The sequence below is a fragment of the Leguminivora glycinivorella genome, chromosome 11, assembly GCF_023078275.1.
Source record: "Leguminivora glycinivorella isolate SPB_JAAS2020 chromosome 11, LegGlyc_1.1, whole genome shotgun sequence".
NCBI lineage: Eukaryota > Metazoa > Arthropoda > Insecta > Lepidoptera > Tortricidae > Leguminivora > Leguminivora glycinivorella.
Window position 1 is genome coordinate 20,182,826 of NC_062981.1, and position 72,089 is coordinate 20,254,914.

General features: G+C 36.7%; 2 protein-coding genes across 2 annotated transcripts; one reads left to right on the top strand and one right to left on the bottom strand.

Annotated features, from left to right (window-relative positions):
• Positions 1 to 25,530: 25,530 nt before the first annotated feature.
• Positions 25,531 to 26,490, bottom strand: LOC125231391 (ommochrome-binding protein-like). The gene has a single exon (XM_048136835.1). The coding sequence runs from the start codon at positions 26,488 to 26,490 to the stop codon at positions 25,531 to 25,533; it is 960 nt and encodes a 319-aa protein (XP_047992792.1).
• Positions 26,491 to 50,615: 24,125 nt separating this feature from the next.
• LOC125231392 lies at positions 50,616 to 51,434 on the top strand. Its single transcript, XM_048136836.1, has one exon. It carries the CDS (start codon positions 50,616 to 50,618, stop codon positions 51,432 to 51,434), a length of 819 nt encoding a protein of 272 aa, XP_047992793.1.
• Positions 51,435 to 72,089: the final 20,655 nt, after the last annotated feature.

Consider the following 72,089-nt stretch of genomic DNA (forward strand, 5'->3'; position numbering starts at 1 on the left):
AATAGCCGTCCACCTAACAACCCACGCCAGCACTGCTGAGCTCCTCAATCAACCCATTTACATATATATTAAAAAGTGTGGGTGACGTTAACAAGAGGAGCTCAAATATTTCTTGGTCAGGCTTTACTCACCATTATTTTTAGAGGACAGTTTGTTGCATTGAGTCCTTGCAGTATTTCGCCGTAGATGTCGCAGTACGGTTGCGGCTGTCTCAGCCCCACGGACCGGAACCCGTACCTCAGCAGTCTCCTCTTGAGTATCAGCAGCCGAGTGTTGAACAGCGCTATGATCAAAACTATTGGCAAAAGTGAGCATAGAGTACACCACTCTATTAACCATACTGGACTAATTATTATCAATATATATACTATACCACCCAATGACCAAAACATCAAACAATGGAAACATGCAAACGCAGCGAATTGGATTACAGCAAAAATAAACAATCTTTTCATTAGTTTTTGCATACGGTTGAATGCAATGGGTGAGTCCAAAGTGACGTCGGTAAGTTTGTTTCTAGTGTAAAACTTGTAGATGTATTCGTCTCCGGTGCATAAGGAGATGACGATGCCAAAGAGAAGCAGCGAAATATTCGATATTAATAGCATTAAATGGGCCAGTGCGATGTTAGGGTTATGCGAAATAGAGATATATGTTTGAAATGAAGCAGCAACAGCGATGATGATGCAGTATGCTTTGGCTAGGAGTTTCCAACGGGGACGCAGGGCGCGTCCGTTGTACAGGCCGCACACGAGGCGCATGCGCATGACCCACTTCATGTCCATCACATAGCCGTCTCCGGGTCTCAACATGGTGATAGCAGCTGGAGCAACCACAGCCGTCGGTCAAGTCGATAGCAGTCAGCAGTGAACTGTGATCACATGCAATCTTTAGTACAAATGTTGACGGTGGCAAACAATTAGGTATAATCGAGCCTATGTAGAATGCGCTTCTTATTTATAAACGTACTAACTTAACTCCTTATTTACATGAACATATTTACATAATTATATAAAAAACTAAGACTAAACTTAAAAGCTAGCTAATGTCTAAAATAGGCCCTTGAGGCATTGTACCAAGGACACTGGCGACATTTCCTCGCTGTATCGCAATGCTGATACGTTGTGCGAGGAAGTCGCCAGCTCTTCGGTCACCAGTTACCTCAACCAGACGCTTCGCGATTTCTGTGAACAACTTGTTCGCACTGGGACCCCATGGACCTAGAGTTTCTACGCCAAAAGGTACAAAAAGGTATTCTTTGCCAAGACTTTTATATTTATTACATTTCAAACGTACTTAGTTTAAGTTTTTTTGCAAATCATTATCAGAAATGAGCAACTTATAATTACCACAGCTCTTCTTCTTCTTTAGCTTAAGCAGTAAACCATGCTTTTGTGTTTAATAAATAATATACTCTTTCTCGAGACGCGTATGTTCCTGAATAATGTATTGAATGTACTGTCAATGCAAGTGGCGGGTTCATTTTTTTTATATCTAAGCATTTCATCAAATGAGAGGTATAAATAACACCAAATCAATAATGTTATTCGGTTTGTTTGCATCGGACGGTGTCTAGGTTTTTAAATACGAAGGTGATAGAGGACATGGCTGATTATTAAGTACAATAAGTATTGATGTGCCGACGGAAAGTTTCCAAAATTCTGAAATTTTCACATAGGAAAACTTCGGAAACTTTCCATACTTTGTATGGACAATTGTATGGATGGAAGCTTTCCATTTCTTAAATTTAAATTCCCTTTATTTTTCATGAAAATTTCGTGAATTTTTCAAGAAATTTAAGATTTTTTTGGAAAGTTTCCGCAACTTGCACATCATTAACAATAAGTACACATAATTATGTGTAAAGTACAGATATATGTAAAGGTAAGTAACTAAGACTCCTATATGATGAGTATGGTATGATAAGTAAGGAACAACTATGTCTGTACTTACCTATTTATGAAACTGAGTGAATAATTAAAAAAAAATTCAAACATAAGAACTTTATTTACCGATTTTTTTTAACAATGATAACTTAATGAATTAATAAATATTTATAACCTAGAGTGTGATTCCGCCAGCAGTGGGACGGACCAAGCTGTCGGTGATCAGAGCTGCAGAGAGAGGTCAGAGAGGAACTGCCGCACTATAAATGCAGTATCCGAGCAAGATCGCCTTCTGTATCTGACCTTTCATCTAAGAGCAACTTAGCAAGAGTCTCAGGCTTTGGTCGAAACTCTTCGCTATAAGATCGTTCACTGAAACATCTTTTGGGAGAATGATCGTTGAATCAGCATCCAACATGTGGGCCAAGTCTAGGTACCTACATACTAGACTACCTGTCCTCGACTTTCATGAGATTTGTATCACAGGGGATTGTCAATATCATCATCCTCCTTGCGTTATCCCGGCATTTCGTTATCGGCATTCTCATGAGAGACAGGGTGTCCGTTTTGACAACTAATCCCAAATACGACGTAACTGAGATAACAAGACAACATTAACTGAGATAGCATTTTATATGCCGATGGTATTTCCATTATAGAGACTTTAAATTAAAAAACAATTCCGTTATTCTATATGAACTAAGACATTATTAGTACAACTGATAATACATAATAAAAAATTGGCTTGATAATAATAATTTGACAAATGATCATCTTAAAATTAATTTCAGGGTGAGCTAAAATTGCGTGCTATTTAGCGATTATCTTTTAAATTTCGTAATTAAACGACAGATATTAAAAATGTACATGCTAAAAATCTTTTGAAAGTCAATTTCGGCCCATTTCACCCCAAATTAACTAAGTATGCTATAATGATTTTATGAGATGTTAAGAAAAGGATAGGATAGGTACCATTTGGAACATATTTGTTTTTAAGAAATTGGAGGAATAATAAAAACACGGTCTAGGCACACGAACTTTATTTACTGAATTAATTTTTAACATCAAAAATCTTACGAATTAGTAATAAGAGCTCAAGAGTGCGATACCGTTAGACGTGGGACATCAAGAGTCTCCTTAGGTTCAGGGCGAGACTCTTCGCTATCAGATCGTTCGCCGAAACGACTAAAGGGAGAACGATCGTCGAATCAACATACCACATGGCGGTTGTCTCGCCTAGGTTTCTGATTAGATTTGTTTCCTAAGGGATTGGCAACATACAGTATTTTACGAGTTCCTCTACCTCTCTAATCTTCCTTTTCAGTCGGTCCGTCATGTCTGAGGAACTTAGTTAGTATCATATAGGGGTGAAACAGATTTTAAAGTATGGTTAATTATTGGTTATGTTACCTGTCCTGTAGACATAACAAAAGCTAACGAAATGTAGTGTTCATTTTTTTAGACTAAATTCTTATGACGGAAAACATATTTATTTTTTCTTGACACTTAATACGAAAAACGGGATACGAATGTACTAGAGTCGTTAACTTGTTTTTTACTATTTTTTTTGACTCATAGAGTGGGTGATGTTTCCATTGGTACGAGTATTTGTCCAGCGGATATTTGACGACCTTTTGATTCTACGAGTATCTTGTTGGTTTGACGGTTTTAGCAAAGACGATGACTTGTGCAATGCAGAAGTTGAGCACGGCAAGCAGAAAACGTGCATTGAGGGTAATCGCTCGTATCGGTTTGTAGAGGGCATCGCGACGCTCTAGTACTTCTAGGAAGGCGAGCATTTGATGACGCTCTCTGTCCGCTGCAAAAACAAATAGCCTAATTTATTGAGTTAATAATGACCCAGACATATACAGCCTGGCTACGACATTGGTGTAAGGCGACAGCGGCGAGCGATTGCCATTGGTGCGACAGAAAAATCCCATCGCCACGTCTCGCTTCAATCTATGGTCGCCGCTTGCTGCTGCCGCCTTACGGCCCAGCCACGACATTGGTCTAAGCGCGGCAGCGGCGAGCGGCAGTCATACGTGCGAATGAAAAGTCCCATCGCTGTGTCTCGCTTCAATGTATGGCCGCCGCTCGCCGCTGTCGCGCTAAGACCAATGTCGTGGCTGAGCCGTTAGACCAATGTCATAGCTGTTAGACCGTGATTATCGTTTTTAGACTGCCTTTGTAGAGACATCTACCCGCCGTCTTCATTGTTACCACATTGATAACCATGATCATGTAACTGCAAATGGCTCTGACTCAAGCAAAACGCTCAAGAAATAATTTTACTCAAGACAACTTCAAATGACAAGAGGAGTATTTTATAACACAGTTTACAGGACAGTGAACTTAGCGTGTGAATGTTACGCCCTTGCCACACAGTAGGCACAACACATGAAAATCCTAAAGTTCCAGAGCCACTTTTAAGAAATAAGCTTTGAAAGCAAACAAAATTGTGATACTGCAGTGACCTAGGTTGGTAGCCTCTCGCATACGTTTCAATGTGATCCCATATCCCACAGTCATATCTCATCCCAGGAAAGAGGGGTGATGATTTTTTTATTGTATAATTGTTAAAATCTTGTCTTACTTGGGGTCTTGATGAGCTCTGTGACAGTGAATTTGGCCATTTCTTCGCAGTGTATGGCAGCGGATTCCAGAATGAAAATGTGTCCTAAACTTAACACCATTGCCTTACAGAACACGAACGTCATGAGTAACATCAGCACCATGGATTGCATTAAACCTTGGTTCTGAAATGCATGTTTTTTTCAATAAATTAATTTTGTCACGGAAAAATTATGCTGCATAGCAAATCAAAACAAATCATGCTTTATCATAAAAAGTAATTAATCTTTATTCACTAATTTTAATATTATACTTTTTAACACTATTAAAAACATTAGCTTCTACGATTGAGAATCCTAGAATTCTTATTGTTTGTTATTATCAGTCGAGAGCAATTAAAAAAGTTATGGATAGTGTACCTACTTTTGGGTCATGGAACAACTCTTTAAATATTTCGTTCTATTACAACATGTATACAGAGTGGGGCCTGTAACAAAGGCGAAGAATTAAACTCTAGGCTATTCTCCTTATACTGATCAACATTTGTTCGGCGACTTTTAAAAATAATTTGTATTTTGATTTTTATCACCCTTGAAAGTTTTTTCTAAGAGGTAATGTATTGCGAATTCTGTTAAGTCTAAAGTGTGACAGACAACGTCAATGACAACAATAATGGCGTACATTGAAGCTAATATTTATTTTGTATGAAAAATTAAAAATTTAAAGACTTCATAATTTTTAAAAGTCACTGAACAAATGTTGATCAGTATAAGGAGAATAGCCTACAGTTCAATTCTTCGCTTTTGTTACAGGCCCCACTCTGTATGCCATTGATCAACATTATACTTACCACCCATTGTATGATATACAAAGTAGTTAAAAGATGGCATATGATTTTGCCGCACCCAAATATTAGGTCAAATATTATCTGAAGACAAAATAACTGGACTAAATACTATGGTTATGCTTTCATGAAGACCATTGCACGATATATGCCGCTACCATAAACATTGAAAAGGTACACACCACACCTACTAAGCCAGGTGGCTTAGCAGCCCGATCCTGTCCCATTCTTAGTCTATCTGTCTATCTATCTATCTATAGCAGCCTCTAAAGCGCCCGTCTTCGGACATAGGCCTCCTCTCCATTCCTCCACGCTTGTCGGTCCATTGCCATCCGCATCCAGTTATCGCCAGCTAGTTGGCAGATGTCGTCTCTCCATCTAAAGGGGGGCTTGCCGCGACCGCGGGTGTTAGTAGGTAGAATGGGACAGGATCGGGCTGCTAAGAGGGCGTATCTGGGAAGACCAACTGATGGCCGCCCGGCGGGTCGGCCCAGATACCGCTGGGTAGACAATGTTATGACGGACCTGTGTCAGCTACAAGCCCATGATTGGCAGGAAGCTGCGCAGGATCGAGATTCTTAAGTGGGGTGTTCTAGTTTTGGAGGCCAAGATTCTCTTCAGCAGCATTGGCATACCAGTATAGCTTGTCTTGTAACCTGTGTCGCGATATTCGCTAACTTGCTTTGCTTAATTTAATATCTCAACAATTATCAACGCGTTCTACGGTCTTTATTTTGTTTCTTTGGCGTTTTTAAAAAAAATATATTACAACGGGCCACTCACGTACTGTCGACGAAATTCTGATGAACCTTCACAAAACGGAGAGAAAAATGTCGAGTGAGTTTGGACTAAATACGTGAGTGATTCGATAATATATTTACTGTGTCCCTGTCTCACGGAAGTTTTACAGATATTCTCACCATTGGTTTAAGCGGAATGCTAGCACTGTCAAGCCCCTGAAATATTGCGTCAAAAATGTCGCAGTAAGGTTGCGGCCGTCTACCTCGGAACCCGTATCGCAGCAGCCTCCTCTTTAGCACCAGCAGCCGAGCGTTGAACAGCGCCATCATCAACATCTTCGTGGATAACGATGACATAGCACACAAATCAAAAATCGTCGGGGGAATTATTATCAAAATCATTATTATAATATTCAATCGGTAGACTGACAAAAGAGACAACCCGAGGAAACTCAAGGACATGGGTACATATACGATGAATATGGATTTTTTAATTTGCTTGAGCAAACGACTGAAGATCCTGTGTGAATCCAGCGTGACATCTGTTATGGGATTTAGTGTGAAGAACTTGTAAATGTACTCGTTGCCTGTTGCGAGTGATAGGATAACAGCGAGCGTGTACTCGGTATAGCCTACTGCCCAAGCTATAAAGCTGAGCATAGTGACTGACTGTATTATTCGGCTGTACAGAAAGAATATTAGCGGCAGCATGACGCAATATGCTCGGGCGAGGCCCCGCCAGCGCGGGGGCACGGCGCGGCGGCTGTACAGCCCGCATAGCAGGCGCACGCGCATTATCAGCGTCAGATCACACACGTACTTCGGCCTCGCTACTGTAGGTATCATTATGAATTTACAAATGAATACAAACAAAACGTGTGTCTCTTCAGAACGTCTGGAACACACTGGTATTTGTTTTTCGGTTTCGATATCGCAGCATTCGTTACAACCTTGAAGTATTATTGGATCGATCAATATTGTAACTGCATTTATGTCGTGTAGTTGTTATTGTTGTTATGTGATTATGTGGATATATTATGAACTTGTTTTAGTCTGTCATGTAAAGTAGAATAACATTTTGCACTCTAAACTTTGCAATGAAGACAACATTGCGAAAAAATAACAAAATCTGGGGTTTATAAGGTGATGTATGTGACGAAGTGTACGTAGGCCAAACGGGCAGCAATTCACTATCAGGTACAAGGAGCATATAATATATGGCGTCATATATGTAGTCCGACCAAAAAGAAAAGAGTACAAATTAAAGAGTGGCAACATCGTAGTGTCGTCCCGTTTTTTACACACATATTTATTGATTTGAAAAGGACCAATCCACACTACAATATTGGCAACTTTTTAATTTCTCCTCTTTTTGGTCAGACTGTAGGTAGGTACAACCAAATACTATGTAAACTCTACGTTAATACGTGCAGCTTGGTGCCAAAGTTGGCAACATTCGATACTAGCGCCCCTAGCGGCATGAGTTGATCAAAATAGTTTTGTTCATACAGTATAAAATTAAAAAAAGTCACACATTCTTATTTTTTTGTTTTATTCCGTCTAAAAATGTTAAAGTAGATCAACTAATCGCATTTTCTATTTTAATTTACTAAAATAAAAGTCTGACAAACTACTTTGAACAACTCGTACCGCTAGATGGCGCTAGTAAAATTGTTGCCGCTCCAATGTATGGGAAACGTCAGAAGCTGCACGTATTAACTCTAGAGTTTATATAGTATTTGGTACAACCAAGGTCTAAAAGTGGGAACATTCATCATCATCATATCAGCCCTTTATCGCCCACTGCTGAGCATAGGCCTCTCTTCTAGTACGCCACTTCTCTCGGTCCTGGGCTTAGTCTCATCCAGTTGTGACTCGCAATTTTCCGGATGTCGTCGACCCAATGAGCCATCGGATGCCAGGCATTTCTTACATTTTTGTAAGCGGCCATCATTCCGTTAACATTTTAGTTCCTAGGAAAGAGGATCAAGTATGGTAGAGAGTTACTGTCAAAGTAAAATATGTAATCACAGTCACTTCTCTCGACACAGGCTTAAAACTTTTGAACCTCAGTTTTGACAATTTGGCCCATACTCTTAGCGTGATATGTGTTAATATCAGCGCCATCTAGCCGAGCGTTCCCCAACGGTGTAACGCCATCTTGCCCACCGTACCTTTTTCATTATGGTTTTGAGGTACGTTTTTTTCTTAGACTTTATCCGTCTATGTCTATACGGAGTTACACATGGTTCCTAACAACATGTCCCGCCCAACTCCATTTTAGTTTGGTAATAACGAAACCAACGTCTTGCACCTTGGTGCGACGACGGATCTCGGTATTCCTCACTCGATCTTGCTTCTTGATAGGATAGGATCTCTTGATACTGAAAAAAATATCAAGACGAATTCTTAGTAATGTTGCTAAGAGAGTTGAGTTCATATATAAATAATAAACCGACCAAGTGCGAGTCGGACTCGCCCACCGAGGGTCCCGTACAAACTTTCTTTCAAACTACCTAGTTAAAATAATCTCATGTTTTCATATAACTCTAATGACTTGACTAGAATACAAAAGTATAGGTACTAATGAGCATTATTGTGTATAACGCCATCTCTCGGTGAATTCGCTAACTAATTTGCGCGACCTGTATACTATTTTGGTTTTTCAGGGATAATTCTTTATAGTGTTAACCGATTTAATCAGTTTTTACTTTATTAGAAAGAAGACGGTTTACGTAACATCTCGTATTAATTTGAAGTACGATGTACATTCGCAAGGGTGGGTAAATTGAAAGTAAAATATGAAAAGTTTTTTTGTGAATTAAAAAAAAAGTTCCCAAAATACAAACACGATTATATTTTTCCTTTAATATTTAGCATAAAAACAATGTTTCCTAAAATTTTCATAATTTTTAGTTGGTAAACTTCTGTGATGTGGGACGTTGAATCAAACAACTATCTCGGAGTATAGAGTTATATTCCCTCAAATAACCTAAGTGACAGCTTATATAGTAGACGAATACACGTGTGTGGGTGAGGTGTAGTACACATACTACACCTCCCTTCTTGATGAAAAAAATGATTAAAATAAGTTTTCAAAAGTTAATCATTTTTTTTTGTAAAATAATTATACTTTGATATTGATACATTTGTTATAAGAGTATAATTGGATCCAAAGATAACTACGATATAAAAATAGTGTTTAAAAATAGTGTTTAACAAAGTATAGTAAAATAGTCTATAATATAAAGAATCTGTTCAATATAAACCAAAAATACACCAACACAAAAAGAAAAACCAGTTTTTTTATTTATTTTTTTTCAGAGAAAAAAAAAAGATTGCATTTAGTTTCAGATCCAGTTAAAAAAAAATACAATTATATAAAACACTGTTTTTTTTGACGAAATAAAACAAAAAAATAATAATATAGCTACAGTCATAAAGTTGAAACAATAATAATATAGCTACAGTTATAAAGTTGAAACAAAGGATTTTTATATAGCTATTCGTACACATATTCGTGTAAAAATAATATATGTAATTTACACAACCGTAATTAGAAAAACAAACAATTTCAACTTACAAGTTAACACGATAAGACAAATTTATTTACTACATAACTAAATGTATACTCTCTAATTAGTAATAATCACATTTTTAAATGCCGTAGTGCATTCGTCAATACACTACGAGTCGCATGTCAAGTATGTACTATGTATTACAATACATGTTTTTGTCCTTGGTACCCTTTATTATATTTGATATTATTTAAGTTTATTTGTAACTTGCATTCATTGTTTTACATTTGTATTTTAGTATGACGCGTCTATAGTTAAGAGTACATGTATCATATTAATTTTATTCAACATTAAATATCGTCATAAAGTGGCATCTTCAATGCTTCACTTAAATCAAGGGTCAAGGGTACGCAACGCTTGCATTCGTGGTCGGCCGACCTATCAATAACAACATATTTATTTGCTCAGGGTACAAGGATATTTTTTTTTTAAGCGCGCACACATACAATATATTTCTCATACAGGCAGTTCTTTTAACACTTCCTTACATAATAACCTTCCATGTGTCCAAGGAGTCTTCACGATTGGTACTCGACCGAATCATGATCAGATCTCCAAGGATTCCCTAGCCTGCCTTGTACCCTGGCGTACCCTTGTTAACCTAGTCGCACAACATCGCCTCTCGGGTCATTGTTGTTGCGATAGGTATATTTTATTTTACGCAATTTCTTTCACATTTCATTCTTACAAAATCAAAACGTTCAAACCCCAATCACGCAATTCTACGCCACGAAAACATCAACATATAAGATTTTCCGCAACTCCTAGTTGATCAGGCCAGGTGTCCTTAGAAAAACTTAAATATTTTTGTTTTCCATTCCATTTTAAGACCAAACGAATCATTATTTCACTTTACAAACCTTTCAAAATCATTCATTTAAAACCAACGTTAACTCTTTAGCACTTACCTGTACTTCTCACAAAAAAATTCCGACCTTTACAATATCTCGCTTTTATATAAAAGTGTTGTCAATAATCTCAATATATATTCATATTTTTTTTTTATATTTTGTCAGAACCGTGTAAAAGAAAGTCTAGTCCGATACAAAAACAAATTGCTTATTCGTAAAAAACACGTAGAAATAACATTAACTTATTTATTTTAAGTAGGTATATATTTTGAAATACTTCAATATGTTTATATCTGAAATGTACCTATCGATTACTTTAACATTTAATTGTATTACTAATATACTTTAACCAATCTATGACCTGACAACTATGTAATGTGAGCTGAAATAACAGACGGCGCCTGCCGATCCATAAAAGGAGTACACGTGCCGCCGTCATGCGCCATAATGCATAAAGAATGAAAGTATGTCCCTATAATTGTTCTTGTATATCAAACCAACAAATTTAAAAAGTTTTTTTTTTTAACACACACATTACATTAATTTCGTTATAAAACGGAATTTTATATGGGTCACTTAAAAAAAAATCTGAATCCACTGCCTAATTCGTACATTTTTTGTAACTATTCTTGATTATATCACTTACCTAACAAAACTTAGTAAATATTAGACATAATTCGATGTCCTTTACATATAAGACACAAATTGTTCACTATTTTACTTTTAATACACACTTTTCCACATTGACGTTGTATTGTACTCGCTACTCGCCTGCCCAGGACCTGAGCAAAGGCCATGAGCAATCAATCCTGTGCTGGCAATGCCGGAATATACTGGCTGTGCCAGCATCTGCGTCCAGCGACATCACGACACCAACAACCCCCTGCTGCATACCATCCTTTTATCCCTTATTTCACTGTGTTTAAATCGAGCCAGTTTATATCACTTACGTTCACATTCGTATGATAAGTTCGTACTTATCATCAAAAAAGTTTTGTTGACATCACCTCTTAACGAAATCTACGAACTTTATTTCTCGTCCGGAATTGAACACTGAATTTACACTGGTAGGTAATGCGTCCGAAGTCACCGATTTTTATAACTTTTTTTTTTTTAAATGAGAAAGTTTCACCAACCAAATTCACCGAAAATATAAATTTCAATAGTCCACACTGAAGTATTATAATAATCCATAAAGTGTCCTAAAATATTTTTTTTTAAATTATATCCTTGGCCTTGGTTGCAATGGCGCGGCGCGGCGCGCCGCCAGTGCAGCACAAGGCCGCACTGGCAGGATCGCCATGTGATGTGGGACGTTGAATCAAACAACTATCTCGGAGTATAGAGTTATATTCCCTCAAATAACCTAAGTGACAGCTTATATAGTAGACGAATACACGTGTGTGGGTGAGGTGTAGTACACATACTACACTTCGGAGATAAGGGGTGGGGGGGAACGGTATTTTTTTTACATTTTCCTTCAAAATTCTTTTTTTTCCACAACAAAAAAATTATAAAAAATAGTTTATTTACGTTCAATTTGCGCTCTTTCTAACGATATCCCACTTGACCTAGTAACTTGAAATTTACAGTTTGCCCCCCATTCTTTTTGGCCATTTTCTACAATTAAAATTCATAAATTAAAAAAAAAAATTATACTTTCTATTTGTAGAAGTTTACAATGTTCATAACTATTCCAAATTTCAAGTTGATAGCATTAGTAGTTCTCGAGATATTTAGGAATGTGACAGACGGACAGACAGACGGACAGAGTCGCACCATAAGGGTTCCTGTTTGTACCTTTTTGGTACGGAACCCTAAAAAATAAAATAAAATACTCTGTGTAAACTTGAATGCGTTTTACTTACTGCATTAAGCATGAGATAAGGACTAAAATATACTAGTTTGTTGCTCCAAAGATATAAAGAAATGGCGTTATTTTGCGAGTGTCCATTACTGGAACCGAGAAACTGCGTACCTCCTATGATGGACAAGGAACAATTTACAAAATCAAAATTTACAAAAAACAATCCTATGTTAAAATAACCCAAACTAATTGTATTTATGGTATATAAAACTGACTCATTGAGTATCAGTTGGCTTTAAAAGTAAAATTTTAAACTTATTTCACTGTCCATAATGGGGGATCCATTACTGGAGAATTGCCGTACATAATTGGAGAAAAAACACCTAGTTTTAATTTGTTAACTATGAAGAAACCAATAGGAGTATTTATTCTGCAATACGCTTGATATGTAAAAGAAGGATAGGACATTCAAGATTTAACACGCTTAGCGGTAGAATTTTTACATTTATCAGTGAAATATCAAAAACAGGCGAAAATTTTTCTTAAACTGTCCATAATTGGGTCCGTTACCTTAGCGCGTTTTCGCGGATTAGCAAAGAAACTTCTAGATTTTGAAGTCATGTTGTAATAATGCTTTTTTTGCTAAATTAAACAATTCTTATTACTTGTAGCTAGCCCATTATATCCAGGAAATATTGCCAGTTATAATAATAACACCCTGTATAGACAGAGTTATGGCGATAATTAAATAGCGAACTGCCCAGGATTCTCGAAATTCTTCAAGTTTGCGGTTGCACTCCGAATTGGAAGTTCGGAACTTTTGGAAATTCGTTTGCTCATAATTATGTTAAGTCCTTAAAGAAATACTTCAATTTAAATTTTATTTTCAACCAATATTGTATTTTTCTTCTTGTTATTTTTTTTTAACATATTAATTTGGTTTTATTTCAACCCCTTTTTGCCAAGAGTGGCACTGAAACTTGAGTAGTTCAGGTGCTCTGCCTCCCCATTTATGGGATAAAGGCGTGATTGTATTTATAAGATTTGTATTGTATTTTTTTTTTTTTTTTTATTGATGTCGTATGTATGTATTTAATTTTTGCAAGATTTATCTACATCTATGTCATAAGTCCCAAGTGTCCCAACTGTAGGTACAGTCGCCGGCATAAATAAGTGATGATTTCTGTGCCTTGTCGCATTTAATCGTTTGACAATTTCATATGACATTTCAAACACCACGTTATTGTGACAAGGTACAGAAATCGTCACATATGTATGCCGGTGACTGTACAATTGTACATAATTACTATAATTAGTACACTTATTAACATTATGCATCAGTCACATAAACAATTCTTAAAATAGAGGTTTACAACTTCAATATAATGAGGAATTTCCCCGTGAGCACGTTGAATTATTACCTGCATGATTGTTATTTCATTTCATTTCATTTATCAAATTGCTTTTGTAGTATATTTTCCGAATACGGCCTGAAATCCACGTGGTTAGTGGTTGAAATTAGATGAAAATGACGAAACATTCATCTGCCTAAAAGATCGTCAAATATTTTATGACCCTCTCGTATAGGTCTATGAAAATTCCTTTGTATTATGGTAAATAATTTCAGAGATGGAACTTAAAATAAAAAAAATAAAAAATAAAAATAAAAATAGCCTTTATTCCCCAAAAAGTATGCACATTACAAATTTTTATATAAAGAAAGAAAATTTATATTAATTCAAGACTTAGAATATAAGTAAGCTTAAACCTAATTTTAATTGGGGATCATCCATTTCTGGACGAAGGCCTCCTCCATCTCGTGCCAGTCGCTTCTATTTTGAGCCAGACGGGGCCAGTGGTTTCCAGCAACCGAAACTATGTCGTCTTTCCAGCGAGTGAGAGGATGTCCTGCTTTCCGTTTGCCCTCTGCTCGTCTGGTGAACCAGTGCAAGATACGTTGACTCCATCGGTTGTCGTTTCGAGATGGAACTTACCTGTTTATAACTACATGTCTGGTATGTACAGTCAACCAATCGGAACCCTAGGCCACTCTACAACCATGTCAAAATGTCAAGCAGTAAGAGATTTCTTACAATCTGATTTATAATATCACTGTGACATAGTTCTACAGTGACGTAGGGTTCCAACTGTACGTACTTTATGTATCAACTCATACCCTAGAGCCTACGAGTACATCGTGTTTTTATTGAATTCCGTTAACTTTAAGGGAAGCTTTTTAGATAAAAAAAAATACAATAATTTGTCTAAGAAACTATCATCTTAATTCTTACGGTTATCTAGTTATTAAAAAAATAAAAATAATTACTGAATACGTGTGTGACAGCCTTTACTATGTACTTCCTAATGTTACCTATTTGTTTTGACATATTCCGTCAATCACTTGACACTAACTTGAATGTTATTCTCTCTCACACTGATTAATTAATTTATTATGTATGAAAATAATGAAAAAAATATTTTTGCGAATTTAACTCAAACTGATATACAGGGTGGTTCCTGATAATGAACCTAACGACGTGTCGAATTTAACGGAAACAAAAAAAAACCGGCCAAGAGCGTGTCGGGCCACGCTCAGTGTAGGGTTCCGTAGTTTTCCGTATTTTGCTGAAAAACTACTAAACCTATCAAGTTGAAAATAATTTTCCTAGAAAGTCTTTATAAAGTTCTACTTTTGTGATTTTTTTCATATTTTTTAAACATGTGGTTCCAAAGTTAGAGGGGGGGGGACACACTTTTTTTTTATTTTAGGAGCGATTATTTCCGAAAATATTAATATTATCAAAAAACAATTTTAGTAAATCCTTATTCATTTTTGAATACCTATCCAACAATATATCACATGTTGGGGTTGGAATAAAAAAAAAACCAGTCCCCACTTTACATGTAGAGGGGATACCCTAACAAAACATTTTTTTCCACTTTTTATTTTACCACTTTGTTGGCGTGATTGATATACATATTGGTACCAAGTTTCAGCTTTCCAGTGCTAACGGTTACTGAGATTATGCGCGGACGGACGGACGGACAGACAGACATGGCAAAACTATAAATAAGGGTTCCTAGTTGACTACAGAACCCTAAAAACGGTGTAGATGGTTGTTTGACGAATATTCCCACCATCTCTCTGGCTTTGCAATATACCCTCTGACGATGTATTCTACAATACAATTTTATTCAACAATATTTCCTGCCTACGGTGACTGCTTACCATAAGTCATAATACCGAATGCTTGTTCCTACAGATCAAAAATACTTAGTTTTACAAAAGAATACTTACTTATATTCCATTTCTATATCATAAAGCTTTGTTCAAATCGAATAAACCACAACCATTGAAAACCTCGTCACGCAGTTTCCTTCTTAACAATATTTTACAAGCGTCGACCCACCTTTGGTCCCTTGAGAAGAAAAGAGCACAAAGCGTCACCCGCAGGGTTGCATAGTGATTGTGAAGGGTCCGCCCGGTTCGAAGGACTTGTGTATACTATGTTTTATTCTGTTGGGAATTTTCAGAATTTGGGTCCCCCCAATAAGCGTAAGTTGTTAACAAAAATTAACTCGCTGTCAGTTTTGTGACGACAATTAAGCATAAAATCTGTCTAAAAATTTACTTTTTTCACATTCTGAATGTAGATTATCGCTTAAAGTTTATGTAATTAACACAAGAACAATATTTTTGTTGAAATTTCATGCTTAATTATCGTCAGAAAACTGACAGTGAGTTAATTTTTGTTAACGACTTACGCTAATTGGGGGGTCCCAAATTCTGAAAATGCCCTGTTACACGTGGTGGCAATGGTGGCATTCGTAACATATATGTGTAATGTGTCCCTGACTTTAGAAAATTTGTTTGAGTGTTATTAAAGCTAAAGAATATAACTTAATATTCCTTAGCTTAAATATAAAATAGTTTAAATCTTTAAAAAAAACAGTGCGTGGAGTCCGCGCAGAAGAAGTGAAACTTCCTAAACGTTTTTGCGTTTAGTTACGTCCATTTTTTTTACTGTTTTAAATATTTTACATTGCTTCGAGTATTTGCTCAGATTATTGAAAAACAATCATTAACTCATTTTGCACTCGATCTTAATATAAAACACACTCATTCCACCATTAAAAACCATTCTGGGCATTCTGTTCTGTCACGGACTGAATGAATGTAATGAGTGAGTCGCGTTGATCTCAACGCTGAATGTTACGCGCTGACAGAATGTTCCGCGCTGACAGAATGTTACGGGCTGAGTGAGCGGAATTTCACGTAAAGTAACAATGACTGAATGTTACGCGCTGTCAGTTGGTTCACTTCAAAAACAAAGAGGTATTTTAACAAGAATACTGGCATTTTTGCGTTGCATTGCAAAACGTTATGCGAGAAAATTGCCAGCTCTAGGTAACCAGATGTTTTGCGATGTCTATAAATAACTTGGTATAACAACGCCCAAAGGTTCAAAAGTAATTTCCTGATACCTGTGGAAAATTTTGAGAAAAGTATAACTATAGTTGTAGCGGTCGAAAGCATTTAAGTATCAAAATTTGATGCGACACATTCCCTATGCGGAGTAAACGCGCACCAAGTCTAATCGACTGGTAACTATGTTCAATCACACTGGGCAATTTCGCGAAAAAAGATTCAAAACTTTTCTTTTCCAAAATAAGTAAATTTAATGTTTTTCCTACTCAGAATCACGAGCCTTTTCGACCCTACTAGGTGTAAAAATAGCGTCCTTAATCTAATAAAATTTTGGGTCCATTTTTTTGTCTCTTGTTTTTTGTCATAGATCGAAAGCGCTCGTGATTCTGAGTAGGAAGAACATAAAATTTACCTACTTAGATAAAATATTTTTGGTAAATTGTTCTCGCGAAAATGCCCCACTAAATGAATAGTTGAATACCACACTACTACTGAACTGTCTCGCATTCCGATTTCCTGGTTGTAGTGTAAAATTTGGCTTGCATTATGTTTACAAATCGTAGTTGCAAAACATTGACATCCTTGTTACACAAAACTTTTGATTATTCCGTGTTGTTGAATAATACCCACTAATAGCAACAAACAATTCTGTAGTGAATCGTTTTTTGCAAATGAATCGTCACAGTAACGACACTTGGAAACGGCAGTATCACTAAAAATATAACAGTGTCTGCAGAACTTCAAGACAATCTCGAATGAAGATATAGTCCACATATATTATGCACATAGCAAATATAGAAGTGATTTAAATGTTTCCTAGCAACAAAAACTGCCTCAAGATTCAGCTATGGAATTACTATTATTTACAATTCTTATAATAACAGCTGAAACAGTTGTCAGAAACCCGACAGAATATTTTCAAAAGCACCAATGTTACTTAAAAGATGTGTTGGCCAACATCCGGCACAGCCCGAACCAACTGGCCGTCCACAAGGGAACCAACACTTTATTCTTCAGCTCAGATGTCGACGGCGAATACGTGCCTGTCATGCTCGATATTGATACTAAAGAACTTAAACTTATCAAAGGCGTTAAGGACGCGTATGCAATAGCCAGTAACAATGTCGACGATGAGATATACTTCGGCGGAAGCAATGGCATCCACAGATATCGACCTATCGATAAAACTCTCACGAGTTTAGCGATCACGAATTTAGATATCTGGTGGCTATATTTCAAGAAAGACTTATACTTCATCCAGTTCCCTCAGTTAAATGCTTACGTGTACAAAGACAGAACAATCAAGGTCGTGCGTCAGTTAAAAAACACGCGAGTGAATGAATTCGTTTTCGATAAAGAAGGGTATATATTTTTTGTGAACGTCTCTGGATTGTATGGCGTCAAGAAAATTTCACATGAGCATATATTATTACGTGCCAAACCTCAGTTCTTAGGTATGGCAGCGGATAATAAAGGTGATGTGTTTGTGAGCAGTGACAGTGGTATATACGTTGTGAGTAAGATTGACCAGAAAGTGAAGCAGGTTGTGCGTGTCCCGGGAGTGATGGCTATGGCGTTTGACAATGATAATCATTTAATATATTCGGACGATCAGGAGTTGGTGCGACTATTGCCGGTCACTGAGACTAAGGCAGATGGTCGTATATACTTATGTAATTGATCTGAGGCCATGAAAGTTGAGTTTAAATTTACAAATTATAATAATGAAAATGAAAGTATATGTTGTAATAGTGACCTAATAATTGTTTCCAGTCTGCTCGATTTTGTTAATATGTAGATAAATGCATATTAAAACTTTTTGTCTAACGTAGGATACTTTGACTTTTTTCATCTAGTGAATAATTTTGCAGGTGATTCAGAATTTGTACAAATGTCGACTTTATCGTTGAAAAGAAAATCCGTCACAATAAATATGCGGCAATTTTTCATTCTCCTAAAGACGTTTAGACGTTCTTCTCCACACCATTCTTCATAATTGTGTAAAAAGTATGAGTCTTTATTTTATTTTTTCTGTAAGAGTCTACCTCACCACATAATAACACGAAGTCATTGAGACGTCACTCATAATATAATAAGTACCTAATTCGATTTGATGCGATACCCATCACCTCTGTCACAGAGCACAATTTGATTATTGTATCGGATACGAAGTGTTATCTCAATATTATTACTACTTAGTTTTTGCTCAAGACTTTGCTATTTGCTAGGATTAGTAATTAGATAGCGCCTGATAAAAAAATAATGGCAATAATAATCCAACACGAGAAAAATTAATACATCCATTAACAGGCGCTGTCTCAGTCACCTCTTAGGAAGTGAAATAGTGTTTAAGGAATGTTCTTAAGGAAAGATTAATCGGTTCAGCAATTTAAGCGTGAATAGGTAACAGACACACACACACACACATATTACTACAGATAGAAATAACTAATAAAGATGACATTCGTTTGCCGCCGCATTACTTTTACGAATATTACTCGTTAGTATTTTTAACTCAGACCTTGACAGATAATCGATAACGTTACGAGATAGCGAAATTATTACGAAAAATGGATGTTGTGTTTGGTTAATATATTATGTAACAGTTTGGGAGCGCTTATCACCGCACTTTCGCCGTATAATGAATATAATTTTAATTCCTATACTAGTATAGTACATGAAATGTAATTATTGCATTCGTCTCCTGGATAATCTAGAGGTGAATTTACCTGCAAGTTATTGCTGCAAGTTTTGAAATGCAAGTATGGGTAAGAGTGAGAGGCAAATATCTGCATCTCTTATATACCTTTGTTTCAATACATGCAGCAATAATTCAGCTTAACCTCCTGTGGTTCCAATGTCCTAATACTAGGACAAAATACCTACGATGAAATTTGAATCTACGTTAAATGCAATTGAGTTGCTTTTGTTTTGATTTGTTCGGTTTTCAAACAAAAGAAATTCAGCCCTGTTTTCAAATTTGATTGGCAAATTGTTTGTATGGTGGGCCGCTAGAGGTTGACTACTTTACCACTAGGTTACCAATGTTTACCAATGTAATATCTAGTAAATCCATCGACATACAGGGTATATGAGCTTCGTGGGTGTCGTACGATATTACCCGCGACGTTATTTACGACGGGCCGTATAATTGGATGCCGACAAGTGGGTCAGTGCGTTCGAACCCGGGCGATCACTCTGCGTGACTTAAGCCTAGTCTATTACAGTTACATACACACATACGTATTAGCACGTATAAGGTATAAATAAATAATAAATAAATAAATAAATATTATAGGACATTCTTACACAGATTGACTGAGGCCCACGGTAAGCTCAAGAAGGCTTGTGTTGTGGGTACTCAGACAACGATATATATAATATATAAATACTTATATACATAGAAAACATCCATGACTTAGGAACAAATATCTGTGCTCATCACACAAACAAATGCCCTTACCGGGATTCGAACCCGGGACCGCGGCGTAGCATGCAGGGTCACTACCGACTGCGCCAGACCGGTCGTCAAAAGGTATGAAATTAGTTTGTCTGCTACTTACATTGAAAGATAATAACTTTACCGAATCGTAAAGGTTATTTGATATCAAGGGCACTTGTTTGTGTGATGAGCACAGATAAGCAGAAGAGTCATAGATATTCTCTATGTATGTGTATTTGTCTTCTTCTCGAGTAAATGGTTTCTTTTTTTTTTAATATTAAGTGGGACCAGAAGGTATATATATGCATTCTTAAACAGATTGACTGTCCCACGGCTACGCTCAAGATGGCTTGTATTATGGGTCTCACACAGCTAGATATACAGGGTGGCCCATTCAAATCTGTCAGTATGGGAAAGTCTGAAACTATAAGACATACGAAGATTTGTTCTTAGGAACCATGTCACCGATTTTGATAAAAAGAAAAACTGCATTCATACAATTAAAAAAAAAGTGTACCCAGCTGGGGAATCGAACCCGGTTGTTTTGAAAAAATAAACTTACACTATTTCTATTCAGATATCGTTTGTGTAGGTCTTAAGCAGTAAATATCTCTAAGAAACATAATGTCTAAAATGAATAAAATGCATTTTATTCATTTTAGACATTATGTATGTAGACATTGTATGTTGTGTACAAACGATATCTGAATAGAAATAGTGTAAGTTTATTTTCACAAAACAACCGGGTTCGAAATGTAAAATGGGGTAAAATGCATTTTATTCATTTTAGACATTATGTTTCTTAGAGATATTTACTGCTTAAGACCTACACAAACGATATCTGAATAGAAATAGTGTAAGTTTATTTTTTCAAAACAACCGGGTTCGGTTCCCCAGCTGGGTACACTTTTTTTTTTAATTGTATGAATGCAGTTTTTCTTTCTATCAAAATCGGTGACATGGTTCCTAAGAACAAATCTTCGTATGTTTTACAGTTTCAGACTTTCCCATACTGACCGATTTGAATGGGCCACCCTGTATAGGCTGCACAGCAGGCGCGCGCGCAATATCAGTGTCAGGTCACACAGAGTCTCAGGCGCCGTCATTGCTTCTCTGTGGTAAGAAAAAGAATCAAGTTGGCGGAGAAGCCTGAATAAGATGACGATGCAACGTGTATACTGTTAGCAATAGTTGCGATGACTGACGTTTCCGATGACCGCATCTAAGTACTTTATCAAATAAGGAACTTTTCGTTACCTTGGGAGTCTATTGCGGAGAGACAATCGCCTCGAGTCTGACATATCCTCCAGGATAGCAAAAGCTGCAGCAGCCTTTGGCGGACTCAACCAACGAGTTTGGAAATCACACGATCTCAGGCTTCACACTAAACTCGCCGTTTACAAAGCAATAGTTCTGCCTGTGTTGCTTTATGCTTCGGAGACCTGGTGTCTGTACAAGGGAGACATCAAACGTCTCGACACCTTCCACCTAAAGTGTCTCCGAGCAATTCTTCGAGTGAGATGGCAGGATCGTGTTCCAAACTCGGAGATTCTGCGTCGTACTGGTATGACGGGTATGGAATGCCTACTCGTCAAAGGTCAACTGCGTTGGTGTGGACACATTGTGCGCATGCCACCATCAAGATTGCCCAAAATTGTGTTTTACTCTGAACTAGCTTCGGGTAAACGCAAGGCTGATGGGCAATATCTGAGGTCCAAGGATGTCCTAAAGCGCCACCTGTCGGCCATCGGTACATCGTGTGAATCATGGGAGGAGCTTGCAACTCAGAGGTCGGACTGGCGAACTGCGATCAACACTGGTCTCAACGACTTCGAAAGTGCACGCCTCGAAGATCTTGACGCTAAACGCCAGATCCGTAAATCTCGGCCCAAGCCCTCCTACACATACACCTATGACGCAAATGGTGAGCTTTACTGCATGATTTGCGACCGGAAGTTTAAAACAAAACTCGGCTTCGCAAGTCACGTTCGAGCCCATGCACGTCAGAACTTATTAAATACCTGAATTGTCCAGGTGTCGCCGTCGACGGATACGTCTGGGAGGACATCATCATCACTTTATCAAATCAAATGTATGACACGAAATCATTATTGTATACTTACCAATACTATAGACACGACGTGTAGAATGGTCAAGTTTCGTATCCCTTGCTTATTAAATACAGTGCTTTAATATTTATAACTAAAACCAAGCGAAATTCAAAAAAGTTTATATGACATTTTGGTCTTATATACTGTCAACTCCTTACTTGTTAGTGGCACTGAAAAATTTAGCAGTTTCTTGTACTCTGTCTACGCCTTTTAGGAATACAGGCGTGAGTTTATGTATATACTGAGATACCCCATTATAACTTTTACTTGCTCCGAATAGTTAAATGACTAGGCATTCCAGTCACGCACGAAACTTTGCGTATACGAAATGGGTTCGATCTAAAATATATGCGGTGCCTTTATAAAAACGAACCAAGGATTTACTAATCGATGAGTTGCTTTCTAGATTCTTTAGGATGAAAGAGAGAAAAATTTAAGTATATTTTTCTTGCTAAAATGGATTATGAGAAAATTGTTATGAGAAAATTTATCGTTTATATTATTGCACCCGTAAATACATTATAAAATAACTAATTGGACATATTCGATAAGTTTTTAATCAAAGGATCAAAGGAAAAAAATAGACAAATTTACCGCTTCCGGCGGGACTCGAACCCGAATTAGCCGCAGTCTAGGCGACCGCTCTTAACCAATTGAGCTACGGAAGCCACCGCCGGACGTCGCAAATCTTTCCATTCCTTTCCTTATGCATACTCACCTTTGGGGTGGCGTACATACTAATTCGATTCCTGGATTCAATATTGGACTAATTCTATGTAAAAGGAAGAATACTAGTTTAGTTGAAAATGAAAGCTTTCCCACTACATAAATGTTGTCTGAAGAAGTAAGTGCAAATGAGCTTTATATGATGTGTCCATGTTTGTTAAATACTTCCTACCATAAACAAAACTGCAAAAAAAAGATGCTCCATCTTAGAGGTGCTGGTACCTTATCGTTTTATTTTAATTATAAAAAATACGTACCACCATCTACTCTATGCGACAAGGGACAAAGGGTTGAGCTCTGAATCATTAATTCGGAGTTTTTCTACAATATCCCCAGGGCCTACCATTCCCATTCGTCCCTTCAATAATAAAATTATCATTATAAATGGAGACCTCCGATCTACAGCTTTCTTTTTTGTATTTACCTATTGTCACACGGTTTTTTTTAGCATTTCTTTTAAACTTTTAAAACTTACTTTGATTCCGGCTCCGGAATATGTTGCTTCTATTGTGGAATGAATTCCACTCATCATTTGCTTGCCCTTATCCTAAACCCACTCATGCCTAACTAACAAATTATTTTTAAATCAACACATCTAGTTTAAAATCTAGCTTGAAATATTAATCCAATAAATAATTCCTATCACGTTTGTATTGAATTTAAATGCGCATTTTTATAAACTACACAAAAATGTGAATGAAAATGTACTAGCCGTAAAATCCTTTTACATATTACTTGGTAAAAGGATTCTGCTGTCCACTGGAATGTACATTATAGTATTTTATGCAACAGGCGTTTAAAGGAGGTCAAAAAAGACGAGTGGCGTGAGTAACAATTTGAGGCGAAGCCGAAAATTGTTATTGAGACGCCACGAGTATTTTTTGACTCAGTTAAACACCGTTGCATACAATACTTTTTCTACGACCATGCACTTAGTTTTTAATAGTTTTCTTGAATAAATTTCGTGAAATTCACACTGTTTCCTGTATTTTGACTCAAAGGTTCGCACTGTCAGCTCGGCTGCGCAAAGCCTTCCCGCGCACGCCCGCAGTGTCGTTATAAGGCGTTGCCATGGTTACAGAGCCAAACAATGCGTTTTCAGTTTTTAGGGTTCCGTAGTCAACTAGGAACCCTTATAGTTTCGCCATGTCTGTCTGTCCGTCCGTCCGTCCGTCCGTCCGTCCGTCCGTCCGTCCGCGGATAATCTCAGTAACCGTTAGCACTAGAAAGCTGAAATTTGGTACCAATATGTATATCAATCACGCCAACAAAGTGCAAAAATAAAAAATGGGAAAAAATGTTTTATTAGGGTACCCCCCCTACATGCAAAGTGGGGGCTGATATTTTTTTTCATTCCAACCCCAACATGTGATATATTGTTGGATAGGTATTTAAAAATGAATAAGAGTTTACTAAAATCATTTTTTTATAATGTTAATAGTTTCGGAAATAATCGCTCTTAAAGGAAAAAAAGGTGCGTCCCCCCCCCTCTAACTTTTGAACCATATGTTTAAAAAATATGAAAAAAATCACCAAAGTAGAACTTTGTAAAGACTTTCTAGGAAAATTATTTTGAACTTGATAGGTTCAGTAGTTTTTGAGAAAAATACGAAAAACTACGGAACCCTACACTGAGCGTGGCCCGACACGCTCTTGGCCGGTTTTTTCGATACTGCGCGCATGCGCGGAAAGCCGGCGGACGCTGGCTTTGGGGAATAGACCTTTATGTAGGGTTTTAAAGATCTGTGCACGACCCTGTAAATGACGAATGACAGTTCGGGAGTAGAAAAAAAACTTTAAAATGGTTCCTTTATTTTTATATTGGCATCACTCATATCTATTTGCACTTTATGCTTCTGTTAGTTTTCAACAACACAAATTAAGGTGACATAATTGTAGTGAACAAATTTTAAAGCTTTATTTCCTACATTCCGTTTTTAATTTTTGGTACAAAAATAAACTGACATATTAGGTATTTATTTATTTATTATTTATTTATTTAAACTTTATTGCACAAATTTACAAAAAAAGAGTACAAATAGACTTAACGCCTTGAGGCATTTTCTACCAGTCAACCATCGGGCTAAACAGAAACAGTTAATTTGGTGCACGATTTGAGAAAATATAATTTAATAGATTACTACTGATTCATATTGGTAAAAAAATATAAAAACTTATCTCACAATCAACTACAGTCTGCATAATAGGTATTTAAACAAAATCTACCCTAATAAGGTCTTCTTATACCACTTGAGGGTCAATTAAAACATTAGATATACGATCAAATAAAATAGTTAAAGATAGCTTAGTAACAGATCCGCTTGGTTTTTGTATTTGGTTTATTACCTGACAAATGTTGTAACTACCCGAAAATGTACAATTATTTGTAGGTATACATTATTTTAAATACCTGAAAGTACAAAATATAATTAAACTCCTGAATATAAAAAAAAATACTCCGGTTTTGATATGTTGTACAATGACATTAAACTTTTGCAAAAGAAAACTTTCATACATCAAAATACCTATTCTAAACATTGCATTACAAGGTGTTCAACGAGTTAGAGCATTGGTGTTCTTCTTCGACTATCGCCTTAGGTTTTGGACTAACAAGCATAGTGAAAACTTCGCAAACTGTCACATTCCTCACTTCACCAGTAAGAGACTTTCGAGACTCGTTCTTCTTGATTCTCTTCTCCATAGGCAGGAGACGAACCAGCTCCCGAGAATCAGAATAAATCAAGTGGTTATCTTTGTCAAATGTCAACGCCAGCACACCTTGGATGCTCACATATTTAGCCAACTTCTGATCTTTCCTAATGTAGTAAATTCCACTGTCGCTGCACACGTACACTGTTCCATAAATGTTTGTAGTCATTCCTAAAAACTTTGGTGTGCTTCTTAGCAAAACAACTTTAGTGTCATCTCTGCCTACTCTGTAAAGACCGGTACCGTTTATAAAGTAGATGTTCTTTTCGGCGTCGAAGACAAATTGATTCATTACACTGTTGTAAAGCTGCTCCAGCAGCTTGATCATCTTGCATTTATACACGTATGCCTTCAAGTCTGGGAACTGTATGTAATATATGTGGTTCCGTATTACCAACCACCACACGTCCAACTGTTTTATATCTAATCTCATGAGCTTACTCGTTAAGTGAGAATATTTGTAAATGCCGTTGCTTCCACCGAAATACACGTCGCCAGTTTTATCATCAGTAGCTATAGCAAAAGCGTCTTTTACTCCTTTGAGCAGCTTTAGCTTTTTAGAATCAATGCCAATTAACGCTGGATTAAATTCTCCTTGGCCGGCATCGAAGCTGAAGTACAAGGTGTTCGATTTCTTGTCCACTGCTATTTGGTTAGCGCTATGGTCGATGATCACCAGTGATTCCCTTAAGTGACACTTCTTCTCATCTGCTGAAATTATGTTGCAGTACTTTCCACCTTGTGTTGATGTTGCTTGGAGAACTAAAATAATCTTCACGTATTTTAATATCATTGTTTTTATGAAACTTGGATTTAATTATAGAATAATAATTGTAATATTCGTTCATGCGTACGAGGTGTATTGATCCAACCACCTGTTAACTGGAACTAAAGAAACAATTGGACATGTGTTTATGTTTTCAATTGTTATTTAACAATAAGAAGTTTACGTTTCTCCTGAACTTTATTTGTAAACAAACTAAATTGTTTTATATCGCTGTCATCAGAATTTGGTGTCAAAGCGTAACCAGGCCATTTCATTTCACATTTATTTAAATAATTATAATTATGGCGGTCAACGAAACGTCGGTAAAATGAAAACTTGATTTTACTAGTTGCTCAACAAAAGGTTCATTTACAGTTTAGCTGTGCGGGGTAGGAAGTTTCTGGAGAAACGCACAGTTGAGGACTAATGGCTCAGCCACGACATTGGTCTAAGCGCGACAGCGGTGAGCGGCGGCCCATACATTGGAGCGAGACACAGCGATGGCACTTTTCATTCGCACGTATGGCTGCCGCTCACCGTCGTCGTGCTTAGACCAATGTCGTGGCTGAACCGTAAATGATGGCGATGGAAATGTTGTCGCGTAGGGCGATGGCGGAAAGAAGCGGCAAGGTGTGCATGTTAAACTGTTGACGGAATGGTGGCCGCTTGATAGATGTAAGAAGGGCTTGGCATCCGTTGGCTCGTTGGGACTCATCCGGAAAATTTGGGGGTCACAAGTGGATGAGTCTAACTCAGGACCGGGAGAAGTGGCGTACTAGAACATAGGCGTATGCTCAGCAATACCGGCATGCGTTGGCTCGTTGGGGCTCATCCGGAAAAATGGGGGGTCACAACTGGTTGAGACTAGCTCAGGACCGGGACAAGTGGCGTACTAAAAGAGAGTGCTCAGCAGCTATAAAGGGCTGATATGATGATGATGATGTCTGCGTGTTATTGAGGAGTGAAGAAGCAGACAGGCATGGCCCGTGAGCTGTCAGTCACTAGAGTGCGGCTTTAAGAAATGTTTATATTGCTGTGTCAAAATCATAACTGATGTTTATTAAATCTTGTCGTCGTGTCAAATTGATTATAATTGGTGAAAATTAAATTGCCGCAATAATTAAATTTATTTGATTTGCCTTACTGTCGCTCGCTAAAGGCTTGTTTACACTTTCTGAAGGAGCAAGTGATAAGTGATTAGTAACAATTCAACATAGTGCATGACAGGTGATCAATGATTACTTAATTAGGCACTGGTCACACTGAAAGTGAGTAAGAGATGAGCTACCAACGTTAGAAACGAACAATAGATAGTCGTCTCTTACAGTCCCGTTCCCGAGTAAATAAAAGAAAACGAGCGATTATTCATGTTCATAATAACATAACTTGTTCGCCCTGTCATCGCGTCTATTTTATTTACGCGGGAGTGACTATCAACTTTTGTTCGACTTACATTGACCGACCGACCGTACAAGTTTCTATTGGGTTGGCAACGAGCACGTGACACCCTTTGAGTTGCAGGCCTCTATAGGTTACGATGACCGCTTTCCATTAGGCGGATCGTATGCCACCGACGTAGTATAAAAAAATACAGTACAAGTATTTAGTACAACGAAACTACCACTGACCATTAGCTTACACATTGATTTTACTAATCACTAACACTTGCACTTCTCACCTGCACTAATCACTAATCAATGTGTAAAAGCCTTAAGTTCTTGTAAGAACGCTTACATTTCATTGAGAGTTCCGGAGTGCCTTATTAGAAATTCCGCTTATTGTCCTACAGCAGCGTGCTGTCAGTTTCCACGATTTCATCCGCAATACCTTGGTTATAGTTATTTATGTAACTGGTGCATAATAAGAGGTATTAAAACATGAGTATTATTTTATGAAACGACTACTAATTACTAAAACTTAATTGTTATTGGCTCATTGTTTTTATGTTATAAGCCTTATTTAGCTGTAAGTTTTACTAACAAATAAAATAAAAATAAAATAATAAAATAAAGTAAACTAACTATGTACAGTAATTTGCAAAATTGTGTGGAGAAATTATGAATGAATTCATTGACAAATTCTTCATACACGTTTACAGCCCATTGTACAGTAGCATACTAGTTATTTATGTGACTGCTGCATAATGAGATGCATTAAAATAGGAGTGTTGTTTTATGAAACGAGCCGAAAGGCAGGTTTCATACTAAGACAACACGAGTGACTCGACACTGAGAGAAAAAGCAAACAATTTTCATGTTCGTTCAACAAGTTTTTTGGTTAAAATAACACCTACGTGCTCTTTGGTTCAAACAACAAGTTAGATTTTATTAAGTGTAACTAGTTCATTCTACAAGTTTCATTCTATTTGAATCAACAAGTCGATTTTATAAAACATGACTCATATCGTTTTAAACATATGTTTGGCTGTGAATCAGCCATCAAATATCTTTTAACAAGTTTGACCTTGTTGTTCGAACAAATTCGACTTGTATCATCAACATTGTGATTTATTCCGTTTACTAAAATACTTTATTTACGCAACAAGACGAACTTGTTTAATTCACAATGTAAGTTTCTCTCAGTGGACCTCTGCAACTAGACTTCGTCATTCGCACGTGTCCTGTGTGATACCCTAGGTACAAACCGTGTCTAATTATTTATAACTTCTATTCGTTAGCTTTCTAATGACTTCAGGAAGTCTAGGTAACTTAGAATTATGAAATTCATTAGTAAGTCAGTGACTAGTTTCAAATTTGCTATCACTAGCTAACTGTTGGTAACTTGGCTTAGATTTCATTGAGCGTCTAGGAGCGTCTTATTGGAAATTCTACTTATTGTCTGCAACGGCATGCTACGGGCCTCATCGTGGAGCAATTTAATCTGCAACTTTAAACCACGATTTAAATTTTTATACTGTAAGTACTTTTTTGACGATGTGATAGAAAAATTTTCCAAAAAGAAGAAAATCGACTTCAAAAATAATTCATTAAAATATTGCCGTTTTCAAGTGTGTGCTGGTGACGGAAGGACCTACGTACGGAACTAATTTGTTCCGTCTACTACTGTCCTTTGAGTGGTCGGCAAAACCCGAACCCTCCTTGGAACTTGTAGACTCCTTTTTGCTGAGTGTACAAGTTTATACATAATGGGTTGGCAACGTACATATGACACTCCTTGAGTTGCAGGCGTCCATAGGTTACGGTGACCGCTTTCCATCAGGCGGACCGTATATGCATGTTTGCCACCGACGTAGTATTAAAAAAAGCTCTTAATTGCCAAGATTAGCACTGAAACTTGGGTAGTTTCATGTGCTCTGCCTGCCCCTTTATGGGATACAGGCGTGATTGTATGTATGTATGTATGTATGTTCATTTATCTCGGAGTGTCTTATTGGAAATTCCGCTTATTGTCCTGCTGTCGCCACCGACCTCATTATGCGAAGCGATTTCATTCACAATACCCAGACTATTTTCAATATTTTTCAAGTTTTATTTTATACTTTGTTGACTGCAAGATAAAACTATGCATGATCATTTGAACTACAAGATAAAATACACCCTGTTGTTATTGAATACCGTTAACTTTAAGGGAAGAATCTTTAGTTCAAATACAATCAATTTCTCTAAGAAACTTGCCTCTTAACTCTTACGGTTATCGATTTATAAAAAAATTACTGAACACGTGTGTGGCACCCATTACCACTTCCTAATGTTATTTCTTTTGAAAGGAGCCGTCAACCACTTGACAATGACTTTAATAATGTTATGATAAAGGATCACACTAATTAATCCATTTATCACGTATGGAAACGAAAAAAAAAGTTTTTTTCGAATTTAACAAAAAGCTATATACAGGATGGTTCCTGATGATGAACCCAACCCAAAAAACACGGTGTATATATTTTACTAATGAAAATGAAAATGAAAATGAAATATTTATTTTTCAAGTAGGCATATTACAATGCGCATATGAACGTCAAATAAAGCTACGCCGGCTCTAACCCTACGCCTCAGCCTCGAGAAGATTTCAGTCCCCCCTCAGTTGGGAGGGGGGTATCCACTATGGGACCGGCAAGAAACTCGGCGGGCAACTTCTTTTCAAAACATTACATCTTATAACTAACATGCATTAAATAACAAGATACAATTTAACATGCAAAAGTATTCATCAAAGAATATGAACAGACTAGGTACTCTATGGCAATTAATTTCAATAAATTATATTATTGCTTAATAATACGTCGTTCTTCTTCAGAGAAAACATATCAAATTGTCACAGAAGAAAAAGATAATATGAATCTCAATATCATTAAATATGTAATTTACCTACACAACATAAAATATAAAATATTTGATGTGCTTTCTTATCTGAACTGTGTCCTCTATACATAATACAATTATTTTAATTGCTATTCGTTTTTTGTAGTTTCTGGTTCGGGCCATGCATGTTTGTCTGTCAAATAGTCCTCGACTCTGTAATAAGCCTTTAACATCAATGATTTTTTTAAGTAGTTCTTAAGAGCTGGGAGGGGTAATCTCAAAGCAGTGTCAGGTAACTTATTATAAAAATGAATGCATTGTCCAACAAATGACTTCTGTACTTTACGGACACGAAACTTCTTTATGGCAAGCTTATTTTTGTTTCTAGTGTTATAATTATGGATATCAGAATTCTTAGTGAAACAGTCTAAATTCTTAACAACATAAATTATACTATCATAAATGTATTGGGAAGCTACAGTTAAGATATTAATTTCTTAGAAGAGTTCTCTTACTGATTCACGTGTTCCTAAGTTGTAAATAGAACGAATGGCTCTCTTTTGTAATACAAAGATAGTCTGTATGTCAGCTGCTTTGCCCCAAACCAGAATACCGTATGACATTACACTGTGAAAATAACTATGATACACTAGGCGAGCTGTCTCAACATTAGTCAGTTGCCTGATTCTCCTAACGGCGTATGCGGCTGAGCTTAATTTGCTTGCTAGTTTCCTTATATGAGGACTCCATTGTAGATTTTTGTCCAATGTTAAGCCAAGGAACAGTGTTGTATCTACCATCTCTAAGCATTCATCATTCAAGAGTATTTTTGTATCGATTGGTTTAACATTCGGCAGAGAGAATCGAATACATTTGGTTTTCTTAGAATTAAGAAGTAAATTGTTGACAGTAAACCACTGCAGTACATCAGCTAACGTGCTATTAATTACATTGTAATCCGTAGATTTTCGGTCAACATTAAAAAGCAGTGATGTATCATCAGCAAAAAGTACTATTTCACAAAAGTTTTTTACTATACATGGCAAATCATTTATATAAACCAAAAACAGGAATGGACCTAAAATTGAGCCTTGTGGCACTCCTAATTGGACAACAGTCCCGCTAGAGCGAGTTTTGTTAACAACTACTGTTTGTGTTCTATTGCTAAGGTAAGAAGACATAAAGTTTAGGGCATTTATAGACAAACCATAATGTTCTAATTTCAAAATGAGCGTTCCATGATCCACACAATCAAAGGCTTTTGAAAGATCACAAAATATGCCAATTGCATCACAAGAATTTTCCCAAATATTATATATATGTTTAATGAGTACCGAAGCAGCATCGGTCATGGAACGGCGGCTAAAATATTAAATAGATTGAATATTGAATATTTTAGGACGTTCTTACACAGATTGACCGAGTCCCACGGTAAGCTCAAGGAGGCTTGTGTTGTGGGTACCCAGACAACGATATACATAATGCAAATACTTTTATACACAAAAAACATCCATGACTCGGGATCAAATATCTGTGCTCATCACAAAAATAAATGCCCTTACCGGGATTCGAACCCGGGACCGCGGCTTAGCAGACCACATAAATGGCCTTAACAAAGATTTCAACTAGTGAATATTTTAGGAGTCTCATATAATATAGAAAATACAGCATTCGTTATATTTAGTGTAAATTATTTTAAATTAGATATTTTGAGTATTCATTTTAATATCATGAAAAACATTAAATAGGCGCCTTCGTCACATATTTTGTTATTGAAAAAACTGACCACTCAATAAAATATTACACTACCTTTAATTTTATCTACCTACTTACCGTAATAGGGCTAGTTTGAAAATGAAAGCGCTCATCAACTAACACATTTTAATAAAATAATACATATAGTATTTTAACAATTTAACACATTATTTAACACAATAAATGTCACTTCACCAGAAGAATATTATTAACATTTGCAGTTTTAACGCCGTTTTTATTCGACATTGGCAAAAGTCGAACTAACCGACGAGAGTCCGAATATATTATGTTATTATGTCTGTCAAAAGTCATCGCCACGACGCCCGATACATCAGCATATTTACGCAACTTCACTCCTCCTGTGATGTAGTAAATAGCCTCGTTAGTACTCACATAAACTTGTCCGTCATTATTAGTCGTCATACCATAGAATTTAGGAGATCTTCTTACAAGTCTCACTAAGTTATGGTATCTAGAAACTCTGAAAAGTCCCGTCCCATTTATAAAAAACACGTTTCGTTCCGCATCGAAAACGAATTGATTCATCGTCACGTTTTGAACTTGACGAAAGCGTTTGACGTTATACAGTTTGTAGACATACGCCCGTGAATCTGCCAGTTGGATGTAATAGATGTATCCTCTTAAAACTAGCCACCGCACAACTTGTTGCAAATGTAACCTTTGCACTTTCCTGTTTATCCCTGAGAACTTGTAGATTCCTTTGCTTCCTCCGAAATAGACATCACCAGTTTCTTCGTCCACGGCCACAGCAAGAGCATCTTTAACGCCGTCGAGTAGTCTGATCCTTTTGGTATCTATATCGAGGACGGCAGGGCTGTATTTCCCTCGGCCGCTGTCGAGGCTGAAGTACAGGGCGTTTTTCTTTTTATCCACCGCCAGTTGGTTGGCGCTGTGATCGATCATCATTAGTAACTCCTTCAGTAAACAATTTTTGTTGTCATCATACACGATGCTGCAGTCGTTTTCTTCTCGGGCGAAAGCTACTTGAAGCACAAAAAGTATTTGTAAATATCGCTCGAGTGTCATTTTCTTGAATAAATAAACTACTCAGCCGTGCACGTCTTTCGTTTCTTTTAAAAGACCAGTTTTTTGTTTTCAGCTGTTGTACCAAGTCCTTTTCTTTTGTTTTTCAGTTGCACCTTCACTTATTGTTCTTTTGAACTTCGTTTTGAATTGTGTATACAAACATTATTAAGCGTAATGATTAATTAAACAGATTTACTCTCACTAACTGGGCTGTGTTCGATCGAGGCAGTTAGTGATAAATGAACCAGATACGTTACTTTCATTACCTTTATAAATTATCTCGGTATCTCAAAACATTCACTAACAATGTGTGTTTATAGATTAACAATTGAAACAAGGAGGTGGTTTAAGAATACCTTTTTGATTGCTCAATAACAATTGATGTTTTGAATTATTTCTGGCAAAAGGTCAAGAGGAAAAAAATTGAAAGCCTGATTTGTTATTTTTAATTGTTTACAAATACTATAATATGTACGCAAGAAACGAGAAAATAAATATGTGAAGAGATATTTTTTTACATTTCACTGAACTTTGAGAGAAGTGAGGAGTAAATTATATATCTAATTATTTAGGGTTTTTTGAGCCATTGTTATAATATCTATAGACAAGTTCGTAAAAAAAAATAGTTCTTTGTTTTACAAGGGGGCAAAGTTTTTGTTTAACCGCACGTGCCAAAATTGATACTCGAGCAAGCAAAAGATTCCAAATATTCCAATATTGAGCCGTGAGCGTAGCGAGTGGTTCAGAATGTAGAATCATGAGCGTTGCGAGGGTTTCAAGGCACGAAGGTTAAACAAAATTTGCCACCGAGTAAAAGACAACATTTTTCACCACACCAACACGACCAAAATACTGACTATAAAAGATCAAACTAAATCAAATCCATCAATATATGTAATATTTATGATTCCAAAATCATCATTTATAGATAAATTCTACCAGTCAGCTTAGGACATCAAGTTAAAATTTGTATGAAATTAGGTACTTTGCACTCTTGTGGATAAAATGCAATTTTGCTATCTGTTTTCGAATAGCAAAGTGTATTTACCAGTTTCTGTGGTGAAAACAATATTGTACCTAGTCATGCGTCGTATGTGGAATGCTATTTGTGACCCATATTCATAACCAGGTAAAAGTTTTATATATATTCAGAACTAATATCTATTCTGTGCTCACCACATAAATAAATAAATATTATAAGGACGTTCTTACACAGATTGACCGAGTCCCACGGTAAGCTCAAGGAGGCTTGTGTTGTGGGTACCCAGACAACGATATACATAATGCAAATACTTTTATACACAAAAAACATCCATGACTCGGGATCAAATATCTGTGCTCATCACAAAAATAAATGCCCTTACCGGGATTCGAACCCGGGACCGCGGCTTAGCAGACCACATAAATGGCCTTAACAAAGATTTCACCCCAGAAATATCGGTTTAGATTCTAATAAAATATCATAACCAGAGATCGGAAAAATTTGCGTCATTGCTCGCAATAATGTGGACATGTCTCCAAAATTAATCAAATAATTAATCATTTAATTAATTTCTTACTTGACATATAATTTGATTCATAGTCAATAAATGCAAAAATTTGTTAAAGTATAGATTTATTAAAGAAATAATCAGTATTTTTTCCAAATTTTAGTGCTGAAAAACTCCGCTCGCAATCCACTGATGTTAATGGGGCAAACTTAAGTACTTTTATAGGAATATTATTATTCCAGTATAATTCAGAGTTATTTTCTGTTCTAAGTTGTGGGCGGTAACCTCAAAATCGGGATTTAGTATCTGCATAGTTGTTTGAATTTACATCAATATAAATAGTATAGGTAAATACGCATACGTACCATTTTCAGGTCGTATTATATGGCGATATTAGGTACTCACCAGTAAAGAAAATGCCATTATTTAATTTTGCTGCCGTTTATGTAAGGTACGTACGTAATTTAGGTACGACAAATACGACTGTAATTTGAATACTATCAATGTCAAAATATATATATATAATATATATATATATATTTAAAAAAAATAAAATAAAATATATATATATATATTAAGAAAAAGTGAATCCACGGAGGTTTTGTATCTAGAGAACTAGACGAACTAGTTTAATAAATCTACACTTTAACAAACTTTTGTATTTATTGACTAGGAATCAAATTATATGTCAAGTAAGAAATTAATTAAATGATTAATTATTTGATTAATTTTGGAGACATGTCCACATTATTGCGAGCAATGACGCAAATTTTTCCGATCTCTGAATTCATAACATAATATTTCCCTAGATTGTCAAACTTCTTTGAATACAAACTGAAATAGATACCATACACTAAAGAAAAAGCGATCAAGCCCACTGGTGGCGAAGCCGGGAATCGAACCCGGGTCTCCAGCTAACGCGGCTGACGTGCTAAAACCGTTACACCACCCCGACCGCCGAGGTACCCGTCGAAATTTCTCTAGTGTATGTTATCTCTGAAGGCTAGGCGCCTTTGACCAACTCTAAGGGTGAGCAATTTGTGCTTGCACCTTCTATATGAATCCTTTTGCAGGATTACGATACAGCGAGAGAGATGGTTCTGGATGATGGTAATGGATGGTGGTTCTTTGAATACAGTTATAATGTAATTTTTACGTATACTTAGGTACAAAATAAATATACTAATGGTTATGAGTGATACGTACAGTCAACCAATAGGAACCCTAGGCCACTCTACAATCATGTCAAAATGACAAGCAGTCAGAGATTTCTTACAATCTGATTTATAACGTCACTGTGACATAGTTCTACTGTGGACTAGGGTTACAATTGGTTGACTGTATAAGTAAAGGGCGTATTCATTCATATTTATATTCATTTGTTCATAAAATTAAAAATTTTACATGTCAAAGTTAAAGTTAAATAATTGGGTTACAATATAATATAACATTTTAAAAATAGAAAATACTCTCAAAAAACAAACAAATTCAATAATTAATAAAAAAAATAGATGTCGAACAAAAAAAAAATTTAATTGTATTAAACATCAAGATGCATTATTATTATAATATTTTGAGATGTCATTTTGTGTTTTCACCGAAAACCCCCCTATTATTAACAAGCGGGTACTGTCCAATAAATCCCAATTAGTCCAACTAATTGTTTTCATCACTAATTGGTTACAAACCGGTTCTGAGGTCCTTCAGAAGATAAATCAACTTACGAGCTTAAGATGTACTGATTGGGGTTTGGTTTCCTACTATAGAGGCCTATTCTGATAGAAAGAGTGGCCCAAAAAAAATATTGGGGACACCTTAACACAGATCAACTTAGCCCCAAACTAAGCAAAGCTTGTATTATGGGTGCTAAGCAACGATATACCTACATACTTAAATAGATAGATACATACTTATATACATAGAAAACATCCATGACTCAGGAACAAATATCAGATCTGTTGCTCATCACACAAATAAATGCCCTTACCCCGGTAAGGGCATTTTTCGATTCAAACCCAGGACCGCGGCGGGTATTAAAGTAAAGTGAAAGTAACGTGAGTCTTCATTGAGTGTTTATTTGAACATTTTGAACTACAGCTGCAAATGAAAGGATCTATGCATAATTATATCTGGAAAGTAACACTTATTTAGAGATAGATTATCACTTGAACTTGCGTCGTGAATAAATGGAACATGCCATAAAATCGTGACTCATGTTACTCTTGACGCGGATTGACTCTGACGTCAAAATTTTGTTTTAGATTCTTTATATCATTGGCTATCAGAATATACCCCATGTATTATATTGGCCGATTTTTTCTAGTTTTGAGTTACGAATTTTTGATTTTTTCCTTAAAACTGGGCTTTGTAAATATTCTGATATATGTGAGGAATCTAAAACAAAATCTTGACGTCAAGGTTTGGACCAACCTGTATATTAGGTCATTTTGGAGCTGTGATTACCTTTAAACCGTATTATGACTGTTATGACATCCTGTAGAAAAGTCAGGTTCATCAATTTAATTAAATCTCATCATTTAAATGTCTATTCTACTAACCAGCTCTAGCCCGGCCCCGTACCTGAATGGCATTTCTACGATGCGAAACAAAAACGAAACGCCGCGAAAGATAGTCTGGCTCTGTCGCACCAATACGCGAGAGCGATAGAGATAGATATCTACGAGCATTTAGTTTCGTGACCGTTTGTGCATTTGGCTAGGGACGCTGGGTATCAAGTTATGTATTCAATTACTTGGCACTCTTCTGGATAAAATGCACATTTGTCATCAGTTTTTGAAGTACGAGAGCCTTAAGTTTTACCAGTTGCTTTAGCGAACGCGATTAATTAACATTTTTTTTACCTTTTTTCCCAACGTTTCTTCCGCGACCACGGCCAGTGCAACCTGGCCGAAACCCTGGGAAAAAAGGTAAAATAATGTTAATTAATCGCGTTCGACCTGTATGTGACTTTAAATATGTGTACAAAGCGCGAGAACTTAAAGTGTTATATTTATGATCGAATTAGACCCTTTCTATCACACTAATACTTGTACTAATACGTCGGAAAGGGACAAACGGCTTGGTAACTTTAGTGAACGTTTATGAATAAGGGTGATAGATAGCGGGGTTGTGGACTGTAATGACTGACGTATAATGATGAAAACACGTAATAAAAGCACTAATTTTAATTATTGATATTGGTAAACAAACATAAGCTTATTTATACTTTCGTGACAGAAGGCAGACTGAAGACAAATCAATCATATTTCATAACATGAGGACAGTTTTTGAAAGTGACATAATTTTAAACTATTAAGGAGGTCGCGCACCAGCCAATCGCCAACAAAGGGGGTAAAGAGTAATGTACCACAGCATCAAGGTGAATGGTCGCCCGTATTCCTAGCGAGAGCCTTTCATCTTCAACACGACAGTAAAACATCTTTGACACGACAAAAAAAAAGAGGGGTATAACAATTTGTTTATGTATGCCATAAACCGACAAAAGTGCCTAAAGTATGCTTGATTTTATCTGAACAATAAGAAAACCTTGCCAACTAAGCTCTCAATCGAACAAATAAAAGAAAAAGCATGCTTACCTCGCCCTCTGCCAACTTTTGCCCGCCTTCGTTTTCCATTTCCATTCTCTTAACATTCTGATTTCATGTTAAAAGGCACTTTTTAGGGTTCCGTAGTCAACTAGGAACCCTTATAGTTTCGCCATGTCTGCCTGTCCGTCCGTCCGCGGATAATATCAGTAACCGTTAGCACTAGAAAGCTGAAATTTGGTACCAATATATATATCAATCACGCCACAAAGTGCAAAAATAAAAAATGGAAAAAATGTTTTATTAGGGTACCCCCCATACATATAAAGTGGGGGTTGATATTTTTTTTTATTCCAACCCCAACGTGTGATATATTGTTGGATAGGTATTTAAAAATGAATAAGGGTTTAGTCAGATCGTTTTTTGATAATATTTAATATTTTCGGAAATAATCGCTCCTAAAGGAAAAAAAAGTGCGTCCCCCCCTCTAACTTTTGAACCATATTATGTTTAAAAATTATGAAAAAAATCACAAAAGTAGAACTTTATAAAGACGTTCTAGAAAAATTGTTTTGAACTTGATAGGTTCAGTAGTTTTTGAGAAAAATACGGAAAACTACGGAACCCTACACTGAGCGTGGCCCGACACGCTCTTGGCCGGTTTTATTTAATTTAAACAACTCTTTGCAGCTTTGAAATTTAAGTATTTTGCCATTTGTGACTTTAAAAAATGCTTTATTCTTCTTACTATAGAGGAATGAGTAAGGGAAGAGTTTTAACTCCATACATTCAGTAAATGCGGGTTATTTGTATAGGCATAGTTAAGTGACATCTAGCGACAATCACGCGTCAATCACGCGTCAACTAGCGTAAATTATCAGTACTGCAACTTGTTAATAGATGTCGCGACGAACGAAAAGTCTAATGCTCACCAATTTTTAGCTAATATTACAATTGTATTAATCAGTATTCTGTTTTCAATTCCTCCTGCTTGTAATATAAGTTGTAAACTGTTCTAATATTATTTTTTTGGCAGACGAGACACAGTTTCCACCTACTATCGAGTAGTGGTACTGATAATTCACGCTATTTGACCCGTGATTGACGCGTGATTGTCGCTAGATGTCACTTAACTATGCCTATACAAATAACCCGCATCTATGTTCTTACTTACTGACAGGTGCAATCCTGTGTGCATAGCCGAACGCACAAACGCTCACGATAATATCTCTTTCGTAGCTATCTATCTCTATCGCTCTTGCGTGTTGGTGCGACAGAGAAAGACTACCTTTCGCGGCGTGTCGTTTTCGTATCGCGTCGTAGAAATGCCATTCGGGTACGGGGCCTGCTGAGAAGAAAAGCTCCCGTATAGGCTTACACAGCCACGAAAAACGTTGTTGCCCCAGACTGCTTGAATAGTCTGTTATAGACTTGCAGGCCAACAATGATGATGATGCGTAACGTATATTATATAAATCTCGTTTATTCTGGCATATTTAGAGCAAGTAAGTTTCGTAAGCGTTCGCGCACAAGGGTAATATAAGGTAACGGCGGCTATCAACGCGGGTATCGAAATCGACGTCCATTACCGCCGCATTTGCAAATACACATTTTATAGGCAAACCGACCAATTTCTTAAAAAAAGTTACTCACACAAAGGAAGCCTGTTTAGTTGACTAACGCACATATAGGCGATAGAGAGTGTGAATGAAAGAAGACGCTCGCTATTTGACAGTTTTTGCCACGGGACCGCGAGAAGAGGTTGTGTCATACTGACGTGTGACGCTAAACCTAAGTGAACTCCAATATCATTTAGTAGTTTACGTAATAATTATGGCAAACAGGTGAAAGTTATGCATTTCAAATTATTGTTTATAGTTTTCTACATGACTTCTGAGTACTTTTTACGTATTGTTTAGCCTGGAAATGTGTTTAAAGTGGAAATTAAAAGACAGCGGTGAAAGGCGCCATTTCGTGAGTAGATTCTATTACTGTGGTATACCACAGTAATAGTTAAAGTAGTGATATTAGTTCTTTTTGCTTTATTTTAAGTATATGTGATCAGTTATATAATGTCTTACAGTTGTTTCAATCTTGATCTATTCACGCTATCAAAGAACTATTTACGCGGTATGAAAATTATTCAACAAAACCTTAATTTTTAGCAAAAACTTCATGACTGATTTCGTAGTTTCTATGAAAACCGTTAATTTGTCAATTTTTTTAAACATTGACATAAAGTCTGATGCTTACTTACCAGTTATGTAAACTTGGTTTTAATATAAGGTTGCAATATTTTATTTTGATTTGTAATGAAAATACATCTGTATGACTTTGTTTTTATGGGTCGGAATTAGATTTTATAATACTCCAATTTATGCCTATTACCGATGGTACGATCAGATAACCCTCGGTAATAGAATATATAAGAATCTATTACCGATCCATGCAATATTTGTTTGGGTCGGTAATGGGTTCCTATAGAAGTATCTATTACCGAGCGACATATTAGTCTTGTATCAAAATATGACATTTAGTGTACCGTAAGTACAGATTTCTTAGGTGAAACTGAGTCTTCTGTGGGTATTCATAAAGGAGGATAGTATAGGTATATGTATTTGTCATAATTTGTATATTCAACCGTCGGTATTAAGCTCCGAATTTTGAGATGGGTTTCTATTTACCGATGGCAGAAAAACACTGTCATTCATACCCTCGGTAATGAAATCTCAATTCGCGTTAATAGAACTGCAGCCTGTTCATTACCACGGTAATAGAAAATTTAGGTATGTTGGCTTCAATAATCATTTTATGACATATAATAAACTAAAATGATCCTAAAACTCTTCAAAACTAATAGTTCAATAAATACTCTTCCATAAAAAAAATATTTGTGGTCGTTAATGAGCTTTGATACCCTTAATTTTTTGGTATCTTTTGAAATCTTCCTTAAGTACCACGTTAATAGGCGCCATTACCTTAGTTATTTGTTATACAAGGGGGCAAAGTTGTATTTTAACGCCGAGTGTGGAATTGAAAAACGAGCAAGTGAACGGATGCTATAGTTGAACCACGAGCGAAGCGAGTGGTTCGAAAATAGAATCCTGAACTTGCGAGTTTTTTAACACACGAGAAGTAAAATACATTTCCACCCGAGTGTAACACAAAACTTTTCCCCTCATTACAGCGAGGAAACTACAACGCAAAAAATGCGTTTATCACTGCTTCCAGATGTTCCACAGGTGGTAAATCATCTTTATTACTATAGATTCACCTACTTTTATCAATTTTAAAGCAGTTAATTTGACTTTATTCAAGGTCAAATTACTTTACCCACTAGTGGATAAAATGCGTTTTTACCCGCTGGTATTAAAGGACAAAACACGTGTTTCCGAGCTAGTGAGGGGAAAAATACTTTACTCGCTTGCTCCCTTAATATCGGTCGGACTGATTTATACGAGGGTCGATAGTAAGATGGATTGACACGGTTTTATTAAGACGAGCAGCCACAGAAGAGAGACATACACACATAGTCATATTCATACAGACACAAACACACACAGAACAGAAACATATATAGAGAGATGAAGAGAGAGATCTCAGGAATGTTTTTTTTACAAGCTTTTATTTGACTTGCCTTGTTAGTACCTATGTTAGTTTGGGTCAAAACGTAGAAGCTAAATTTGACCTACTTCCCGATTTCTGATTGATCTGAAATTTTGCACACATTATGTAAATCACATGACAATGCAATTTTATGGTACCATGGAGCTGGTCTGATGGGGCAGAAGGGTGGTCATAGGAACTCTGTTATGAAACGTCGCATCCCCATCGAGTAAGGGGTTTTTAGAAACGCCTCGGAAAGCAGCAGATGACTGTTGAAAGAAAAAAAGCTTGTTCAAAAAATGATATTTTTCCAAAAAAACTTATTTTAAATTAAACAATCTCAATCGCGTTTCACTTGCGATCTCTGTGGCCGGAAGTGCCATGCTGCCATCGGACTTTACAGACATAGGAAAAGATGCGCCGTACCTCCGATCTCTGTTGGCGCACATACCTTGTGAATGACGCTACAAAAACTCATCTGTTAAAGATGCTGTGGTGTTAAAGATGACTCATAGCTATTACATATTTTTAAATTAAAGGTAAAATGGAAAAATTTACACCTCCGGCAGGACTCGAACCTGCGACTTCTGCCATTGCCGGGGCCATCACGTTCCCAACTGCGCCACGGAGGCCTGCTGGATGTTTGCGAATTTATCCATGCCTTCCCTCAATTCTCAATCCCCTTAGGGTGGCGTTATAGCTATTACCTATGGGATTGAAAGTAAACCAAAATTGTCAAATTGTAAATATATATGCAATACTTGTTTTTAATAAAAAATATGTCTAAGTTTATGTTTTACGTTTATATTGCAGCTAAAAAAGCTGCTAGCCCATCGCCCACACTATAATGCAATGGAACCCGTGACCTACTGTCGATTTCTATGATACACACGGGAAAAAAGGGGGTGGTGAAATTATTATAACATCACCACACGAAACAAATACATGTTTCAGAGCCGAATTTATCCAAACGGTAAGTATACATACTCTATTCATCATATTATTATTTCAAGTCTGACATACGCTTATATTGTTGGTATGCCCACTATGAATTTATGCAACCATGACAATGTATGATTAATACAAATAAAGAATGTGAATATGAATTACACATGAAAGTGACTTAACAGTGGAGCACAAACAACCAAAACAGCAGATAAGAAGAGCGAAAACATTTCAGTAGGTACAAAATAAATGTATTTGTCCTAATTCTTGCTCCAATTTCCCTTAAGTCGAATCAACAAATGGACGTAACTTGAGTCTGTCAAATAATAATGGAAACTTTCGCGCCATCCGTCTTATCAATGGGACTGGGACACCACAAGGTTGGGGGAATTCGAATAGAGAGATGGCAATGGTATCTGGTGGACACAACTGATTCATATTAAAATTAATCTTAGTAATAAACTCAATGCATTTACATTCTAATAGGCCCTTTTTTAGTCTGTCTTATATGATTAAGTACTGTCCAATTAACCGAAATAAAATATTACCATGTTTTATTATGACCTAAAAACAGCAATAATTATTTGTTTTACAAGGGGGAAAGGTTGTTGTTTAACCGCACGTATCAATATTGATACCCGAGCAAGCGAAGGTTAAACAAACTTTGCCACCAACACGAACAAAATACTGACTATAAATATCAAACTAAATCAAATCCATCAATCTATTTAATATTTTATGATTCAAAATCATCATTTATTAAATTCTACCAGCCAGCTTAAGACATCAAGTTAAAATTTGTATGAAATTACTTTGCTCTCTTGTGGATAAAATGCAATTTTGCTATCTGTTTTCGAATAGCAAAGTAAGCCATTACCAGTTGGTGTGGTGAAAAATATTTTAAAAGTATACTTTTAGACATAGACATAGAATGGCTTTATTTAATATCACAATGTTACAATGTTAAAATTAAAATAATGGATATTAAAAAGGGCGTTTTACGTAATGTTAATATAGATTATCTGTGCATCAGGGGCCCGTTTCTCGAAAGGTACAAGACTTGTATTACAAGTGTGTTTCCATGACAACCCATACGATTTGACAGTTCGCGCACTTGTAATACAAGGCTTGTATTATAAGTGTGTTTCCATGACAACCCATACGATTTGACAGTTTGCGCACTTGTAATACAAGGCTTGTACCTTTCGAGAAACGGGCCCCTGGTCATTATATTCGAAAACAACATTTTCTGACTTTTAAGTATGAGGCATAAAGCTCATTATGTCAGTGATTGTTTTGAGATGAAGTAAGTTCGATTTCGATGACGTCACTACATCTCTGACAGCGTTTTCGGCGACCAAAATAAAAAATAAACACATTTTTAACCGGAAATATGTAGTCATCATACAATTTTAATACCCAAAATCTATAAATGTTGTTTTTAAAAGTCAAATTCTCATCATGTTAATGTTAATCATCATCATATCAGCCCTTTATCGCCCACTGCTGAGCATAGGCCTCTCTTCTAGTACGCCACTTCTCCCGGTCCTGGGCTAGTCTCATCCAGTTGTGACCCGCAATTTTCCGGATGTCATCGACCCAACGAGCCAACGGATGCCAGGCATCAGAAGACAATCATTTATTGTGCCAAATTCGACATGTCTAGTATTTAGCCTATTATTTATAGGTAATAAATTAATTAATATTTAGTTATTTGTTTTGCAAGGGGCAAACTTTTTGTTTAACCGCACTTGCCAATATTGATACCCCAGCAAACGAAAGATTCCGAAAGTGGAATCTTGAGCGTTGCGAGGGTTTCAAGGCACGTAGGTTAAACAAACTTTACCACCGAGTGGCACACAAAATACTGTCTGTAAAACGTCAAACTAAATCAATTCCATCCATTTATTAAGTATTTAAGATTCAAAAACATCACTTATTGCTAAATTCTACCAGCCAGCTTAAGAAATTACACCCTTGGGGATAAAATTCAATTTTGCTACGCATATTGTCAAAGAAGCAAGATACCCTTTATCGGTTGGTGTGGTGAAAAGTACATTACATGAAGGTTTATGACCACATAGCGCCTAATATATTGCTGAGTGCTAATCTACAAGTTCCCAGCTATCGTAGATCAGGCGTGAATCTTATTTGCGCAAGCTGAGTGAAAGCAAACACACACTGTTTATGTAATTGTCCCAACGACGCGTGTGTCTGTAATCCTGGTAATATACTGTGTAAGATATTCCTTGATTCATTGGTTCTCAATCATTTTAATGACCTCCTAACGTTAAGTTTAAGCCTGACTAAGAAATATGTTACATGACTACCGCGCCATGTTGCGGAATTTTATAAAAACTATTTTCTTCATACTAAACTGACCTGTCACCGCATACATCAAAATAACAGCGCCCTCCTGAGTCCTGACAACAGTTACAAACACAAACAGATACAAATCGTTATTAAGTTATGCGACCGTATGGAATCCACACGCTGTATATCAGGTCAGGATTTCAATTTACTATGGGTACCTTGTGATGAGGTAAAAAGTCCTTTAGCTTTTTAACAAAAAGTTCATAACAAAAAAAATTTAGCTTCTAGTCAAGAAAGGTCATGTTTGGCTTAAAGCGATAAGCTTACCATGTCACGGCTTGTTCGTTACGAGTAGTCGTTAGTTTAAGCTATGCCAACCTTCTGATGCGGTTTTCTAATCCGCAGCCGCTAACGGGTCGTTGTGGGCCGGAAATTTAACAAGTATTTTCAGCTACAGTTTACTAGTTAGTGGTTTACGAAGAATTTATCCCTTTTAACACGAATATATAAAATACAAGGTCAAAGGAATATTTATTTTAACAGCAATTGCGATGAAAAGTAATTTATAAATTTAATACACAGCGTAAAGTTTTTATTCAAAATAAAGAATTTGTCAGAAAATAAAAACACAAACTAAATTATACATCAAAATAATCACTAAATAAAACTGCAAAAATCACAGTGAAAGACAAATAAAAATACAAAAACTAAATTACAACATGAAAATAATCACAAAATAAAAGAAATAACTAAACGTCGCAGAAATGTAGTCTGGCTCTGTCGTGCCAATACCCAAGAGTGAAAGAGATAAGCTATGAAAGAAATATTATCGTGAGCGTTTCGAAAGCGTTTGTGCATTCGGATACGCACAGAACTCACTTTCATATTTGAAAACCTAGACACCGACCGATGCAAACAAACTGAAAAATATTATTGATTCGATGTTATTTATACTTCCTATTTGACAAAATGAAACCGCCATTTGCATCGGCAGTACATTCAATACATTACTCAGAAACAGACGCATCTCTTAGAGCGACACACAGAAAAAATAATACAATAGGTACAGGTTGTCGGTGATTTTTAAATAATCAAAAAATAACATTGATTCAAAGTGCACATCTCTCATCTACTTACTTATTCTGCCTAAGTAACTATATATATTATACATAAATAAGAAGTACATACTACATAGGCTCAATTATACCTAAATAACTTATCATCATATTTTTGCGCCTCTTTTTATTAATTCCGCTTTCAAAGCGTTCACATTCATCGCTAAGTAATCTATATTTGCGATAATTTCACGAAGGAGATCATTTCCAAACCAGTAGTAGTAGTAGCTTTTTGGACCTCACGCGACAACAGTGTCTCTAGTGGCTAATTTATAACATATACGATAGCCCCCATTGTTTGCCACCATCAACATTTGTACTAAAGATTGCATGTGATCACAGTTGACTGCTGACTGCTATCGACCGACGACCGTTGGCCCAGCTCTGCTGCTACCACCATGTCGGGGCCTGGAGAGAGCTACGTGATGGACCTGCAGCGGATCATGCGCGTGCGCCTGCTGTGCGGCCTGTACAACGGACGTACTCTGAGCCCCCGCTGGAAACTCCTAGCTAAAGCATACTGCATCATCCTCATTCTTGCTGCTTCATTTCACACATATATATGTGCATTCATTTCGGTGCAACCTGACATCGTACTCGAACAATTAACGCTATTTTTATTAAACTTTTTCTATTTCCTCTTCACCAACTTTATCTCTTTTTGTACCGGAGACGAATACATCTACAAGTTTTACACCAGGAACAGACTTACCGACGTCACCTTGGACTCTCCAATTATCTTAAACCGTATGCAAAAATTAATGAAAAAGTTGTTTATTTTTGCTTTAATCCAATATTCTGCGTTTATTTGTTTCCATGGTTTGACGCTTTTCTCACACGGTGGTAATATAGACTTTGTATTCTTAATAATTGTCCCAGTATGGCTAACAGAGTTTTATATTTTATGCTCAGTTTTGCCAAAAGTTTTGATCTTAGCGCTGTTCAACACTCGGCTGCTGATACTCAAGAGGAGACTGCTGAGGTACGGGTTCCGGTCCGTGGGGCTGAGACAGCCGCAACCGTACTGTAAGATCTATGACGAAATACTACAAGGACTCAATGCGACAAACTGTCCTCTAAAAATAATGGTAAGTAAAGCCTGACTGGCGTGTACATACATACATACATACATACATACAATCACGCCTGTGTCCCATGAAGGGGTAGGCAGAGCACATGAAACTACTCAGGTTTCAGTGCCACTCTTGGCAAATAAGGGGTTGAAAGAAAACGAAACTGTGACATTGCAGTGACAGGTTGCCAGCCTCTCGCCTACGCCACAATTTAACCCATATCCCACAGTCGTCACTGGCGTGTAGTAAGCAATAAATTTCTAATTTCATTAAGGTCAATACGGGTAAGTGTGTCATAAGGGGAATTGTGTCTGGCCTTCACGTTTGGCTTGTTTATACTAATTATCAGTTTTCATTGAGAGTTCATACGTTTAGGGAAGAGTTGTAACTCCATACATCAGTAAATGCGGGCAATTCCATCATCATTAATGCGGGGTAATTGTATAGGCATAGTTAAGTGACATCTAGCGACAATTACGCGTCAATCACGCGTCAACTATCGTAAATTATCAGTATTGCTACTTGTCAATAGATGTCGCGACGAACGAAAAGTCTAATGCTCACCAATTTTTAGCTAATATTACAATAGTATTAATCAGTATTCTGTTTTCAATTCCTTCTGCTTGTAATATTGTAATTGTAAACAGTTCTAATATTAAATTGTTGGCAGACGAGACAATCTTGCCACCTAGTATCGAGTATAGTGGTACTGATAATTCACGCTATTTGACGCGTGTTTGACGCATGATTGTCGCTAGATGTCACTTAACTATTCCTATACAATTAACCCGCATTTACTGATGTATCGAGTTACAACTCTTCCCTTACTTTATGCATGTAGCACCTGTCACAAAGAGAAACGGTCAAATGTGAAGGCCAGACAAACTTTCCCTTATTATGACACACTTACCCGTATTGACCTTACCAGACTTTAAATAGACCTTTTCAAATTGTCAGTGTATTCAACCAATAGGAATGCAAAATAAATCAGATTCACTTATAGCATTTTATGCAACCGGCGTTTAAAAGAGGTCAAAAGAAGCGAATGGCGCTTGTAACAATTCGAGGCGAAGCCGCCACGAGTGTTTTTTTACTCAGTCAAACACTGTTGTATACAATACTTTTTCTACGACGACATACTTATATACTCTGTTAAACAAGTCTGTCAGTAAATAAGAACAAAGAAAACTATATGCATCTTTTTCTTTAGGGTGCTAGAAAAAAGGATACCTATAGTTTTCTTTGTTCTTATTTACTGACAGACTTGTTTGACAGAGTATAATTATACGATTATATAGGTACGATCAAGAATGCACATCGGTCTTTGGAAAGGGACAATTGACGTCATATAAGCAAGAAAGAGACAACGCTTTACGAAGACGAAAAGCCAGCCCCCGCCAGCTCCCCAAAGCCAGCCCCCGCCAGCTCCCCAAAGCCAGCCCCCGCCAGCTCCCCGGCACCCACGCAGTAACGTTATAACAATGCGCTGTCATGGTTACAAAGCCTAATGCATTTTTTGATATAAAAGCTTAGCGTGGGTTCCGGGTAGCCGGCGGGGGCTGGCTTAGGGGAATATAGACATGTAGGGTTTTAAAGATCTATGCCCGACCCTGTAAATGATGAATAACAGTACGGGAGTAGAAAAAAAAAATGACAACTTAAATAATTGGACCTTATTTTTTCCAGTTGTTATTAGATCTTATCATTTCGAGTGGGAGATTGATAAGTTACTCCATTCTCTGCTACTACGATTATAAGTTTTACGTAAGTCATTTCTTATTTAAATAGTTTTGACTTAAATAATACAGGCTGTATTTTTTTACCGGTGATATTTTCTGGGCTGGGGTGTGTAAAAATCGATAGTTATAATATTCTTTATTGGCACACCTAAGCAAAAGATACAGTAGACACAAAACAAATGATTATAAATGGAGGCAGACAACAGGCGGTCTTATCGCTAAAGTGCGATCTCTACCAGACAACCTTTGGGTAGCGGAAATAAAAAAATATAATCAAAAAGAGTAGGTGCTTCGAAATAAAAAATCATAATTATTATAATTTCCAACACACAAATTGAATAAACACACATGTAAGAGAATATAAATAGACTTACATAAACATACTTAAATAGTAATATACAAGCCAGATATATAGTAACAAACCAAAAATATACAGCAGTCATACCAACCACAGACTAAAAATAGCAATGCGATCACTGAGGGAGAGATAGATAATGTTCTTAAGCATTTAATAAAACATAACAAATATGTAATGGCATTATTAGCCACTTCCCGTGTTTAGCAGTAACACAATGGTTTACTGAGCCATAACGCATATTGATTGGTCAGCGACAACCCAAACATGTATATATAGGCACACTTTTATACAATAGATGGATTGATTGCAATTCATTACTTTACCTACTACTCGTATCTATCATTTGACGACACCTCATACCGTGAAGTGGCCCATCCTCAACGGTAACATTATAACTTGTTATTACATGGCGACCCTGCGAGGATATCTATACTTTGTTATTACAAATACTTCCATACCATGCAAAGAAACTTTACTCCTGAACGTAACCTCAACCATACATGTGGGGTTCATTGGGAGATTCAAGTGAATGTTTACTCTAATACGCGTTACGTGTCCATAATTTATGGAAAATTAAGAACATATTAGGTAAAATTTTCAGTCCGGCCGTTGCCGTCATTGTGATTAGTTGTGTCCTCACGCGTAGTTGAGAGATAACCAGTGATTTTGACCTCCCGTCCTTAGTTATTTACCTGTGCGGTCAATGTCTCGCGCGCCTGGTATTTGATAACGTTGTTTACGTGTTTCGTCGCATCTTTATACATTTTACACCTGCATTTACTTTAAATTACTAACATGAATTGTGCCAAGTGTCCCCAATTAGTTAATGATGGTGTTTTTTGTCATAAATGTAAAAAGAATTTGCATTTTGGATGCACTTGGGTTAGCGGAAACAACCTACAAGCGTATGAATAATGATAAAAGGAATGCATGGCGCTGCCCCGTGTGTCGAGTGACCCCGCAATCGCCCCAAGTTTGTGAGGAGCCCGCTTTAACTTTAACTGACTTATATGACGAATTGAAAACCTCGAGAACGTCGATTGAGTCAAAGATTGACGGGGTTGAGCAACAAGTTATCGATCTGAATAACAAATGGAGCAGCTTGGAGTCGCGCCTGGCTGGCATGGAGGAGAGGATCTCGACCACAGAAGATAAAATGGAGACTCTTTCGACTTTGCCGTCTCAAATTAAGGATTTGCAGGAGCAAGTGGCCTGCCTTAAAAAAGAAAATAATGAGCGTGACCAGTTTGGCAGGCAAAATAACTTGGAGATCACCGGCGTTCCGTCACGTTCAGGGGAAAATTTGCGTACCATTCTAAATAATATTTGTACCAAGGTTGGCTTTGTCCTTGACCAATCAGATATTGACTGTATTCATCGCATTAGAGTGTTTTCTACGGAAGCGAAGCACCAGAATCTTCGCCCACCCTCGATCATCGTACGGTTCACACGGCGTGTGCGCAGGGACGAGCTGCTGGCGGCGGCCCGCGCGCGCCGCGGCCTCACCACAGCGGACGCCGGCCTCGATGGACCGTCGACCAATATTTACCTGAACGAGCACCTCACGCCCGCAAATAAGATGTTGCTAAAGAGGGCCCGCGAAGTAAAATCAGAGCTCAACTATTCTTATGTATGGGTGAAAGAAGGCAAGATCTTCGTGCGTAAAAATGACACTTCTAGGGTTATACGTATCGTGTCCGAATCCGACCTTTTAAAACTTAAATGACTCTTGTTTTTTATAAACTTGTGCCATATTTTGTACCACCATAGCGCCGATCGGTGTATTTCTAAAAATCTATACTGTATTATTATTGAATTGTACTTCTACTCGTGTACTTCGTTTAACATATTTTACTGCGCCCCACATATAATGAAAATATTTACATATATTTGTATTACATTCTTGTTTGTAGTAATGTTTAGATGCCCATTAATAGTTATATACCAAACTCGTATTACATTTTTGGCATACTGTGAGCCGTGTTATTACTGCGTGTTTGTATTTATTTCCTTCTATACCTACGAATGTTAAGTCTTAATAATTTAAGTGTTTATTATCAGAACGTGAGGGGACTCAGAACCAAATCTCATTCTTTTCTAGCAAATGTACTTTTGGCCAATTACGATATCATATGTTTAACCGAAACCTGGCTCACGGATGATTTTAGTGATGAGGAATTCTTCTATCATAATTATGTTGTTTATCGTCGAGACCGGCCGTCGTGGACGGCGGCGCGCGGCGGCGGCGTGCTGGTGGCGGTGCGGCGCGACCTGCGCGCGCTGCGCTCCGACGATCTCTGCAGCGCGACCAGCTCCGAGGAGCTGTGGCTGTCTCTGCCCTTAGCTGCCGCTAGCACGTCTCCCGCTGCGCCTGGCCGCGCGACTTACTTACGCATAGCTTGTGTTTATTTCCCACATAATCGTAACCATGCTGATTCTCTGGAATTATTTTTTAATAATGTCAATGACCTTATATGTCGCCACCCAAGCGATACCTACCTGTTGTTAGGTGATTTTAATATATCTCATGCGATTTGGAACTATAATAATTACTCAATTCTAACTCTTACTCACAATAATAATCCCTTAGCTGTTACACTTTCTGAATTTCTCTCTCTCTCTGGATTACAACAATATAACGGATGTGTCAATGCTCTTGGTCGCATTTTGGATCTTGTCATTAGTAATGTTAGTTGCGTTGTTTCTGTCTGTCCATCTCCCCTTACGCAAGAAGATTTACACCATAAATCATTAGTAATTTATTTTCCTTTATCAATAACGAAATCTTTGAACTCCACAGCGCATTATAAATATCTTTATCATTTAGCTAATTTTGAAAGTCTACGGCAGGGTCTTTCTGACGTCGACTGGTCTGTAATTGATGACATGGACACGGAAAGTGCCACAAGTTATTTCTATTCTACCTTGAATACGTTATTAAACGATTTCGTTCCAAAACGTAAGGTTTTTTCAACTTCTAAGTTTCCTCCATGGTATAATAGACCTTTAATTAAAATTATTAAAAACAAATTAAATGCTCATGCTAGGTGGAAAAAATATAAAAACCCCATTGATTATTCCGAATTTCACTTACTAAGAAAAAGGGAAAAGAAACTTAGTAAAGACTGTTACACTAAATATATTACCCTCAGTGAAAAGAAAATTACTTCTTCGCCCAAATATTTTTGGAGTTTTATTAAATCTAAATTTTCTGCAAACGAGGTACCGTCTAACATGTATTATAATGATATATCTTCCTCCGAAGGCGATGTTATTTGTGATCTATTTAACGATTATTTCAGTTCTGTTTTCGTGACTGGAAGTAATCAGTCACAATTTTCTTCACCTCAGTCCTCGTCCGTCTCTGTTGATATTTCTAGTATTCATATTACTGATGATTTAGTGTCCAAGTATCTAAAAGGCTTATGCGTCAATAAAGGAGCAGGTTTTGATAATATACATCCATTTTTAGTGTCCAAACTTTACTCAGAACTCGCAGTTCCACTAGGTAAGCTTTTTAGAAGGTCTATCAGTGAAGGCATTGTTCCGAGCATCTGGAAGCGTGCAATTATAACACCTGTGCATAAAGGCGGTGATAAACACAATGTCAAGCTTTATAGACCAATTTCGAAACTATGCACATTTGCTAAGGTCTTTGAAAAGATTGTGACGAATGAAATGACGGCTCTAGTCTCCCGACACATTTCTGTGCAGCAACATGGCTTTTTCAAGGGTAGAAGCGTGGACACTAATCTAGTTACTTATACTGAACATATTATTGATGCTTTGGATGCCGGTTATCAGGTGGACGCCGTGTATACCGATTTTTCGAAATGCTTTGATAAAATAGATCATTCTATTTTACTTCAGAAGCTTTCCAAGATCGGTATACACGGTGACCTCTTCAGATGGTTAAAATCATATATAAGTAATAGAAGCCAGGCGGTCGCACTTAAGGGCTATAGGTCGAGATTTCTACCCATCCCTTCAGGTGTTCCTCAGGGCTCGCATCTGGGGCCATTTTTATTTGTCTTATATGTTAACGATATGGGTACTGTCTTTCAATCTTCATCCCACATACTTTACGCAGATGATACAAAAATTTATAGAACGATTAAAAATCTGGATGATTGTGTTGCATTACAATCTGATTTGTCACGGTTTGCAGAGTACTGCCGGCAAAATAACTTAATTCTAAATGCTGATAAATGCTACACTATCACGTTTACCCGTAAACATAACCCAATTACTTTTGATTATATATTGAGTGGTAGCAGTGTCTCGCGTGTTTCGTCGATTCGCGATTTAGGAATTACTCTGGACGCTAAACTTTCCTTTAATGAACATTTAGATAATATCGTGGCTAAAGCATATAAAAAATTAGGAATGATTTTGCGTTTTAGTAAACCATTCAATGGTACATTTGCGTTAAAAGTTTTGTATTATAGCTTCGTCCGAAGTATATTAGAATTTGGCAGTGTTGTTTGGTCTCCACACTATGGTATTCATAAGTCTCGGCTTGAAAGGATTCAAAAAATTTTTTGTAAGTCCCTTGATTATAGAATTGGACGATATAACTCTGATTATCTCTCGTCTGCGGCTAGGCATAGTCTTCCTCCTTTAGAAAAAAGAAGAACCTATCTTGATGTTTTGTTTTTATTTAAAATTATTAATAATCACATTGACTCCCCCTTTTTATTAGAAAATATCTCCTTCAAAATATCTCGGTTCCACTCACGTTCTAAACCTACTTTCGCTATTTCCTCCTGTAGCACACAGTATGCTAAAAACTCTTTCTTTAGGCGCACTTGTAACTTTTATAATAATTCGATTAATAATATTGATATTTTTGCTCATAATTTGTCCAGTTTCAAGAACAAGGTTCGGCAATTACTGTTTTCTTGTTAACTGTATTATTTTTTCATTAAGTAGATTTTATAAGATGCATCCTTGCGTGTGTACCTACTCAACTACTGCGTGTGTAATTTTGTTAACTATTTTTACTTAAATTTAACCTTCTAGTAATGTAGGAAACTCTAGGCCTAGATTTATATATATTTTTGTAAACCGTACTTGTAAAAGGCTGTTTGATTTCTAAATAAATAAAAAAAAAAAAAAAAAAAATTCAACTTCAACTGAATTAGGTTGTGTAGTAAGTGCCGTGCTGCCATTGGACTTTACAGCCATAGGAAAAGATGCGCCGTGCCTCCGATCTCTGTCGGCGCACATACCTCGTGAAAATCGTTGCAAAAATCATCTGTTAAAGATGCTGTGGCTTATGATAAATAAGTTAGATATACTTAGTTAAGTGTTTGCATGTTGTTAGGTTTACTTATATATCAAAACCACGTATGTTCTCAGTGGGATATGTTTAAGGAAACATATTATCTTAGTCTATTTTATTTTATTTGACGATCGGTCTGGCTCAGTTGGTAGTGGTCCTGCCTGCTAAACCGCGGTCCTGGGTTCGAATCCCGGTAAGGGCATTTATTTGTGTGATGCACACAGATATTTGTTCCTGAGTCATGGATGTTTTATATGTATACATGTATTTATCTATTTAAGTATGTATATCGTCGCCTAGCACCCATAGTACAAGCTTTGCTTAGTTTGGGGCTAAGTTGAGCCTTTTAGGCTTAAAACTAGATGGCGCTGTTTCGCAGCCTGACAGTGGCCAAAATCATACTTTCTTCAAATATTCTTGTGTGTATTAATTTTTTATAAGAACATAATTATGTCATATTTATTTATTTTAAAATCAATCATCATAGCATCATGTGCAATCAATCACGTCAATACATATTTTGAAAAAAAAAAATGTAGGCATCATCACTGTAGTTATGGTAGTATTTAATAGGTGGCGCTAAAAAATCAAGGTACTATTCTTAGTGTGTTGGAAATTAGAATAATTATGATTTTTTTATTTCGAAGCACCTACTCTTTTTGATTATGTTTTTTATTTCCGCTACCCAAAGGTTGTCTGGTAGAGATCGCTCTTTAGCGATACGTCCGCCTGTTGTCTGCCTCTATTTATAATCATTTGTTTTGTCTCCACTGTATCTTTTGCTAAGGTGTGCCAATAAAAAGTATTCTATCTATCTATCTATGTAAGTACAGTATGTAACTCCTATATAAATAATCCTTGTAGGTATATTTTTCATGTTACATTCTTCACTTGTATGTTCCGGTTTTATCTCCTTGTAATAAAATAAAAATACACTTTTTTTATTGTTGTAGGTTCTGTACTGCTGTACCATCTATAATGATCACCGCCTTAACCTATTGAAACTATTTGAAACTGTTTAACTTTTAATTTTATTTTAATATTAAGTATTCCTTTTGGCTAAAAATTCTAAATTTGATTGATATAGGTGTGTACAACCGTACGTGTTGCCTGAAATAAAACTTTATTTATTTATTTTAAATATTGCCGGTTGTAAAAAACACCCTGTTTCATTTTAGGATACAACGCTGTTTATACTGGTGCCTCACGTGGTAATTACTGTGTCACAAATGATATTAGCCGTCTTCGGATACGTTGTTTTTTTGGAGTCGGCAGCCATGCACTGTGAAGACATGGTCGTTTTTACAGTCACGCAGCTTATAAAGAACCCAGGTTAGAGGTGTAACGGCTCAGCCACGACATTGGTCTAAGCGCGACAGCGGTGAGCGGCGGCCATACATTGGAGCGAGACAAACCGATGGGACTTTTCATTCGCACGTATGGCTGCCGCTCACCGCTGTCACAGTATAATAAAGAGTACTATCGTCCAGTATGGCCACTGCCGCCCACCCCCTCTCGGTTACCTTACAGTTACCGCCTGTCAGAAACGCGAACAGTCGACCTGTCATATCTCACTCATACAAGCATGGTACGCGTTCAACACGAGCTTAGAATGTGTGCTAGGAACGCGCCTCTTTCATATATTTGATCGCCAGTGTCAGAGGTGTGCCGCTGTCGCGCTTACGCCGTGGCTTGCGTGGGCGACGGTCGCGCGATGGTCGCGCGACGGCGATGCGACGCATACGAAATCAAACCTTATGGATATGGAAGTATGAGACGCGACGGCGACGGTCGCGCGACCGTCGCCCACGCAAGACACGGCGTTAGACCAATGTCGTGGCTGGGCCGTAAGATGCCTGAGTGCACGTTCACATTGGGCGTGCAGCGGGAAGGGCGTGAGGTGTCCATGTCAAAGCTCATACTAAGTGTCCTGAGTCGACGGGTGGACGGACGCCTTCACACACCGCCGAACTGTTATTCTGTTTAAACTTCCACTCCCACCACCACTACTCACTGTTAACTCTCAAATAACACTGTAAATAGGTTACTGCTTTTTTTTCCCTTTTTCTCTTATTATCTTATTGTTTGTTTTCCATCATTGCTCAAACTTATTACTGCTGTAGGTACTTACAGATACATATGTAGTACTAATTCTTCAAATATATTTCAAAAATTTCTGTAACTTTGCACGCATGTACTTTGCCCTATTTTTATCTGTGGAAACTTGTTATTGGCTCATTGTTTTTATGTTATAAGCCATATTGTAACTTTAGCTGTAAGTTTTCCTAACAAATAAAATAAATAAATTTCCTTACACTAAGGTGACTAAGGCCTTTTAAACAGAATCGATATAACCTTATTACTCTATACTTAATTACTCACTCTTGAAGCAAATTATGTACTGGAACGGACAAGGACACACGATAGGTAGGTACTTAATACTTATACTTACTCGATATGCAATCAGTTGAATCAGTATCATTGGTAACTTTTTGTCTCAACCAACTTTATGAAAATTGTATGAATTTGTTGAGCAACTTTATATCACCAGTGGCCCGTTTCTCGAAAGGTACAAGGCTTGTATTACAAGTGTGTTTCCATGACAACCCATACGATTTGACAGTTCGCGCACTTGTAATACAAGACTTGTACCTTTCGAGAAACGGGCCCCAGGTAGGCAAGCATGGTCGTGCGATAAATGATAAAACATAAGACGTCATTTATCGGGCGACAATACTTGCCTACCAGACTTGTTATGTAAGTTTCTCAATAATAAAATTATCATAGTGGAAAAGTGGTGCGATGATTGATCATGTCTCATATTCAAAATCTAGGGGTTCAACTATCTATGGTGCATGGAGGCTCGAGATTGGTCAAATTTGGTCAAAAATGGTTCAACGCCAATCCAAGTCTTACCTAGGGTCCGAATGTGGAGTACCTACTTTGTTTCGTGCATGAATTCACACCCTTGCCGTAAAGTTATTTTTCCCCTCACTAGCTCGGAAACACGTGTTTTGTCCTTCAATACCAGCGGGTAAAAACGCATTTTATCCACTAGTGGGTAAAGTAATTTGACCTTGAATAAAGTCAAATTTACTGCTTTAAAATGGATAAAAGTAGGTGAATCTAGTAATAATAGTTATTTGTTATACAAGGGGGCAAAATTGTATTTTAACGCCGAGTGTGGAATTGAAAAACGAGCAAGTGAAAGGATTCTATAGTTGAACGACGAGCGAAGCGAGTGGTTCGAGAATAGAATCCTGAACTTGCGAGTTTTTTAACACACGAGAAGTAAAATACATTTGCACCCGAGTGTAACACAAAACTTTTCCCCTCACTATAGCGAGGAAACTATAACGCAAAAAATGCGTTTATCACTGCTTCCAGTAGTTCCACAGGTGGTAAATCATCTTTATTACTAGATTCACCTACTTTTATCAATCTTAAAGCAGTTAATTTGACTTTATTCAAGGTCAAATTACTTTACCCACTAGTGGATAAAATGCGTTTTTACCCGCTGGTATTAAAGGACAAAACACGTGTTTCCGAGGTAGTGAGGGGAAAAGATGTTTTACCACCTGTGGAACTACTGGAAGCAGTGATAAACGCATTTTTTGCGTTGTAGTTTCCTCGCTATAGTGAGGGGAAAAGTTTTGTGTTACACTCGGGTGCAAATGTATTTTACTTCTCGTGTGTTAAAAAACTCGCAAGTTCAGGATTCTATTCTTGAACCACTCGCTTCGCTCGTGGTTCAACTATAGAATCCTTTCACTTGCTCGTTTTTCAATTCCACACTCGGCGTTAAAATACAACTTTGCCCCCTTGTATAACAAATAACTATTTCACCACACCAACGAAAACAGATAGCAAAATTGCATTTTATCCACAAGAGTGCAAAGTAATTTCATACAAATTTTAACTTGATGTCTTAAGATGGCTGGTAGATTTTACCTTAAATGATGATTTTGAATCATAAATCCATACTAATATTATAAATGGGAAACTGTGTGTGTCTGTTTGTTTGTCCGTCTTTCACGGCAAAACGGAGCGACAAATTGTCGTGACTTTGTAAGTGATTTTGTACTTGAAGGGACGGAGAGTGAGATAGGCTACTTTTTGTCTCTTTCTAACGCAAGCAAAGCCGAGGGCAAAAGCTAGTATTGAATCAATTGATAGATTTGATTTAGTTTAATGTTTTATAGGCAGTATTTTGTTCGTGTTAGTGTGGTGAAAAATTTTGTGTTTCGCTCGGTGGCAAAGTTTGTTTAACCTTCGTGCCTTGAAACCCTCGCAACGCACACAATTTTGGCACGTGCGGTTAAACAACAACTTTGCCCCCTTGTAAAACAATAGTGGGGCAAAGTTGTATTTTAACGCCGAGTGTGGAATTGAAAAACGAGCAAGTGAAAGGATTCCTGAACTTGCGAGTTTTTTAACACACGAGAAGTAAAATACATTTGCACCCGAGTGTAACACAAAACTTTTCCCCTCACTATAGCGAGGAAACTACAACGCAAAAAATGCGTTTATCACTGCTTCCAGTAGTTCCACAGGTGGTAAATCATCTTTATTACTAGATTCACCTACTTTTATCAATTTTAAAGCAGTTATTTTTACTTTATTTCAAGGTCAAATTACTTTACCCACTAGTGGATAAAATGCGTTTTTACCCGTTGGTATTAAAGGACAAAACTCGTGTTTCCGAGCTAGTGAGGGGAAAATAACTATAGCTCCCTTGTGACACAATCATCTATTTACAGCAGCGGACGAGCGGCGTCGCTTACGCGACTTCCTACAAGCGTTAGAGCAGCGTGGCGGCCGCTACAGCGTGACCCGCGCAATCACGATGAACGCGCGTTTAGTGTGGACAGTGCTTAGCTTTTGCATAGCACAGCTTTTTGTCTACGTGCAAGCGCTAGTGGGCCATCGTGGATAGGAGTTACGACGATGCCGAGGTCAAGGTTTTTATGGTAGAAGTTGGTGAGTGTTGTCATGACCCTGGGTCATTCCTGGTACAAATGTTGTCCGTCGCTGTTCAACGTGCAAGATAGCAAGAGTGATGGGGTCCTTTGCGTCTGGAGAGGTGCGGGACTGGTTTAGTACTCACTGAAATTACTCAGTTTAAGAAGGCTTAATTATATTTTTGTTTGAGATTTGATGTGTAAGATTGTTCTGTCATCGTCGGCAGGAATCTCTTTTTCTGTCATCAATTACCTACAAAAGTTATTAAAGTATTGTTTGGCTAAGTGGTTTTTCCTGGTGTTTATTTTTTTTAGTTGCCTCACCTTTAGACACCTCATCAACACCGGGAAAATGCTAGGTTGAAGAAGAATTGCCGTTACACCATTTTTTAACTTTCCTAGCAGGGAAAAATGCAATTAATAATCTATAAAATGGTGATAATAGAAAAAGACGCCGCGTTGGCGCGACGTCGTCGACTTGATGGCTTTGCCACAGTTGTTTACACAGTTTGACTGTGGGATCCACGAGTCTATACAATAGATAATTAGTTATAACGTTAATACTTATGTACGGATTTACATGTTATTGCTAAGGTAAGTAAAAAGTAGTTAACAAGTAAGGCGTCTAAAGTTTGTCTATGTAGTATTGGAACAAAGCCCTTTTGAACCTATTTTTGTTTTTCTCCATTCTAATTGCTGCCATAGCGCTTAAAACAAAAATTGTAAATCTTCATACTCTTTAATACAGCCATATTATAATTTCAAAACTCCAAGGAACCCTCCAGCAAGGACCCGAAACCCTGACTCTGTTATTAAAGACTTACGTAATATCCTCCTCAGTCCATTTTCTCTTTTTTCATGAACACATTTCATGATAACATTCCTTTAAGATGGAAGGGGACGACCGCCCCAAACCGGTTTATAATACAAACAGGGTGTCCCTTATTTTACTATTTTCAGAAAATAATGACGCATATCTCCTAAATTGGTAAAACCCTCAAAATGAATTTCAAGCAATTATCCCATACAATGTAAGAAAAATGATTTTTTAAAATTATTTTTACATATTTTTTCATTTCATCCACTTAATACTTTTATCGTGTACACAAAATATCACAAAAATATAGTTACTGTTTGACCATTCTCCATAGTAATTTGTATGGGAATTTCAGGTACAAATCGGCAGGGGTTCCCGTTTTAGGGAATGAATGAATGAATGAATGAAATATTTATTTGTATCAAACAAGCGTATATACAGGTCTTATATAATAATGGTTTTTCATGGACGATTCTTGTTTTGCCACGACGGGCGTACAAATATTGTTCTTATAACTAACTTATTTAGGTACTATGTACAAGATACAAACTAAATTCATGCATTACATGCAATTATATATATACAAATTTATTTTTAAATTACATTTTATTAAATATCATTATTATTTTAAAAATTTACTAGTAGTAATATTAATTATTTCAATGATCATAAATTACATTTGTTGATGAATTCATTAACGGAATAATAACATTGTTTTATTAAATAATCAAATAATTTCTTTTTAAACATATTTATAGGCATTTCTTTAAATGTATCAGACAGAGTATTATAAATCTTAATAGCCATACAGTATGAATTTTTCCGTGATAGCGCTAGATTGGTTTTCGGTAAGTTTAATTTATATCTATGTGTTCCTCTTTTAGAATTTGTGACTCTTACATCAAATAATTCTATATTTTTATTTACAAACATACACATCTCAAACACATACAGACATGGAAGTGGCAGTATACGCTTGGATTGGTAAAGTGGTGTACAAGGGTCAAGGAAGTCGGCTCCACATAAAGTGCGAATGCATTTTTTTTGCAGTTTAAAAATAATATCAGCATCCGTCGAGTTTCCCCATAGTATGAGACCGTATCTTAGTATTGACGACACATAACCGTGATATGCAGAAAGGGCTGCTTCTTCTGAAACTACATTTCTTAACCTATATAACACATAGACAAATCGATCAAGTCGTATTCGTAAATTATCAATATGACTCTTCCAGTCACAGAAAGAGTCTAGTGTTATTCCTAAAAATGTCGCAGATTTAACTTCTTCAATTGGTTGATTATTGTATGATACATTTAGATTACAAATTTTACTTCTACATGTCAAAAATTGCATAAATTTAGTTTTTACCAAGTTAATACTCAAATTATTATTATCCATCCAATTTATTATGTCATTTAGAGCTTGATTTATTTCATATTCAAATGTTAAACGATTATTACACTTTATAAGTAAGGTTGTATCATCTGCGAACAAAATACATTTGTGATTCGTTGCATCTGGTAGGTCATTTATATAAAGAAGGAATAGCAATGGACCTAATATACTTCCTTGAGGTACACCGGTAGCATTGATTTTATAATTAGATCTATATGCAATTCGATCACGACCAGTCATTCTCATGACTTCCACACACTGATGTCTGTCAGTTAGATAACTACTTAACCAATCGTACGGAAGACCCCTTATTCCATATCTAAACAGTTTACTCATTAATATGTTATGGTTTACAAAATCAAAAGCTTTAGTCATATCTAATAAAACTGCTACTACGGGTATCCTATTGTCAAGGTTTTCAGTTACATATTTTACCAGATTGAAGCATGCTTTAGAAGTAGAGCTATGTTTACGAAACCCGAATTGCTCTGCTTTTAGAACTTGAGTGTGGCTTATAAAATTAGTAATTTTATTATGCATAAGTTTTTCTAAAATCTTAGAGAGAATGGGTATAAGGGTAATCGGTCTATAATTGCTAACCTCAGATTTGTTTCCTTTTTTAAATAATGGTTTCACGACAGAGTATTTAAGACGTTGCGGGAAGATTCCTTGTGTGAATGAAAGATTTATAATATGGCACAGAGGTCCCGCCAAGCTGATTGCACACAACTTAATAGCTTTTGTGCATATATCGTCGTAACCGGTGGAGTTTGTATTTCGAAGACTCTTTATGGCCTTGAAAACATCTAGGTTATCAACTGGCGTGAGGAACATACTGTGTGTATTTTGGGATATTCTGTTAGAGTTAAGTAATGTATGTTGCTGGTCATGTGTAATGTTTATAAAGCAACTATTCATTTTTTCAGCTATTTCTTGTGGATCGTGAATGGGCTCATTTCCAATTATAATTTCCGCTATGTCTTCGGTGGCCTGGGTCAGGTTACAGTTATTTTTTATTATTTGCCACGAAGCTTTACATCTGTTAGCCGAATTATTTATAAATCGCGTATTAGAAATTTGTCTCGCCTTATGTAGACACGTTTTTAACATTTTTGTATATTTTTTATATTGATTTAAATCATTTTTATTGTGTCTATTTCGAGAAGCTATTCTATATAAGGTACGTTTATTTGCGCAACTAATCTTTATACCTTTCGTGAGCCATTTATTTTTTAATGGTTTCATAACTCTCTTTATTTTAATACGTGGGAAGCAAAGGTTATAAAATAGTGTCAGCAGTTCATGGAATTGATTAAAAGCTGCATTTGTATCAGTCTCTTGCAATACTTCAGTAAAAGACAAAGCGGAAATACATTCTTCAAATTTTTGTAAATTTTCTTTACTATAGTCTCTTATTGATTCATGCCAATATATAAGTTTCTTTTTAACTGATTTAGTTATGTTTATTTTACATGATAAGCTCTGGCCAGTTTCATGATCTGAGAGATTTAAGATATGTATATTTGGCACAATATCTGTTAGATTGCTAGCCATCAAATCTAAGCATGTTTTTTTCCTCGTCGGACAATGAATATGATTGTAAATATTGTAATTTGAAAGGATTGATATAAGCTCTTTTTTTATTTTATTATCTTTCAGTATATCGATATTCCAATCACCGCAAAGTACAATATTTTTATTTTTTTTAGTGACACATTTTAACAACTGATTCAAAAGAGAAAAGAATAACTTTATATCTGAGGTTGGCGTCCTATATATACATATCACAATTAAATTGTACTGGGGTATTTCAATGCCACAGCTTTCAAATGCGAACTGTTCAGAAAGACTCTGAATATTTTCAAGAACTATATAGTCTATACCCGTCTTAATTAGGATACAAGTGCCGCCTCGTTTCTGATGTTGCCTACAGAAAGAAGCAGCAACGTTAAAATTATTTATGGTGAGATTTTTAATAGATCCCAGTTTAATAAAGGTTTCACACAAACATATTATTTCTATATGATCTAATTTTACTTGAAGGTCATCAATTGCTGACTCAAAGATATCCATTTTCCCTAATATGCCTGCAATATTTTGGTGTAATATGTTTACAGTTATCGACTTAGGTACGAAAGGAATGAGAATGAGAGTCGCTTACGGACTTATCAAGTTTTTTAAAATAATAGGGAATGGTACCTTTTCTATTATCACAAATTTTATTCTGAGGTTTAGAACACTGCGTTAGTGTGTCATTTGGTTTTACAAAATTATAGTACATATCTTTATAGTCCCTTTGATCCACAATCGCGTTAATTTTTTGGCATATATTTAATAAGTATTGTGTCTTGTTTCTGTAGGTATGATTAGAAACGTCAATGTAATTACAATTATTTTCCCTTAAACAGAAATTATATAACATGTAATTTATTAAATCAGCATGCACATATGGATTATATCTAATACTAACTATGTAAATGTTACAGTTTTGTAAATGTTCCAAAGCTTTGTTTAAATTTGATATAAGGTCTACTGGGTTACTGTCGTGCTCGCCAAGAGAGAGTATAATATTAGTACCGTCAGAGAATACGCATCTCTGTATCGTAGCGACAATACTCGACGTAGGCGCCTCTGGTTGTATGCTCGATGACACTTTGTAGGACTTCGTTAGATCGTTGTCGTCGCGTGTGTGTAGAAGTTTAGAAGCTAGACCTACGCTTTGCCTACCACCAAATACAAAAAGAGTATCATTCGACTTCTTGTGATGTTTTATGACGCCGTTTCTCGTATTATCGTTTTCCGGCTCCGGGGTGTTAGGCACCGATGTCATGGATGTCTCATTCGTTTCAGACTTTGCAGGGCTATTTTCTGTCTCATTACTATTATTTAAAGGACTTAGACATCGAACAGCTTTTCTCGATTTCTTTTTTTCCTCGTTTTGGGGTTATTTTTTTTGTTGACGTAGGAGTATCGTCTCTTAGTAATTGTTTAAAAAGTGATATTTGCCGTGTTAAATCCGCGTTTGCCTTTGTCAGCTGTGTCACTTCGGAATTTAATTTACTTATCTCATCGTGCGCACTGTTTAGTTGTGTCGTAATGATATTTATCTTATCCTTTAAATCAGCGACTTGAGACTCCTCGGTTAGGTTCGGCAAACTTTGTACACTTATATTGCTGTCGTCGCTCAAAGTAGAGTTTATAGACTGGTCACCTAGTGAATAGCCGGATCCCTCTAATGTCTCTTCTAAAGATAATTTTCGGTCTTGTGTATTAGGTATCGGGGATGTCGGCGAAGAGGTTGAAGCTACGGGCGGAGAGGTTGAAGTTGAAGGCGCGTCTAAAGCGTTTTTTGAGATTTCTTTTTTTTTTCTTAATGTCACGTTATTCATTTTTGAGTTATTTTTGGGGGTCTCACTTAGTTGTGTCTTTTTTGCTGTGTTTGTGTTCGGTGTGTTCTTATTTGTACGACATGGCAAACACAACCAGTTTTTTTTACTTTCTTCTGTCATCAGTTGAAAAAGCTTTGTCGATCTTCGGGCACATTTCGTATCAAAAATCTTTTTACATTTCATACATTTTAAAGTATCCTTACCTTTTAGGCTTTCTTTGCACTTATCACATGACGGCGACATCTTGCGGATGTATCTGGATTTTTATGTTCAAGTAAGTAGTAGACTTATAATATCGTATACTAATAATGTATGCTAAATATTGCTCGATATTCTGCCCTCTATCGGTGATTTGTTGTCATGCACAGTATCTTCGTAGTATTGGCAAAAGACAAGAAGTTCAGCACCCGTTTAACAGATGGCGCAGTTGGCAGTATGTTAGAAATCTTTAATAGGAGAGTTTGTGTTTCAGCTTATTGTCGATAGATGGCGCTGGCGGCTATTAACTATTACAAATTAGCAACTTAGTTTGGGTATTTTAATCTAGCAATACTGGTCATAAACGTCAGCTGTCAGCAGTGCTGTCATGTTCCACACCAATCAGCTGTTGAGTAGTCCCGTTATTTTGCTTTCGGAAAGTGTTTTCCACTGTGTTGCGGTTCAAAATCAAAGAATATAACGGCTGGTATAAATTTCTCACCGTTTATTTTGGTGTCCAGTGTTTCGTTGTTGTGGGATTTATACTGGATTCTCACTGTAAGTACTATAGTTGATATGTTACACTCCAAACTATTGTTCTGAGTAACTTTTAATCCATTTTCTGATAAAAAATTCTATAGAGCTCTTGATATTAATGTTTACATGGCAAATGTTGCCAGGTTGGTTGGCAAATGTTGCCAGGGGAGGGACAGAAGTCTTTATACATGGTATTTTGGGCTAGTATTAGTATATTTAGAGGGTATGTGTTGTTAAATTTTGAATTATGCAAAATAAGGGACAGCAACAAGAGTAGGAAAATTGAAACATTTTTTATCATAGCAACCCTTACCTGTTTCATATAAGAGTGACTCAATAGTTCCCACGTGCAAAACGATTTACATAGACGGTGGCGCCACTATTATTTTCTCCTAGTTTTTGGTAGGCTACAAAGTTCTCATTTTTCTCCCAGAATATTACACCTGACACATTTCCCCTTACGACACACTTACCCGTATTGACTTTATTTGTAATTATAATTTATGGATAGTATCAAATGATCTGGTAAAATTGTGGTATGGAACAAATTGCCCTGAGTTCGTAATAATTGGAAAAGATCAAATTCTACAAATATTTTCCCAATAATCCAAGAAAAAAACAAGGACAACGTTTGTATGGAGAATCTGTCCTCCACTATCCTCGTAATAAGACGCCGGCCCCCGACATTCGCAACAAGCGGTGTGCTATATCTTACAATATGGCCGTTCGGATTCGGGGCAAATTACTTCTCACTTAACGGTCGAGTCGGGGGTGAGGATTGTTATTTTGCCGTTAGCTTTGGGATTAAGTTCGTAAGCGTTCGTAATGGATAGATGATGTTTATAGGCTGATTGTATTAGTGTTTAATAGTATTTTATACAATCGCGATATAATACAAAGCTTTTCAGTCGAGTACCATGTTTAGGCCACGAAGCTTGGCCTAATAGTACGGTACGAGAGTGAAAAGCTTAATTATATCACTATTGTATACAATACTTTTTCTATGAGTCATCATCTTCATCATCAGTGGACGAAAAGTATTATCATTCAAGTTAAAATTGATGTTAAGAGCATCGTTCACCGTTGTATCAACATCTAATTACCTGGAAACCAATTGTTTGTAATAACCGTCTCTGATTGGTCGATAACGCGATAGATAAAAAAACGTTATTTGAAGCATTAAATACATATAACATCGTTCATACATATAACATCAAAAAGTTTGAAATGAGATAGTTACAATTTAATACTGACCAGAGTATAATGCTTTAATTTAGAGCGACAAGAACGTCGTTTTATAATATTACGTGACGCGACTCGAAAATGAAGGACAAGGCACTTTTGAAATGAGATGAATCATAATTTAAATCTTCACGTTGAGACGTTTTTGGCAAAAATTAGCAACTAGTGAAGCTACCGCAGAACCTGTTCCAATTTTTGCGACAACTTATATAATAAATAATAAAATAAATATTGGGGGACACCAAGTTAATGATGAGATGACGAGTGACAGAGATGTATGGAAGAGAAAGACATGCTGCGCCGACCCCAAGTGACTGGGATAAGGGCAAGAGAATGATGATTGGGGGACACCTTACACAGATCAACTTAGCCCCAAACTAAGCAAAGCTTGTATGGGGTGCTAAGCGACGATATACATACTTAAATAGATAAATACATACTTATATACATAGAAAACATCCATGACTCAGAAACTATCTGTGCTCATCACACAAATAAAAATGCCCTTACCGGGATTCGAACCCAGGACCGCGGCTCAGCAGGCAGGGTCACTACCGACTGAGCCAGACCGGTCGTCCAAAAATTGTACAAAAAATGACCTAATTCCCTGTAGTCTTGCCGCGGAGTTTTACCAGTTGAACCATTGGGAATTTTCTTCCCAATAGACTTACTAATTGTAAGACTGCTTTTTTGTACGAAACCAGATAACTGTTTATGTTATTTCTAGATTGTTTGGTCTTCGGGCAGCACCTAACAAACCTAACCTACCAATTGCCTAGCCCTTACTATCAGTAAGAAGAAAATTCCCAGTGGTTCAACTGGTAAAACTACGCGGTAAGACTAGAGGGAACAGCCTCAAAAAAGTACAATAAGTACAATATATCCTCACGTTGTAGCCTCAAGAAAAACAGTATTAACCATCTGTCGCTCAACGAGTCAGCACGTGTCGCCAAGAGGGTGTCGAAACTTCCTTCATTGCCCGAAGTTTTTCTTACAGATGTTTTTGAGCCCGGTCTATTCAATTGTGCCAAGTCAGCGACAGTATGTTTTATCAAAAAGGATCGAGTATTATAGAGAGTTACTGTCAAAGTAAAATATTTACATATTTACTCTATTTATTTTATTTATTTGTGATTACTCACAGTGCATAAACTGCCATCTCTCGATACAAGCTTAAAACTATTGAACCTCAGTTTTGACAATTTGGTCCATATTCTTAGTGTTCGGTATTAAAACCTTTTCTTTTAAGTAGTTTAATATTTCGACTTTCAAATATGACGCTGTAAAAACTGTTGTCATTCTTTTTTTGTACAACGTCATATAAAAATATAATAATACATGATAAATATATAACAATGTTTTAATTAACAAACATTCTTGGTCCTTCTTAGCTTGATATGTGTTAAAATGTCAAATATTAATATTAGCTCCATCTAGCCGAGCGTCCCCCAAAGGTGTAACGCCATCTAGGCCACCGTACCTTTTTCTGTATGGTACTGAGGTACGTTTTTTTCTTAGACTTTATCTGTCTATACGGAGTTATATATGTCTTTGTTAATACGGAAAGAATGCGTTTTATATTGCAAAATATGACGATTAAAAATGCGTGTTTCAAGCTTTGGTAGTTTAATAAAATAATATTATATTGACTTTAACTTTGAATTATTTTAGACAGAGACTTATCGGGAAATAATGATTGCGTAAAAATTATATCTGGATATGATAATATGGACCGGCTCTAGTAGATAAAAACAATTGTGATTTTTTTTTTCAGATCTATGTATTGTATGTCGCAGTCAGATATTTGAACAAGCCTCTATTTTTAATGAGTTACAGTGCCTGTTCAATAGTTAAGGTACAGCAGGTCAAGGCTCGACTGGGGGACAATTGTAACTAATCTATTTTTTCCATTATTACACTATGATGTTGAGTTCTACATGTCTCCACTGAACACGCCTACCATATATAACCGGTGGACACTCTATTTAATAATGCAAACATTGTAAAACATGGAAAAAATGGACCAGTTACATTTGCCCCCCAGTCGAGATATGACCCGCTGTATCTTATTTGTTTTTTAAGGGGACAAACCCGAAAATGGAGATACCCGACCAAGCGAAAGATTCCATTATTGAAGCGCGAGCATCTCAAGAGCGGTTCAAACATTGGAATCTTGAGCGTTGCGAGGGTTTCAAGGCACGAAAGTTAAACAAACTTTGCCACCGAGTGAAAGACAATGTTTTTCACCACACAAACACGAACAAAATACGATTATATAATAAATAAATCCAGCTATCTATTCTATCTATTCAATATTTACGAGTATGTTTCAAAATAATTATTTGTAGATAAATTCTACCAGCCAGCTCAAGGCATTAAGTAAGTTAAAATTTGTATGAAATTACTTTGCACTCTTGTGGATAAAAAGCAATTTTGCTATCCGTTTTCGAATAGCAAAATTGATCTTTACCAGTTGTTGTGGTGAAAATATTTTTGAGCACCTCAACAGCTCCGATATAAACGATGGAGATTGTACTTAACTAACCTTTCCGGGTTTGACTTTCCTAATTCCTTATAAAATTTCATGATGTAAGTACTGTGATACTGGTACCGTGATAAAATGTGGTCATCGGCTATGGCGTTATCGGGAATGCTGTGATTAGATAGGAAATATGGCGACCCGCCATCACTTATTCATGGCGTTGGCCAACGATTCGCTCAAATTATAGATGCGGGACTGAAATAAAACTTACTTTTTGTGATACCTCTGCCACACACTCGACGAGCGGCGTGGGAAGTAGCGAGGGAAGTAGGCAGAGGCACATATGCCTCATTTACATTCAGCCCCTGCCGCTGCCCTTCGCGCTCCTGACAATAATTCCCCAAATACTGCTGCAGCAGGATCAAAAGCCTGCCGCTCACTTCACGGCAAAGTCAGCAACGGCAGACGTGGAAGTAATTACAGCGCTGTGTCTATTTGCGATTTGAAATTATAAGGGATGCTTAAAAAGATATCGAGTACAAAAAAGAAAGTTTGTCGTAAACGTAGAAGGTTTTCCTTAATCCGAGCGGCAGGGAGAGCTACGAGTAGCTACGAAATGCTCAGTAATCATCAGCGAGTGTGACGTTGGCTAGGTATCCAGACTACGCATCAAAATATAACGTCGTCTTGCTCATGCTGCTGTACTGCATTACTCATCTCGTCAAGAAAATTGCCATACATCAGTGAACAGTGGTCCATGCTGCAACAGCAATGCAGCCGTTGTTTAATAATATATTTACAAACCACGTTTCATCTCAGCATATTCGCGTCTACTCCTGATATATGCCTCTTTCATGGAATTACATTCAGTTCTATATGCGGCAGTTCTGTGCCACGTCGGCCCTGCCATCTTTTTATGTCGTCCGATCGATCTGGGTCGTGGTTTCACATCACCTCTTCCTCACCTCCAGTGGAGGTAGCAATACTAGCTGGCCCATTGTAATCTCTGCGGCAGGTATGACCAGCCCACTCTCATTGCGCAATCCTTTTAGCGATGTCGTTAACTTTTGTGTGTTGACGAATATTCTGATTCCGAATTCTGTCTCGCAATGAAATCGCGAGTACCGCGCGTTTCATAGCTCTTTGAGCCGTTTTCAAGCCCATCTCTAGCAGTCATACATAGGTCATTAAATTTGGTTGTAGACTCTGCAACCAATGACACTTAGCATTCTAGTTTCTCCCGCATCTATCATTAATTTACTCGACATGATAATCAGGAGATATTACCGTCATGGTCACCGAATTTCCGTGACAGGTACATCGTTTCCTTCACGATGACGCGTGCCTTGGTTCGTAGTTTCATACCTTTAAAGGTTACATTTGATGAATTTGTGCGACAGTGTGAATGACACATTTAATATACTGTACGGTTCATTGATTTTGTGACGGTTGTTTACCTATCGAGTTATTTATGACGAATTTCAGCCTTGGAATATATGTTATAATTGACCTACTTATATTGACGACTACTCTGGCTCAGTCGGTAGTGATCCTGACTGCTAAGCCGCGGTCCTGTTCGAATCTCAGTAAAGACATTTATTTGTGTGGTGAGCACAGATATTTGTTCCAGAGTTATGGATGTTTTCTATGTATATAAGTATGTGTTTATATATTTAAGTATGTATATCGTCGCTTAGCACCCATAGTACAAGCTTTGCTTAGTTAGGGGCTAAGTAAATAATAAAAAAAAAAAAATGGGATGCCTTTCTTTCCCATAAACTTATTGGTCAAAATGTTGGTATTCATAAGTAGTTATTCATATATTTTGTGGTCATAAACATCACTAGTCATAATTTTTGTTACGAATAACGCTTATTGGTTCTAACATTAACAACCCATAATATTGGATGCCATAACTTTAAAAGTCATAAAGTTGATGTGTATAATTTTTTAAAGCATATCAATACTTATTCAGAAATATTATAAGGCATATAGTTTAAGGCCCTAATGATTGTTCTGCATATAGATTTAATGTCTAAAATTAAAATTCCTAAAGTATATTATCTTTCAGACATA

Coding starts and splice junctions, on each gene's coding strand:
- LOC125231391 (XM_048136835.1), bottom strand. CDS start 26,490: ATGATATTAAAATACGTGAAGATTATTTTAGTTCTCCAAGCAACATCA.
- LOC125231392 (XM_048136836.1), top strand. CDS start 50,616: ATGAATAATGATAAAAGGAATGCATGGCGCTGCCCCGTGTGTCGAGTG.